The sequence below is a fragment of the Ambystoma mexicanum genome, chromosome 9 (genome assembly GCF_040938575.1).
Source record: "Ambystoma mexicanum isolate Mex_15411 chromosome 9, UKY_AmexF1_1, whole genome shotgun sequence".
Taxonomy (NCBI): domain Eukaryota; kingdom Metazoa; phylum Chordata; class Amphibia; order Caudata; family Ambystomatidae; genus Ambystoma; species Ambystoma mexicanum.
In genome coordinates, this window is record NC_090931.1 from 1,209,136,223 (window position 1) to 1,209,208,311 (window position 72,089).

Sequence of the window (72,089 nt, forward strand, 5' to 3'; positions counted from 1 at the left end):
CTGCGCAAGAAAGTGGAAAGAGCAGTCCCTATCTGGGTTTCAGTGGTTCTTTTTATGTCTTTTGAAAGTGGGTGGGAAGGCTGACTTTCTATGCCCAACCCTCTGAGGATGCTGATAGGTTAAAGGATTTACTGTAACCCGACTGGAGAAGGGAATTGTGAGTCAGAATGAGTTAGAGTGATGCTATGTTTATGGCTTGACTGAAGTCCCTCCCCTTAGCATTTACTTAGAAAAACAATTTTTCATAACCAAACATGCTTCCCAGATACACAAGTTGTTGAAATTACATGTACACATCACAGATGAATTAAGACAGGTCTCTGTTCAACCCTGATCTTTCTAAGAGCTTGGGTGCAGAAGTGACAACATTTTGCGCTTTTGATGGGTTTCGCAATATTGGTTTTTCATCAAATCTGACACAGAGGTACACACCCTCTCAGGGCATATTACAGTAAGTTTTGAGGTCCCTAGCATAAACACAGACGTTACAATATTAATAATTACAGGGCTTGCCCTCAGAACATCCTACAGCGTCTAGCTTCGTCTCAAATTGTGGGTGCATTTTTCATATTAAGAATCCCCACATTGTACATTTCTGTCAACTTGATACAATATTCTATAAGCAATTTAATAAAACATACATTTGCCTCCACTGCAGTACACCCATTTGTTTTTCCCCGCCCCTAGAAACTTGGCTCTGACTCAGAGGGATCAGATGTCTTGCCTTCCCCCAGAGCAGTTGTTCAGGCACACCCAAATCAGCATATTCTGTTCAATTGAAAGAGTCTGTTGTCTTGACTGAGGTCAGCAGACCAGGGTGCCACTCTCCATCTGATTAACATGACGGTGTGATTTCCTGTGCTGTTGCTGGGAAGGCTAGGTGTGAAAGCTTCCCGGGGACAGCCAGCCTTTGAAGTCTCAGCTAACTCAAGTTACAGTTTAGCTTCAGAAATACAGGTCTCCTGTCAGAATTTAGATCACCAGCGCCGGTCAGTGGCAAGCACCGGTATTGCACCCATTTTTAACAGCTGCCTTACCAGTAAGCAATCCTCAAAATATACTTTGTTCAAATATGGATGCACTTCTGTGGACCTCAGATTCATGTAGATTCTTGCGGGAGAATGATGTTGACCCCCCCACCCCCAACAAGGAGGTGGGCTCTTTTTAGTGGTTTTGGTGAGCCCTAATTTTAGCAATTTATGACATAAAAATGAATTCCCCACAGCTCTGGGTTGCTTTTAGCAATCAGTATTGCTATTCCCAAATGGCTTCATGCTACTGTGTGTGTAGCCCAATGGTGGTTTTAGGCAGTGACCTCCTGTGCTCACTAATATAGGCAAAAGTGGGTGGCAGCCTATTCTTTAGATTTTTACTGTGCATTTTTGGCTGGTTTTGAGCGGGCAGCATACTTTTCGGCAGCCATTATGATGTTTCCCATGTCAGTAATGAACCATGATGTTGTATGGCTTGGATGCGTGGGTTGAAACATCCCACAGTATCTTACAAAAGCATTGCAAGTACATAACATGCATTTATTTAAACATAATGCCTGACACTTGCCATACTTGCAAAACCAAACAAATACAAGTGTACATTCAGAACAGTGCTAATAGGAATGTGGATAACAAAGTCAAATAACTGAAAGTTTTCCAGCCCCCATGTAGCAAACATCTATACACCAAAACATTAATGGAATTCCACACACAAAATCATTCTCCTTTTCAATCGGTACATCTTTCCAAGCTTTTCTTCTCACCCTACTACAACTTCCACTAATCCATCATCACACTAAAGAGTGTAACAGGAACACACACTTTCAAAAGTGCACCTCATAGGACACACCTATACATACTTCACTAACCCCCTTAGTAATGATGCTGATCCTCCAAAATGCCCATTCATATATAAAGCTATGCAATTTAACACATACAGTATCTCTTCCTAGAAAGAAACCCTTCTGCAAATGTAACTAATCTATTCTTCAAGTGAAATTACTGTGACATTAAGACACATATGTACTAACTTGCTTCTTTCACAATTGCAGTGAAGACCACACTCCTGAAAACCAGTAGCGTCTGAAGTACAAGACAGAACCCAGAAGAAACCTTTTCTTTGCATCCAACAAAGTAAGTGCCATAGTGTTCTAATTGTTATTCAAACACTGTAAAACTCTAGTATTTTAGAACAAACAATTGTATCAACCCTACAGCATTGGATTCAGAATTACTGATTGCACTGCAGCAGGCGCATATATATATATTTTTTTTTTAAAGCGCTCACACAGCCTGCGGGCATCGAGTCGCTGTTACAGGAATTGTTTGTTTCTTAGTTGCGTAATTGTTTTTGTCTTAGTTGCATATTTATAATCTGCTTAAACACACAGAGGTTTCTAAGCGCAGACCCGGGGATCGAACCTGTATTGCTTCATGTCGTCTTGCTCCCAAGGCGCGCACGTTGCTGCTGAACTATCCTTCCGGGATGCATTGTCATCTGAAAACCAGTATATTAACACAAAAATACAAGAATAGCCTCCCCAACCTGAAGTAACAGCCCATTCCATAATCACACACCTCTACATACATGCCTACCATCATACTCAGACACTCATGCACAATGCACACATACGTTGCACAACGTCCCAACCCACACTTCCTATTTTCTCCAACAGACACCAAAGAATGCCTACCAGAAGGCAACTCTGTAGAAAACAACACAAAAATAGAGCAAATCAAAATAAAAGTGTACAAAATAAGCATCCACCTCTAGCAGAATCTATACAAAAAGTTCAAACAAAGCAACTAATACAGTCACTAAGCGAAACTAAAGCAGCTTGCAGTAAAGAAATTTGACTCCTCTTTCAAAATGTAAAACTAAACAGAAAGGTATTAAAAAGACTGCAGCTACCACTAGTGCTAACGCTACACCTATAAATCTTGATGTAGCCACAAGTAATCATACCAACAAAATTATTTTTAAAAAAATGTTCTGCCACAGAGTCCTTCAAAACCTTATAAAAACAGGAGAGAAATAATGCTCAACCCTTAACACCTACTGCATAAAACTAATCCTGGAAGCTCTCGTTAGACAATTCAATCCATCTCAAAAGGAAATTATTTATATTAGTTTTAAACAGAATGAAACCACTAACAAAACTAACTACTAAACTACAACAAGGACTTCTCAACAAATGGAATAGCAACAAAGATAGCTTCACAAACATCTGTGCAGGTGAGTGGAGTCACACCACCAGCACAGAACCATATTTCAATGAAGAGGCATACAAACAAAAGCAAACATACCCAATTGCCATACATAGCAGTGGTTGAGGGTATGAAAATGTTAATAATACCATCATGGAACAACAAATGCTGCTCACACAAATATCTCCAGCAAACATAGCATGAACTCTCCATTCCACTGAACCAATGCGTCCAGTTTACAAATGGCCGTGCACATCAATGTGTAACAAAGGGCAAAAAATATTTCACATATTTATGCCAGTTTCTCAATCAGTATGTGAAAGGCAAAGTCAAATTGAAACTAAAACTTCTACAAACTATGGACTCCTGTCCAGTACGAAAATACACAGGACTACAAGGACATTCGCAGTTCTGGACCTATTTGCAAACGCAACTTCCATCATATCAAAATGTAAGGAACACACCATTCAACTGTAAGAAATCTCATTCATAAACTGTACTATGCCAAAAGTCCTGCTTTAGCACTGGCCAATTTAAATAACAATCTTCTACATGGTACAGCCAAAGAACTCCTCAAAGAAATAGAGCACATCCAAAGAAAATATTTTGGAAGTGAAAGCCACTTATAAAATTCAATATCTTTAAAACAGAGTAGCAACAACTTTACAGACGGCAACTTTCTACTACACACATACAAAAAATAAATACTAACGTTTAAAAGCACATCTGCTATAGTACCAAACCATGTGTGTGTGTGTTGCTGAAGGACATTTTATAAAAATAGCACAGAAACTTTAGACATAATGTACAAAATAGAAGACAATGAAGAATCCAAGTGGTTTCAATTAGCTATTTTATTGCAGAAAACAAATATTAAATTACTAAACCCTCAATCCTTTGCATATACTGCACTGCAAAACATGACAACAACCAAATACCTTCACATGCTATAACTAATGACTTGGAAATATTCCCACTACCTAAACTACTGCAACAACTTAACTTGCATGAGAGCATTATAATTCAAACAGTGCAACCATTTCAAGCAATAATACGCCGTAAGCCAAAATCAGCAAAACTACCTCCCTCTGAATAACTAAAAGGCATTTATGGCAAAGTAGTTTATTTGCTGTTAGATCTCAAAGAAAATGTAGACACTCTGACAGTGTGATGGCCAATAGATCAATCTTTGATTATCCTAGTGAATGGCATACCTATAAAAGACAAAAAATATGTGGCAGCAACTAGTAGACTTACCTAAAGTTAGGCAAGCCCTACAATATCTAAAAGACAACAATGAATACTACAAAGAAATAAACATTGAAGAAAACCTGAGGGAAATCACTGAATAATTCAAGACTTGTCAGGAACTAGCCAATTTCAACTTCTATATCCTACTACAGCATCCACTATTTCAGACCATTATACAATTCACCCACTGCACTCCAAAGACACCATAGATGATGCACTGGAAACTTAACAAATGCGGCAAGCCAAAGGATCTCCAATCAGCATATGGGAAAAAGTGTAGAAGCACAAGCCTTTCCTCTACTCTTTCCTATTGGAAAAGGAGGGAGGTACGATGAAAGACCCACACAAATAACAGCATCAGAATACCGCTTTTTATGAATGTATTCTGAAGACCCCAGATTCAGATAAAAATGTAATACATTTTCCACCTTCTCTTTGAAAGTGAACTAGCAACTCTATGCTACAGAGTTGCACACACATTGAAATCATGTACCAATTTTCAAAATATGTCTGCTATGCAATTAATACAAAAAGTGCAAGAAAAAGATGAAGTTTTACAGTCAAGCATTACAAATCTTTTAGCAAACATGCGAGGTACAAAAGAATACTGGTTCCGATGGCACGCAGAAGTATTCTGTATGATAAGAAACCTTGGCCCACCCACATCGTTTGTGACATTAAGTTGTGCAGAGTATGCTTGGTTTCCTATGCGTAGAAAACAAAAACAAAACAAATATAGACATAAAAACACCAGGAGAACTCTGCTCTCTTGATCCTGTAAAAGTATCAAGATACTTCCATCATCGCTTTATAGCCATGTTACACTTCATTTGTAATAAAACAGTACCTCCCCTCAGAGAAGTGCAACACTTCTTTTGGACAAAAGACTACCAAGCCAGAGGAACACCACACATACACATGCTTTTGTGGATTAAAGATGTTCCTAAATTTGGTCAGGACAGTGATGACACTGTTTTGCAGTGCATTCAGAACTATGTCACTTGTGAAATCCTTTCACAAACTACACATAGCGACCTACATGCACACATTTTACAATTTCAAAGACACAAGTGTGGCAAGAATTGTCTGCGCAAATATGAAAACAAAGGGAAATACTACACCAAATGCTGCTTTGGTTTCGCTAGACCAGTTTCAACAACAGGACAAGTGAAGAACTTGATGTCTTCAGTTAGACATAATGTCAAAGGCAAATCACCTAAGAACACATACTGCTTAAAATGAACAGAAGGATCAAAGTACATCAATGATTACAATGCAATCATTGCACTACTATGGAATGCAAATATAGAAGTGAAGTACATTGCAGACAATTCCACTGCAGTTGCACGATATGTCACAGACTACTTAACCAAAGCAGAGAAAAGAGAGCTGAAAGACCTCTGCGATGACATATCATCTGACAAAACACTGTCACAAAATTGTACAGCTTTGGCATAAAAATACTCTCCCATAGAGAATGTGGCTGCTATGAAGCTGCAGAAAGTTTAACCGGCACTGCCTTGTATGGGAAATCTGAAAACATAGTATGGCTAAGCCTTGGTCCTGCTAAATCCAGAAAGAGTTCTCAGATCATATGAAGAAATAGAAACAATAGCCAAAAATGATCGCAAGAGCCAAGACATTTTAAAAACCAACTAACTAGACACATACTACCCAAACAGGAGCACCGCTTTGGAAACCATGTGTCTATACCACATAGCCCAAAATTCACATACAAAAATAATATTAAACCAGATGAGAAGAAAGGTAGATGCAGAGTCGAAAACTGTGAAGGCAGCCTAGTGAAACCTACCAAACGCTGTCTAATTAATCATATGAAATTGTCATTTAAAACTCCTCAACATAAAGAACGGTATTACATAGCCCAACTGCAAATTCTTGAACCATGGAGAAAAGAAGATGCTTTAGATACCCATGTCTCCTATGAAGATGCTTTCAAAGCAAATGAAAGCACTATAACAGATATCAATTTTACGCAGTACAAAACCATGTTAGACAATGAACAGCAACAAGAAGAAGAACTCCAGGAACTACTAAATATAGACACTCCTGACAGCAGTCAACCTTCTCTAACAGGAAGCCAAGAACCACTTGTACAGCCACTCATAGCAAATGAGGCAGAATTAGCCATGACTGAAGTAGAAAACACATGTGCCAGTATTAAGGCTCTACAGAAGACTTTGCTATACTCAAATCATAGTTAAACAATGAACAGCATAGCATTTTCCTACAAGTAACTAAACAAATTGAACATGGTATGCAGCACAAAACTAAAACTTGTACCTGTCAAGAGTACAAACTTATACTGCTATATGTGAGTGGTCAAGCTTGTTCAGGGAAAACATTCTTAATATAAATCATCAGCAAGTTCCTCCAACAATTGACAAACAACAAACTGTCAGCTGTTGTAACTGCCCCCACAGGGTGAGCTGCCTACAACATAGGCAGTGTCACTTTACACCAATTGCTACTCCTTCCAGTAGAACAAAACAACAAATTAGACTGCTACAAACTTTCACCAGAAGCTGCACTGGAACTATGCAGACTTTTAAAACAAATGAAAATGCTCCTAATAGATGAGGTGAGCATGGTTTCCAACCTAATGTTGGCTTTGATTCACCTCACATTACTAGAGGTCCTCAAAATGGACTACGAAGAACTTTTTGGAGGAAAACACATTATTGTTTTTGGTGATATTCTCCAATTAACACCAGTGAAAGGTGGACCTATTTTTAAAACAATAGAGCACAAACTATGCCGTAAAACTCTTGGCAGCATAGAAAATGTAAATCTTTGGCCAAAGAATTAACTGAAAACATGCATCAATCTGCAGACCTCACCTTCGCCAACATTTTGAAAAGTATTAGAGTTGGTGTAACATCTAAAGAAGCACAATTTATATTAAATACCAGACACATCCATGCACTCTACGGGCATAACTCATGTGCTACTGATGTCATGGAACAATTAGCACACAAAAAGGTAAACTGTATGTCCTTGATTCCAACTCTTGCAAGCTGTGCACAATTCAATGAAACAATGTTGAAAAAAGAAATGCAACCAATAGTTCAAATTTACTCCACAGACAAACTGGACGTGCACGGTATGACACTACCCATGTGTGAACAAGCCACAGCATGACTAAATACCTTAGAAAATTCTATGTCTAACACAGCTCGTTTAGAGAAAATATTAACATTGTCTTTAAACTGTAGAGTAATGCTGAAATGTAACCTTGATGCCACCAATTGTTGAAAACATCTACTAAAACGGGACAGACCAATTATGTTTGCAAATGCATGTCCTTCACATAAATGCAACCAACAATCCTGACAACACTTACAGTGTTTCTGGAATAAGGCAGGAATTGGTCTACTGTGCAGGAATGGTCAGATTCACTATAAACACACAAAAAGATCCACAAGAATTTCTAATGTAGTTAATACAAGTACTGGAAAACAAAAACATACCACGTCCCTAATGAACGCTTTGTGTAAATATCCATACCTAACTGTGAATCCATTAAATTTGAGGAGCTTGTACAAAATGCAAACCATGGCGTATTATGTACTACTTGCAATTCTGATAATCGTTCCACCTTACAAAGACAATCACATAGTGAATACATAATAGTAATTCTTTTGCGTTACAATGCAGATGATACCAAAAACAACTGCAAACTGACTGGATTCACACATGGACAAGTATCACTTGGCAAGAAATCCTTCACAACAGTAGGCATAATCTACCAAGCAGGAGCCACCACCAATGCAAGTCACTACACTGCATACATAAAAAGGAAATGTGGATGGTTCGAATGTAATGATACTTCCATTACTCTGAAACAGAGATTACTAGCAAATCTTGTAAACGCTTAGTTAATATTCTTAAAACCAAAATGTATTCACTAATCTGAGTATGAGCATCTACAAAATGTCCTCAATAACCTTTAAATACACAAACCAATAGAATAGGGCAACAGCTATCTAACAGTGAAAGTATACATTCATCAACAAGAGAAAACACCCTTGAAAACATAATCTTCAGAAGTGAAAAACTGTAAACAGTTAGAATATGCCAACTAGTATCTAACTACAACCAGAATACTGCAATATATATTTTTCTAAGGAAACCCTGCAAAACCTATTACGTATAAAAAGACCCTCAACAACTTCAAAACTATCAACAGTTAGAATACGCCAACAGGTACCTAACTGCCCCAAAATTCTGCAACAACCAAACAGATAAATGAATACTAAAATGCAACAAGAAATAAACAATTAGAATACGCCAACTGGTATCTAACTGCAATAATAGTACCACCACTTTCAAACCTAAAACCATGCACCTATTCAATTCCCCCTACTGAAATCAACCACCGAAAAAGATTGTACCATAACGTAGAAAGTTTTTTTAAATCCTGCATGGATGTTTTTTCCCACAGACCCAATGATTATACAAACAAACACAGGAACTGAGCAAATTGCACAGTACACTTGTTTGAAGCATAGTACTTGTAAAGTACTGACTATGAGGGTCGACAAAGTACAGAAATGGCTGCTATGCAATGCAATAACTCATTACAAACTCCCTACCCTAACATGTGATCTTTTCATTCATCACAGAGAATGAAAAAACAATGTCTGCTACATTTTCCAATACCATGAAAAAAACTGCATGCAGCCTCTAAAATGCAAACAGTAAGTATACAATGATTGGAGTCACAACCACCGCAACATAACACACCCATGCAAGCAAACACCTGCCCACTGACCACAACCCAAAAACATAACAAAACCACCTAAATACCTATCCACTTCACTTTACATACTAAAACAGTAGTTACAACCAATGCACAAACTCTTCAATACATGCCCTCTTCACCCATACACTACTAACCACCCAAAACCAATACATCAGACTGGTCAGCAATTACAGCACGACCTTCCTCCACCTAAACAGATACAACATTTGACCCATCTTCCACTCCCCAACCCTCTCCAGCCAATCTTCCTGACCAACACACTCCCCAAAACTAGATTTCTGATCTGTCCCATGCAGCGCTGTCCGTGGATATCCGCGGATCCAACATGGCGGACTCATTAAGAAAATGAGACGCACCTCACGCTTCACTCCAACCAATCAGCAACCACGTTGTGTGTCTGCGGACATGATGTCACCTCCCTAGCTAATCAGAGTCCTGTTTCGGACCCAGATATCACTAATTTTTATGGATGCTCCTACCACAAATTTGGTGAAAATCCGTCCAGCGGTTTGGGCTGTAGGCGCGAGAAAAGTTTCTCTCCATTCAGTTTATGGAAAAAAAGAAATGTCTGGGACCTCCCTATAACTTTGCCCCCTTGGAAGAAACCTCACAAAGAGTGGGCCACATACTTTTTTTGCAAAGTTTGGTGAGGATTCGTCCAGGGGGAGTGAAGTTATAAGCCACCCAAAAAGTGCTCTTCCTATGGGTTTAGCAACTTATCCATAACTACACGGCTGCTACTGCGGGCCGTGTAATGTGTATATATAAATGCTTTCATTTCTCTGACTTTGCCTGTATCTTTACTCCCTTCCAATATGGCCGCCTTTGTTTCCTCATGTTGTCTTAACAGTTGTTGCCATTGACATAGTTAAGGGACTGCATCTCTGAAGTGTATTTACTTTTGCCAAACCCACTCCCCTTCACGTGATCAAGCGCTCAGTATAGCGCAAAATGCGTTGTTTGCAGGCTGCTACACCTAGGCGTCCTGCTGTTGTTTTGTTTCTATGTGCTGCTTATGTGTTGTGCATTTGTTTTTGCACGATGCAACTTTTAAAATTTTGTAAAACATTAAAGACATCAGTAATTTTTCTACTGTGTCCGGTGTGTTTTGTCCGACCATTTTTGAACTTGGCACTAGTTTATGTGCCTGCTGGAGTGCGGTTCGCCTTTTCCTCCTTCTTTTGAAATATATATATATATATATATATAAATATATATATATATATATATATATATATACACACACACACAAAAACAGAAAGAAACCTGCCAACAGCAGGCGGACCGCTTACTGGGTCAGGAGATGCCAAACCCAATGAAGAAAGGACCAAGAATGAATTACTTGGAACGTTTAATAGTAAATATACAGTGATATAATAGCCGTATTAAGAAGAACGTTCCGGCATGGCATGGATTGCTATGTCAGTCACTGTGTGACAATTGTGCCACATTTTATTTTTTGTTGGTGGGACTCAGCTGTAATTTATAGGTCCCGGCACGAAAGATGGAAAGGGGACTAGTATAAATCAGATTAACATCTTCAAGGGCAACTGTCTACAGTTGAGGGTTCTGCTATACTTTACATGCAGTACACATGTGCTGTGAATAACCTGCAATTTTATTCAAATTACATACATATTTGTCAGATGTGTCAAAGATACATTTACTTTATGTCCACTATCAGAATAACCAGAACTTTATGAAATTCAAGGGTTTGATTACTGGAGATAGCCATACATTCATATAGTATGATGTATTCATTCATTATTGATATTTCATATTATGCTGAATCACTGCTGTTATGGTCTCAAAGAGCCCATTCTTCTCAGAGCTTTAGGGATTGCTGTGTCCCCACCCTGGTTTAACCAAACCATAGTATGCTGAAGAAAAATGAAAATAAGGGAAGGAAGATGGGAGAGAAAGGGTATGGTGAGAAAAAGGAAAATAGTAATGGGAGGAAGTTTGAAATGAGTGAATATACAAATGGAAAGGATGTCAATAATGACACGTGGATGCATAGTTTGGATGCGTGAGGGAATTGAGAGGTTTTCATGCTATCCTTAGTATAATATAATGAAAGGCATGATTGACCAAGTAAATACTTCGATAGCATGTGTCCTTTAAATCTCTAGAGAAATAGGCTGCCAATGTCAAGTAAAAAATGTGTTATTTGTGTATAACTACTTTGTTATACATAAGCCAGAGCACTATTCGATGTAGTGGAGAGGCTTAGAAACGCTAAATGTATGGCAGTACCCACTGCCGCCACCCAGGGACAAGCTAATAAGTTCAACTATCTTTTTTGAAGAAAAGATTGTTGATATCCAGAAAAGCATTATGGAAGTGAGGGTTGCTGAAAAATGGGAGGAGCTCCCAGAAGAGATTGAGATGGAAGAATCTCAGGAAAAGAATTAGAGCTTTCGCTTCAAAACCATCGAGAAGGAAACTGTTCTATCCTCGATACTCCAATTAAAACCAACAAAGGACCTGGCATTCCCTATGCCAGCATGCACAGCTATAAGTTTGGCAGCAAATCTCACTACATTTATAACTACATTTATAAATAAATCTCTAATGGAGGGTCATGTCCCAAGTGCCCTGAGGGGAGCATTGGTGAAATCCTTACTAAAGAAACCCAACTCAGACCCTACAGTTCTAAAAAACTACCATCCAGTAGCCAATTTGTGCTGGCCTACAAACATCCTAGAGAAAGTGGTCTGTGGTCAATTTCAGTGTTTTGCAGACAGCAAGGGTCTCCTGGATGAATGCCAGTCGGGGGTTCAACCCAATCATGGAACTGAGACCGCCCTACTGGCGGTCCACGATGATCTATTGGAAGCTGCAGATGGGGAGGATCCACAATATTGTTGATACTGGACCTATCTACGTCTTTCGATACGATTGATCATAAGATTATTCTCCAATGTATCGGAAACATTGGGAGAGCCTCAAAAGAATGGTGGACTGGTTTGGTTCCTTCCTGAAGTATAGGACCCAGCGGGTGACATTAGGAGGCTTCCTGTCAGAGCTATTATGGTTAAGATGCGGCGTCCCACAGGGCTCGGCACTCTCAGCATTGATTTTTAATCTATATATTTGCCCATTATTTGATATATTGAGGAAGCATGGGCTAAGATTCCATTCTTACACCGATGATGCCCAGATTAATGTAGAGACAGAGAATATAGCTGAGGCATTTGAAACAATTGATCAGTGCATGCAAGAGATTAACAGGCCGATTCATGGAATAATTAGCGCGGCGCAAGTGGGCAAAAACGTGCGAATCGCAGTGGAATAGCGAAAATCGCAGTGCAAGTGCGAAAATCGCACGAAAAGCAGCGCACGTCGATTCATGGAAGGCCGTGCGCGAGAAAACCAGCGGATGTGCGATAAAAAAGTGCGCGGCGCACGTTGGCGCACAGGCCATCTAACAGCGTGCGCCAGGTCACAGCGAAAATCGCACAGGCCACAGCGAAATTCGCACATAGCGCGGCGCACGCAACAAAAGTAGGCGGAACACGGGCGTAACACTCGGAATGGGGAACAACTTGCCAAAACTTGGGCGTCACGGGGGAAGTACAGGGCACAAGTGCGCGGAATGCCCACACGCTCGCCTACAACACGTATTCATGGAATAGAATAGGGGAAAAAAGCGCACGCTCAAACCAGCGCACAGGCACAAACACGACCGCCACAAGAAAGCCGGCAGTAGCGTCTCTGCGGCTGTAAGAAATGTGCGCCAAAAGGTGCGCCAACAAATAGCACCTATATACTGCCATGATGAATGTCCCATACTGTGGCCCTCCAGGAAAAATGACGTGCAAAGGGGTACCCACAAACACGGACACCCGCTGACAAAAAATACGTGTGCGTGTATACCGGGGTGCGCGGGAAGTCTCACACGCGATTTCAGCAGGGTACGTGCATCACAGGGGTTCCCGTGAAGTCATTCACGCGATCGGGCCTGGGGGAGCGGGCTACGTGTATTTCAGGGGTTCGCGTGAAGTTTCTCACGCGATCGGGCCTGGGGGAGCGTGCTACGTGTATTTCAGGGGTTCGCGTGAAGTTTCACACGCGATCGGGCTTGGGGGAGCGGGCTACGTGTATTACAGGGGTTCGCGTGAAGTTCCTCACGCGATCGGGCCTGGGGGAGCGGGCTACGTGTATTCCAGGGGTGCGTGAGAAGTTCCACACGCGAATAGCCTGGGCGCGTGTATTTCAGGGGTGCGCGGGAAGTTCCACACGCGAATAGCCTGGGCGCCTGTATTTGAGGGGTGCGCGGGAAGTTCCACACGCAAATAGCCTGGGCGCGTGTATTTCAGGGGTGCGCGGGAAGTTCCACACGCGAATAGCTTGGGCGCCTGTATTTGAGGGGTGCGCGGGAAGTTCCACACGCAAATAGCCTGGGCGCGTGTATTTGAGGGGTGCGCGTGAAGTTCCACACGCGAATAGCCTGGGCGCGTGTATTTCAGGGGTGCGCGTGAAGTCATTCACGCGATCGGGCCTGGGGGAGCGGGCTACGTGTATTTTAGGGGTTCGCGTGAAGTTTCTCACGCGATCGGGCCTGGGTGAGCGTGCTACGTGTATTTCAGGGGTTCGCGTGAAGTTTCACACGCGATCGGGCCTGGGGGAGTGGGCTACGTGTATTTCAGGGGTGCGCGGGAAGTTCCACACGCGAATAGCCTGTGCGCGTGTATTTCAGGGGTGCGCAGGAAGTTTTACACGCGAATAGCCTGGGCGCGTGTATTTCAGGGGTGCGCGGGAAGTTCCACACGCGAATAGCCTGTGCGCGTGTATTTCAGGGGTGCGCGGGAAGTTTTACACGCGATTTCTGCACGGTACGTGTATTTCAGGGGTGCCGGGGAGTCCCACATGTGATTTGACAGTGTGGGTCCTCCCAGGTGTACCCTGTACACCCTCCACGGCCCCTGCAGGCAGCCCACACCACAGGGGACTACCCTGCATCCCTGGTCATATCCCGCAGGCAGCCCACCCAACATGGGCATGCCCCCCAGCAAAGGCACATGTCTCCTTGAACTAATGAACACCAACTCATGTCCCCTTGCACCCCCACCCCCCAGCACTGTGGGGCACCTGCCAGCAGGCCCCCACCCATGTCCAACTCATGTCCCCCACCACCCCCACCCCCCAGCACTGTGGGGCACCTGCCAGCAGGCCCCCACCCATGTCCAACTCATGTCTCCCACTACCCCCACCCCCCAGCCACCAGGGTCACCCTCCACCAGGCCCCCACCCATGTCACCCACCACCCCCACCCCCCAGCAGTGCAGGGGCACCCTCCACCAGGCCCCCACTCATGTCACCCACCACCCCCACCCCCCAGCCACCAGGGTCACCCTCCACCAGGCCCCCACTCATGTCTCCCACCACCCACCACACCCCAGCAGTGCAGGGGCACCCTCCACCAGGCACCCACACATGTCCCCCTGCCCGCAGGTCCTGACGATACTCAATCATGGCAGTAATGGCCAGCATACCCACCACAAACACCCAGGCAAGGATTGCATCCACCCACATAGTGAATGCAATTACATGATACAACCCCAATGGCAAGTCTGTAAATGAACACATGTCCGTCACACACACATACACAATGGGTGCAAGTGAATGTCAAAACCCATATCATGACATGTATGAAACCAATGAGAAAATACCACAATTGAAAGTTAAAAAAACATGTATTAAAGATGAAAAATAAGTTAAAAAATCAAACATACAACAATGGGGATAACAAAATAAATGGTCCATGTCTGAGAACAAATGTAAAAAAAAAAAAAACAAAGTAATCCAAAAACAAATTTTGTCCAAAGCAAAATCATGTGGAAGTAAAATAATGAAAAACCATTTCCTCATGGTGAACACAATAATTAATAAAAAAAATGTTTCTTCAAAAAGCAAACTATATACACGAAAATTCCAGGGTCCATGAGCCCAACACCATAAATGAAACCTACTACTACCTAATGAAAATAATATATACAAAGAAGTGGCCATTGTCCGAGCGGTCCAAAAATAAAAAAATTAATAAAGGAAACCTAACACTAACTAACTAAATAACTATATACAAAGGCAGCGGGCAAGTCCTGCGGCTCACTCGGTGATGTTGCTGGCCAGGGCATCATCGAACTCCATGTCGATGTCCTGGAGGCGGGACTCTGTCCTGGCCCCGAGGTCTCACAGGGATAACCCCATGTCCAGCTCAAACTCCCTGCGAGCTTCCTCGAGGCACTCAGCCCGCCTCAACGCCCGACGCATGGAGAACTCCGCCCTGACCATGGTGAGGCGCTCCTCTTCCGCCCGCTGCCGCTCCGCACCTATCCGCTGGACCAACTGCTCCCACACGGAAGACACCACCATCCCAGGGTTGCCCTGCCCTCCTGCCGATGCCTGCCCCTCTGATCTTGAAGGCCCCGAGCCATGATGCCTCCCACGTCGAGCCTGCTGCTGCCTCCGACGCCACTGCCTCTGCCAGCACGACGGCATCCAGGCTGATGGAAACCACCGACGCCGTCGTGCACGTGCCCTGCCCGATGATGCTGTCACATCTTCCATCTGCTGGGGTCCAGTTGCTGTGTTGTCCACCCCTGCTGGACCTCCGACTCCCAACTGTGGCAGGGATGGGATCCCCACCGAGCTGGCTGCATTGGTCGGGGCAGGTCCACAGGGGGCCCTGGTGGCATCTGGGCCGGAAGACGGCAAGGAGAACGACTGGTGTATAGCCTGCACAGAGGAGGAGAGGGCCGCCAGATTGGACAACACATGCAGGAAACCCCCGAACATGGCCGATCCCAATTGGGCCACGTCGGCACGGTGCACTTCGTGATGACGTGCGTCCTCCTCCCGGGAAGCACGCACGGCATCACGAATCACAGCCGTGCGCATCACGACCCCAATCAGGACCTTCTCCACACGGCCAGGGGTTCCCACGTCCGCAGGTGGAGTGGAGTCAGGTGACATGGACATCCCCTCTACCTGCGGACGGGCCTGGGACGGGGCATCCCTGCTGGTGCATGGTGGTGCACTCACAGGGTCAGGGACAGCGACATGCACAGGCCCCTCCACGGTGACCTGTGCTGCCTCCTGCCCCTGGCCCTGGACTGCACCACTTGCACCAGCAGGGATGCCCCCACCAGGCCCCATGTGTGCCCCAGTGGCGGCCTCCTCCTCCTCTGTGCAAACCACCAACCTGGATGGCTCCTCACCGTCTCCCACCGTAGCAGGCCCCTGTGGGGGCATCCCCGCCGCCTTGCTCCACAGCGCCGTCTCCGCCCTCTTCTTCACTAGTCGCTGCGTAGAGGGAGACAAAGAACACAAGCATCAGGGCACTGTACAATGGTCCCCTAGACAGGAAGCAATAGCAGATGAGCACCACTGTCAAAGTACACTTCCATCATGTCCCTCCACAACACATGGGTCAGTCCAGGCAAACACACACAGTAACAGGCATGGTGCATGCCATGGACATTTCCATGCATGTCCAATGGACTCTTGAAACATTCAATGATATGTAACTCACATGCATCATGGCTCATGCCTATCACATGCACACACTTCACCTCAGTCACATCCATCTGGCCCCAAACACACCAAACACAGCGGATACAAGGGTAATTTGGCTGCTTCACTGAATCTGTGCATTGTCACACACATGTGTCATGCATCCATGGCATGCACAAGTCACAGACACGCAGGTCAGGCACACAGACATGGCTACCATATATGTACCTGGCATCAGCACCCATCCCTCACCCCCAACCATGTCCAGGTACAGAGACTGGCATGCTCTCATGTTCAAAATCTGCATAGGGCTCCCCATGCAGCATTTGAACACATGCAACAACCATGTGGGTCACACATCACTGGTCGCACATGCATTACCATGATGTCCCTGCAAACATACATGCATACATGGCCTATGGCACACATACAGGCAAGTATCATAGAACCAGCACACCGCAACATGCCCTGTCTCACACAGTAATGCTTGGACACTTACCGCTCAACTCCAGACGGGCCTCCCTCTCAAGGATCTGGGCGTGGAGCGCTGGGCGTACGCGTTCCAGGACCCTCATCTGGATGGAACTCATGCGGCCCCGGCCCCCCTCCACGAGGCGCCGGCCCTTCACAAGGGTCCTGGACCTCAAGTCCTCCCAGCGCTTCTTGATCTTCAGGACGTTTCGGATTGCCACCCCCTCCGCGTTGATGGCAACCACACAGTCGGCCCAGATCCTCTCCCGTCCTTCCTTGCTGGCGCGGGACGATCCAAAGAGGGCATCATACTGCCCCAGGACATGCTCCACCAGGACACCAACTTCGTTGTCAGTGAAGCTGGTGCCCCTCTGCCCCTCTGGCCTGGGGTTGCCACTGGTGCCAGATGTGGAAGTGCCCGACATGGCATCCCCAGAGGCAGGTGTGGGTGGGCAACTGGGTCCTGGGGCCGGACTGTGTAGCCGTTTCTGGGGCATCAGCCAGTGCCGGACGAGCACTCTTCCTCTTCCGCTTGGAAGGTGGTGGTGATCCTGAGTGTCCTGCGCCGCTCTGGACATTAGGGGCAGGAGCCCTGGTGGACTCTGTATCAGGAGTGTGGGATTGCACACTCAGCATGGGAGTTGGTGCAGGCATTGGCTCTAGTGTGATGGTGTCAGGGGGAATGTCAGCAGCATGGACTGGGACCGACACTGTCCTGGCTGGGTGTGTGAGGGCTGGGGTGGATGGAGCCGCAGCTGCCCCTGCAGCCTCTCCGCCCTGCCTCCTTGGTGCAGCAGATGACCTTGCTGGCCCAGATGCACGTGGCATGGTGACATCAACGTGCACCAGCGCACGTGTCATAGGCCTGCTGACCTGGAAGTCAGCCATGGAGTCAGCCAGATCTGGTGCCACAATGGGCTGGTCCAACAAGGGCTGAGCATGGATGGTGTCAGCCACATCAGCCTCAAAGGGGGGGGGGATTATGGGTGCCCTTGACTGGTCCTCCACACATGGGGGGACAGGCTCACCCTGCAAGTAACGACCACGTCCCCTACCGGATCCACCACGGCCACCACTTGTGGCTCTTCCACCTTTGCCACCCTTACGGAATCCTCGCCTCCCAGCCATGGCACTGATGTAAATGTGCGTATGGGAGTGGCTGGAAACTATTGTCCTGGGCAATAGGGGGTCAAAGGGGTTGGGTACCAGATGGTAATTGTACCCCAGTGCTCTTGCAAGGCTGATTGTAACCCCTGGGGAAAGATGACGGGTCACGCTACGCACAGGAGCCCCAAAAAAGGGAGATGACGTGCACGCAACCCCTCCTAGACCACGTGTGCAGAAAGTAAAACCTGCACTACGCTGTGGCACCCAGTAACACAAGAATGAACGTATGCGTGTCACACGCAGCCTAGAATGACCTCTGAAGGGGTAGGCTACACACGGGGCAAGAACAGATGTTAGATACGTGCGTGACTCACCGTCTGCCTGGTAAACGAGCGTGTAAAAGGAGCACGTTTGGTTGGCAACACCCCCGCCAAAAGAAGATTTGTACGCTGTCTGAGGAGACAGGACAACAGTAGAAGGGAACACTGTTTGAGGGAACAGGCCCAGGTAAACCAGTAAAAGCGAAAAAAGAGAAAAAGCTGTCAGAGGTAACAGGGAATACGGACTTGAAACGCCGTGAAGTAAATCGCGTGTGAAACGACAAGAAGTACAGAATTCACCCACTCGCTCTCCACGAAAAGCACGTACAAGGAAAACGTGTTCTACACATACCTTTTATACAGGGCCACACGTCCAGCGTCACTTACGCGGCGTGTACGCGCTAGGGCCATTTCCACCAATTACACGCTTTGTCACTTCTGCGTGTAGGGACATTTCCACCAATTACACGCTTTGTCACTTCTGCGTGTAGGGCCATTTCCACCAATTACACGCTTTGTCACTTCTGCGTGTAGGGCCATTTCCACCAATCACACGCGATGAGACTCTGACGTGCAGTCTTTCCACGTGTGCTCTGTCATCACGTGCTGTGTGGGAAACACCCGTGCGGGTCACGTCACAGACGCGCTTACGCGCTGAGGGCCTTTGGTCCAATAGAATCGCATATGCGTGCTGACGCGCTTACGCGCTAAGGGCCTTTCCTCGATTTTCACGCTGACGTGCAGGATTTTCACGTGCCAAATCACTCCGTACCAAGCTGGCCACGCGTAAGCACACGGAAGACCACGCTCCTGCCCAGAAGGCCGAACTACTGCCCCCCAGAGCCCCCAGCACGCTCCCACCTACCATCTGCTGCTGCCTGACTGCCTGCTGCCCACGTGCACTGCCATTTGCTGCCTGCACATCAGCCAGGGGTGCTGTTGCTGTGACCACCCCTGCTGGAACCGAAGACTCCCGACTGGGATTCCATCGCTCCACAGCCCAGCCGCAGGACCCAGTTGCCCACCCACTCCTGCCTCTGGGGTTGTCATGTCGGGGCAAACACCATCTGGGACCACTGACAACCCCCGGCCAGAGAGGCAGAGGGGCACCAGCTTCAGTGCCACCGAAGTTGGTGTCCTGGTGGAGCAAGTCCTGAGGCAGTATGATGCCCTCTTCGGAAGATCCCGCGCCGACAAGGAAGGACGGACTCGGATCTGGACTGACATCGTGACTGCCATCAACGCGGAGGGGGTGGCAGTCCGGGACTTACAACATGTCAGGAAGCGCTGGGAGGACTTCAGGTCCAGGACCCTGAACAAGGCCCGGCGCCTCTTGAAGGCAGCGGATGCCAAGGGGCGCCGGGGCCACTTGTCGGAAGAACAGATGGGGGTCCTGGAACGCATATCCCCAGCGCTCCACGTCCAGGTCCTGGAGAAGCAGACCCGTCTGGAGTCGAGCGGTGAGTGTACATGCATCCTGATTGTGAGCAGTGCGTGTGGTGATTATTCGGTATTGTGCAGGTTGCACATCTGTTTGTATGGGGTCGAGTATGGGTGGGGGTGTACATGGCCGTGGGGCTGACACATGCGAGGGCTGTAATGTGTGAGACATGGATGGTGCTTGTGTGTGTAGGCTTGCATGGCAAATGCAGTTGTGCGTGCACACATGTTTGTATGTATGTGTATGTAAGCAGACATGTCCGTGATGTCACGCATGTATGTTGTTTTGGGCTGCATGTATGAGCACTGTGTACATGTGCATGTGTGTGTATTTGACAAGGGTGCAACAGTGATGCAACATGGATGCATGTGACTGCGGTATGTGTAAGCCTGATTGGCAGATGTGACATGGATGCCCGTCTGAACAGTGCGACACTTGGCAGAGGTGTACACATGCATGCAAGTGTGGTGGTGTGTGTACATGTGTGGTGCACTTCCTGTGTTGCATGTGATGTCTGGGTCACCTTTGGCTGCTCATGCTGTTGTATGTGTATGGATGGTGGTGGCAGTTGCGATATGGCTGTGGTATGGCTCATGTGTGCGAGTTGCAATGACATGTGTGTTGGGGATTGTGATGACATGTCTGAGGTTTGCCAATGCCACTCATGTGCAACTGTCATGTGTGTATGTGTCCATTGTACAGTGCCCTGATGCCTGTGTTTTGTTTCTCCCTGTCTGCAGCGTCAACTGATGAAGAGGGCGGAGAAGGTGCTGTGGAGCACAGCGGCGGGGATCCGACCGCCAGCCGGAGACGCAAGGCCCGGCTCCACTCCCGTGTTGTCATCTTGTCGGGGAGTGAGGAGTCCGGTGCCGCGTCCCAGGCCGCAGCTGCCGGGGGGAGGTCCAAGAGGCGGAGGTTGGAGTTGGACTCCTCGGCAGCAGAAGGGGCAGCTGGGACCCCACAGGGCCCAACAGGGGAAGATGGCACGGAGTCATCCAGGTTGGTGGGGGGTCTGGTGGAGGAGGAGGCCGTGCAAGCACCAGAGACGGGGTCTGGAGGTGGGGATCCCACTGGTGCTAGTGGTGCAGTCCAGGACCAGGGACAGGAGGCAGCACAGGCCGCCGCGGAGGTGCCTGTGTGCAATCCTGTCCCCGATCCTGTCCCTGCATCATCTTGCACCAGCAGGGATGCCTACGTCCAGACCTGTTTCCAGGCAGGGGATGAGCTGACGTCAACTGGCCTTCCTCTGCCTGCGGACGTGGCTATCCAGGTCCGGGTTGAGCCTGTCCTGGCTGGTGTGGCGTTGCGTCAACGGGCCATGCGAGGTGACCTGCAGTCTTTTCATGGAGAGACTGCACGTCATCTCGAATGGCTCGTTGACCACGTCAGCCTGCTGGGACAGGTCACCCAGACCGGATTCCTCTGTCTGATGGGGCTTGTTCCGACCCCCTCCTCAACTGGACCCCCTACGCGCCAGTCGTCCTCTGTGCCATCTTCCCACCCATCAGTCACCTGGGTGCCCTGTGGAGCTGCCTCTGACAGTGCGGCCAGGCTGGTGGAGGAGGCATCCCTGCCACAGTCGGGAGTCGGACGTCCAGCAGGGGTGGCCACATCAACAACTGCACCCCAGCCGGCGGAGGATGTGCAGGCAGCAGGAGGCAGTGCACGGGCAGAGGCAGAGCAGCAGCAGCAACATGGTGGGAGCCATGAAGGCTCGGGGCCTTCGACATCGGAGGGGCAGGCATCGGCCGGAGGGCAGGAGGACCCAGGACAGAGAGTGTCTTCCGTGTGGCAGCGGTTGGGCCACGCCATAGGTGCGGAGCGGCGGCGGGCGGAAGAGGCGCGGCTCACAATGGTCAGGGTGGAGAACTCCATGCGGAGGGCCCTGAGGCGGGCCGAGTGCCTCGAGGCAATCCGCAGGGGGTTGGAGGAGGACACGGCGTCGTCCCTGCGGACCCTCGGGGCCATGGAACTGGACCGCCTCCGGGACATCGAACAGGAGTTCGATGATGCCCTGGCCCGGAACACCACGGAGTGAGCCGCTGGACTTGCCCGCCGCCTTTGTATATAGTTCTTTAGTTTTAGGTTTCCTTTGTTTTTTCTTATGATTTGGAGTCGACGGACACTGCTCCACTTTTTGTATATAGTTGATATTTAGGTAGGTTTTTTAGGAGGTTTCCTTAGTTCAGTTGTGATGATGGACCCTTGTTATTTTTGTACATAGTTCTTTGTTGCATGGAGAGTTTTTACATTTCACATTGTAGTTAGTTTTCTTTCTTTAGCATTCGTATTTTTGTCCAATACATTTATTTTTCCATTGTTCACTGTGTGGTTTCATCTCATTGGTTTCATGCATGTCATGTTGTGTGTTTTCCCATTCAATTGGAAAATATGTGTGTGACGGACATGGGTTCATTTGCTTCATGAACATTGGGGGTGTAACATGTGTTTTCATTTCCATGTGGGTGAATGGGTTACTTGGTAGGGCTTTTTGCCTGTGGAGGCTGACCATTACGCACATGATTGGGGATTGTGAGGACCTGGTGGAGGCTGCCCCTGCACTGCTGGGGGGTGGGGGTGGTGGGAGACATGGGTGGGGGCCTGGTGGAGGGTGCCCCTGCACTGCTGGGGGGTGGGGGTGGTGGGAGTCATGGGTGGGTGCCTGGTGGAGGGTGCCCCTGCACTGCTGGGGGGTGGGGGTGGTGGGAGACATGAGTGGGGGCCTGGTGGAGGCTGCCCCTGCACTGCTGGGGGGTGGGGGTGGTGGGAGACATGAGTGGGGGCCTGGTGGAGGGTGCCCCTGGTGGCGGGGGGGTGGGGGTGATAGGGGACATGAGTGGGGGCCTGGTGGAGACTGCCCCTGCACTGCTGGGGGGTGGGGGTGGTGGGAGACATGAGTGGGGGCCTGGTGGAGGGTGCCCCTGGTGGCGGGGGGGGTGGGGGTGATAGGGGACATGAGTGGGGGCCTGGTGGAGGCTGCCCCTGCACTGCTGGGGGGTGGGGGTGGTGGGAGACATGGGTGGGGGCCTGGTGGAGGCTGCCCCTGCACTGCTAGGGGGTGGGGGTGGTGGGAGACATGGATGGGGGCCTGGTGGAGGGTGCCCCTGGTGGCGGGGGGTGGGGGTGATAGGGGACATGAGTGGGGGCCTGGTGGAGGCTGCCCCTGCACTGCTGGGGGGTGGGGGTGGTGGGAGACATGGGTGGGGGCCTGGTGGAGGGTGCCCCTGCACTGCTGGGGGGTGGGGGTGGTGGGAGACATGGGTGGGTGCCTGGTGGAGGGTGCCCCTGCACTGCTGGGGGGTGGGGGTGGTGGGAGACATGAGTGGGGGCCTGGTGGAGGCTGCCCCTACACTGCTGGGGGGTGGGGGTGGTGGGAGACATGAGTTGGGGCCTGGTGGAGGGTGCCCCTGGTGGCGGGGGGGTGGGGGTGATAGGGGACATGAGTGGGGACTTGGTGGAGGCTGCCCCTGCACTGCTGGGGGGTGGGGGTGGTGGGAGACATGGGTGGGGGCCTGGTGGAGGCTGCCCCTGCACTGCTGGGTGGTGGGGGTGGTGGGAGACATGGATGGGGCCTGGTAGAGGGTGCCCCTGGTGGCGGGGGGGTGGGGGTGATAGGGGACATGAGTGGGGGCCTGGTGGAGGGTGCCCCTGCACTGCTGGGGGGTGGGGGGGTGGGAGACATGGGTGGGGGCCTGGTGGAGGCTGCCCCTGCACTGCTAGGGGGTGGGGGTGCAGGGGGACATGAGCAGGTGTGCAGGGTAGTCCCCTGTTTTGTGGGCTGCCTGCAGGGGCCGTGGAGGGTGTACAGGGAACACCTGTGAGGACCCACCCAGCCTAATTGTGTGTGATAATTCCCGCACACCCCTGTAATACACGTACCTGGCCAAATCGCATGTGAGAATTCCCGCGCACCCCTGTAATACACGTACCCAGCCGAATCGCGTGTAGAACTTCCCGTGTACCCCTGTAATACACGTACCCAGCCAAATCGCATGTGATAATTCCCACGTACCCCTGTAATACACATACCCTGGCCAATCGCGTGTAGAACTTCCCACGCACCCCTGTAATACACGTACCAAGCCAAATCGCGTCTGATCATTCCCGCGCACCCCTGTAATACACGTACCTGGCCAAATCGCACGTGAGAATTCCCGCGCACCCCTGTAATACACGTACCCAGCCGAATCGCGTGTAGAACTTCCCGTGTACCCCTGTAATACACCTACCCAGCCAAATCGCGTGTGATAATTCCCGCGCACCCCTGTAATACACGTACCCAGCCAAATCGCGTGTGATAATTCCTGCGTACCCCTGTGATACACGTGCCCTGGCTAATCGCGTGTAAAACTTCACGCGTACCCCTGTAATACACGTACCCTGGCTAATCGCGTGTATAACTTCACGCGTACCCCTGATATGCACGTTACCCGCTTTGCGTTCCTTGTTTGGCAGCCCTGTGGACTGGTCCAGGGTTAGCGCTGCCCTTTGCGATGATTTAGCGATTTTGATGGCTTTTCCTTGCGCGAGGGCGTTCTTGGGGGCGTTACTGGCGCTGCTGCAGGTTCGCTGCGATACTCTGCGCCACGGCTGGTTTGGGAGCCTAAAATCCATGAATACGCTGTGCGCGGAAATCGGTTTTAGCGCACGTGCCTGGCGCAGACAATCGCACGCGGACACTCTGCGCCAGCCGCTTGCTACACTTTTCTGCGAAATTCTATGAATTACCCTGTAAAAGTTGGATGACATGTAACCAGTTACAGCTTAACATAGCTAAAACTGAGGCAATACTATTTGGACCAGGGAGTAAAATGAGGGGTGAAAAACAAAATATAACCCGTGGATCCTGGGTGAAGAACTCCAGTTTTCAAGGAAAGTAAGGAACCTTGGATATATATGGCAGGAAAACCTGGGAAGTGAAGCCCAGGTAGGGGCCAAAGTGAAAGCTGTGTAACACTCCTTGCGTATACTCAGGAATGTTCTTCCATTTGTGGCAACCGAAGATCACCCAGTGTCATAGGGGCATTGACCAATTCTCATCTCCACTACTGCAATAGTCTAATGGCAGGGATTCGAGCAAAACAGATGAGACTCCAGAGGGCCCAGAATGTGGCAGTCAGGCTAATTGCTCACCTTGGGAAAAGGGACCATGTCTTGGCTCCCCATAGATCTCTTCACTGGCTTATGGTGGAGGATTGGGTTAAGTTTAAGGTAGCGTGCCTTATGTATAAATGCTTTTATGATCGTGCTCCAAAATATTTGAATGCCAGGATCCATTGCTATCAACCTACCAGAGACCTCCTCTCTGCAGATAAATTGTTGACGGGTATACCCCGGGATAAACATATCTCGAAGGGTGATAGGAGGTTTTCTGTGTTTGGCCGCAAGATATGGAACCAGTTACCAACTGCCATCCGGTCATTTCCATTGCTAGAAGGCTTCAGAAAGGTATCAAAAACCTTCTTATTTAAGTGAGGCAAAGCGACATGGGCTACAGCAGCTTTCTCTCACTCAAAGGTTGAATCATAGTTAAAACCTGCGCCCGAATGCAGTTTGGTCTGCTTGGTGTGCATAAGAAATACTCAAAATCAAAATCAAATAAAAGGGGATTTAGTGGAGGAAGAGGATTCCAGGAATTAAGTCTGCTTTTTTAATAAATATTTAGAATTATGGGGTATACACCAACAAACTGGTCATGCGCAAGTATTAATGACAATGACCTGGTGTTCTATTTTATGTGATCAGGGGTTAATCTAATGAAATCGACCTCTGAATATCTTATAAACCACAATAAAGTGAATACAAGTATACACCCCTCATATATCACAAAATATAACATCTCAAAAGGTCTATTGCAATATAAGAGCATATAAAGTGGCCCTATCCCTCCCCAAGAAAAACGAAGTAAAATTAAAAACAGATCCTAATTGGATTGATGTTCTTTTTTATCCTTTCACAGAAACACAGTTTATCACCAGTCTTCGTCCTCCAGCCCATTGCCTAAAAAACAGCAGCCTTTCTCCATGTAAGTTTCAATACAAAGATAAGCAGTATTGATCGCTGCATCGGCTTGCTTCAGACCAAAGTGAACATCCTTGGAGCACAATTGTCTGTTATAAAGCCTGTATGCAGAGGTTGTCTGGTACCTTAAACAAAGGCCTTAAGGCCTTCCTGCACTGCCTGCATGTATTTAAGTAACGCCCAAAGGAGCAGGAAAGCACTCATTCTTCCTCTTACTCCTAGGATCTAAACAGCCGGGTTCTATAGACAGCAAAACTCTGAGGACCTAGGGGCACTCTTATATGGGGGTGGTCTTTGGAATGGGAGCAGGGACCCGGACTGGGACGCTTTCAAGTTCGTCAGGACTGCTTGGAGATGAATTGGGATGGTCATGATGGTGTGAAAGGTTGGACTCCTCTTGGCCTGAGGTTGGGATCTTCTGGGAGTTAATCTGCATAATCCAGCCTTGACTTTGCTTCTGAGCCCCGGATGCAGTTACCACATCCTGTTAGGAGAAGGCACCAGGATAATCTAAGATTCAGAAGGGTTATAGTGTCTGCTTTTGCAGGTCTACGATGGGCGGTTGGGCCCTTTTCCTGAAATGAGCATCAATATTCATCATTTAATTTGTTGGGGGCAGTGGAGTGCTATATGTCATCTTGCCACTGCTTCACAGCCCTATAGCGGGTTTTGCTCTGATTCCTTTTCTCTCAGTATGTGAACTGTATTTTTTTAGTATACAATCAACAGTAAACACTGCACCTGACAATCCACTGCACCCCATCCAATAAAACAACACATGAGCACAGTGATGGCCACGGTTTCATTTTCTTAACTCCTCTAAATGCATCTCAAACAGCGGCAGTGGTAAGCGGGCAGGGCAGTGTGCTGTAGGTTGGGGAATTAGACTTTGTTGTGGAAATGCTTGATTAATTTTCAGGAAGTGATTAGAATTACATATTTTTTTGTGGCGCGTAGGCTGCAGCATATTTCATTGGCAACGTATGTGAGTTTCCACTGTGTGCAGTACTCTGGAAGGAATTAAAATCTGGTTGTTATAAAAACGCTGGAAATGGCATAATTAATTGCTGGAGTACTAAAAGAGCTCCTCTATTATTAACATTACATTCTTTCTTAATTCATTGCAACCGATTCTGCCTTTGCTGTTTTAATGTTCATTGTATGTGCACTTGTGTAGTGGGTTATGGGGGTAGTGCCATCACACTTCAGAAGATGAACTCCAGGGTAAACAACCTAGAGGTTTTGGAAGTTAATTAAATTAGGCAGGGTGGCAGAAGGTTGATGACGGGGGCTTCCAGCTCTTGACCAGGGGAGGCGGAGACTTAAGAGAAGAGGTGCATCTTTGGTGACCTAAGGTTTGTTTCTTAGAGGGTGGTGGGGAGGAAGGAGTTTCAGAGGCAAGGGGAAGCGCCCCTGAATGATCATTAGCCGGTTTGCATGCACCTGTGGTCAGGGATAAACAGAAGTGTTTAGTGGTGGCAGGGAGTGGAAGGTTGTGCCGTGCAACATGTCTAGGGAGGAGGAGGCTAATATTTAGGCCCCCCGCTCAGCCAGAGAGCGCAGGGTGGAAGTGTTTTCAGCTGACACCATTTTTACATTGATTGTTTTGTGTGGAGGGCCTGGATTCAGTACAGGTCTGTCAGCCTGGGGTTCACTATTTGCAGGGTCCAGATCTACCTTCCTGTGATATCTCGCGAGGACAGAGTCTTAATAGAATTCCTGTGATCCCGATTCAAATTCGTACTACTCAGGTACGCATTATCATCATTTATATTTGGGGCCTGGCATTACCATCATTTATATTTGGGGCCTGGCTAATTTAGCCCTGCCTGGACTGAGGAGTCGAGGCGCAGGTTGTCAGTATCCATCATTTCATGCATTTGCTGCCATTGCCGCGCAATTATACAGAAATCAGTTACAATAATCACACTTGACATATACCATAATGACAAACCATACAGCCAAAACACGACGCTCTAAACTTCCAAAATTACACACAGTTAAAAATAAGATTTCACAATACATCAGTCAATAACACATCGTGGAGCACTAACAGTTATTGCCCTTTCTACACAATTCGTCACTCCTTCTAGCTCTTTCCTTTTGCACCAGGCTCTCTGCTGGAATTGAGTATCCACAAAAGGCACAAGGTTATCATAGGAGCAGTGTAGTGTCTTGTAAGGCGCTTAAACTGGAATAATGCCATTCTTTCCTAATACTGATAACAGTCAGCTTAGGCCAGTACAATGTGGCCAGGAACAAAATGGATGAGAGAATTTTCAGTAAAGATCTGGATGGACCGCCCAGGTACTTGGTACTCTAATAAGCCTGGAAACTTTGCCAATGATTCAAAATAGGCATTACCACCTTTCTTCCCTGCTATAATGTCATTTTTTTTTATTATTAGGTATATACTTTACATGAAACCTTTACCAATCACAGTAAAACAAAATGATGAACAAATTATGAACAAATTATAAAGAACACAAACAATACAGAACAACACATCATAAAATCCAGAATCATTTATCTTCCACCTCTTATAAGATTACATTTTAGTATTTTTAATTTCATTCTGTATTAGAGTAGTTTTCCTGTCCCACATAGTAATACTTCGTATCAGGGAGGATGTCCATTAGAAAATGCGTTAGTCCAAAAATTAATTTAGGATCATTTCCTCCATAAAGACGCTCCCACCGCTCCAATTTCACTGCATTGGACACTGGAATTTCAGAAGATACTTTGGTGTTCGAACTAATAATGTCATTGTTCATTAGTATTCCTCAATGCTCATAATGCACCTCGACATTCAGTATTATCTCAGGCAGTCGCATTCAGCATTTCTTCATACACATCATGAACTCAATGACTCCTTTACGCAGTGTTCTACAAATGTCTCTAGTTTATTTATTATGTGTTATCATACGTTGTCCATTCCTACACATTCATTAAATGGTTGCACTTAACCCATCACCATTACAACATTTGCCTGATGCCTTGTTGTAATATTGCGTATCAATCTCACACCACATTAGTACCCGGCACGCGCGGCGCAACGGGAATACAGCGTGGTGATTGGCTCATTTGCGAGCCATACCACATGGTATTCCCTTGTACGCCGTGCGTGCCGGGTACTCTGTTCCCAGCGAGGTGCGTGCCAGCCCCTCAGCCAATAAGGAGGCTCGAAACAGGGCAATCCCCGCTCCGAGCCTCCCCATGGCTGGAGGCTTCTTTCGTCCCCCGCAGGGGACTCAGGTAAGACATTTATTTTATTTGTTTCCCCTTTCCTCCTCCGTCCTCCCACCCCACCCCACTTACCTTCTATCCCGCCTTCTCCGACGGGGGATGATGGAAACCTCCAGCCGTGTGGAGACTCGGAGCGGGGCCATCGCCGCCCCAAGCCTCCACACGGCTGGAGGCTTCCATCGTCCCCTGCCGGAGACCGTGGTACGTTTTTTTTTTCTTCCTTCACCATCCCACTTACCTTCTTTTTTCTTCTTTTCTCGGGAGCGGACGCACTGGGAACAGAGTGTTCCCAGCGTGCCCGCTCCCGATGGCCACCATGGAAAGGGAAAACAGACTACGTTTTCCCTTTCCCGGCACCATTTTATTTTTTACATTTTTTTTTTCTGTTCCGAAACGTGTTTCGGATTAGAAAAAAAGCAATTAGTACCGCGGTCTAACGGGCAGGGGTACTAATGGCGATAAGCCCCTCAACGGCGTGCCAATACCACCCACGGTAATGTCCCCAGGGCTTCGTTAAGGCCCTCGCTACGCTCAGGCCTGTAACTACGGCCCCGGGGCATTATCTGGGGCGGTATTGGCCCGCCGTCTCGTGGCTTATTGCCACAGTATACCTCGGATATTATTGCTATCACAAAACACACATCTCTGTGCATTTCAATAGCAAATATGCATTCAGCATGTTTCCTTTAAGCTACTGTGGAAAATTTGTCAGGAAGGAATGTATGGAAGCAAACATTTACTGGGTGTCAAAATAATCTGCTCCCATTTTCTACATAAGAAGAAGGAAGGCTAAACCAAACAAAAAAGCAACAAAAAAGGGATTCTAGGTGCTCTTGTGGAATTGTAGTTGCTTTATTGTATCTCACATTCTTGTCATAAGTGTTGTGAGAAAAAGGGAAATAATGTAAATGGCCTTGTTTACAAAGGCACACACTCTAAGACTTGGGCCTGATTCACAAAACCAGGGCCATTAAATCAGTTTTTGGGCCTGGGGCGTAGACACGTCCCCCTTCTCTACCCTCCCGAAACCCATGCCCACTCAAGCAGCAAAATGAAGGCATTACATACTACAAGTCAAATTCAACAGCAACTCATCTAGGCATTACATGGATTATCTAGTTATTATTATTTATTTATTGTGATTCTGGTTGAAACCAGTCAACAATACACAAACTAAAAAAGAAAGAAACATTCACAACAATCAATACAATATATAAAACCCAATATATGACCTTTAAGCATACACAAAACAGAAGAAAAAACAGTAAAACGGATCACATTATTACAAGAGAATTATCAAAATATGACTTTTAATATCACTCTAAAATAGATCCATATAAGTCCAAATTATTTTATGCCTAAAGCCTTGTACCACAACAACAATTAAAATGCACAGTCCCTTAACAGAAAATTCATTAAAAAAATCACACTGTACCACATATACCAGTTACGCATTTAATGTCAATACTCTCAGCCATGTCTCCCCTCTGTGCAAAATACACAATGAAGAATCTAACACACAGGTTGATAGGAGTTACCACACTACAGCCTCTCCTAGCCAAGAGTTTGGTAACTTTGGTATCTAGTTATTAATGCAATGTAAACATTAGACATGCCTGCAACCTGTTTCCCCAAGAGGATGCTATTTTGCAGACATATTGACATTGTTTTTCAAATATTATATTAATTTTGAAACAAAATAAAGGAAGATTATTTTTAAACAAGTATTTAGGGCTGCCCATCCTTCCTCCCAAGGGACGAGGCAATGGGCATTTCCAAATGTCTCAAAGGCAATAGGAGATTGTTCAATTGTGTGGCTAGTTGAATTCCAAATCCAAGCAAGAGCCCAGTACCATATGGATACATAATGAAGCATCTGACATTTATGGAAATGCTCCCACTTCATGCTTGCCTCCATCAGCAGCCATTCTCTGTAATTGGTGCCCATCCAGCGAGACCCACCTTGACTTTTTAAAGTATGTTAAGCCATCACATCAATTGCTAGCCAGGCATCAACTACATTGTGTTGTTATGCGGTTATGCGATGAATACCAGGCAATGTTCAAAATGGATTGGTGGTTGTCGCTTAACTGCACAACACAATGTTGTTGCTGCCTGGATATGAATGGATGTGACTGCATAACAAAATATTGGCTTTAAAGTCACACGGATGATGCATACAGTTCATGTGTAAGACTTTAGAAGTAATGGTATTTCATGCAGTTAAATCCATTCCTATGCGGGCAGCCCCACATTGTGCTATGCAGTTATGTAAGGAGGCATACCAAGCATACATTTTGCACGTTGCTTGGTATTCCTTGCACAACTTACCACATAACACAATGTAGTTGCTTGCTGCCTGGATAGGAATGTGACTGCTTAAAATGCTATTGGCTTTAAAGTAATATACATGAGGCATACAGTTCATGATGTGTATGACATTAGAACCAATAGTAGTTTACTTCCAGAAGACAGCAACCTGAGTGTCTTAAATGTCCCCTTCGCTCACCCCATACTTGCCGTGGAAGTCGGGGGGCAGTGATGGGGGGGGGGCGGGGGCAAGGGCGCCACCAAGGGGTGGCCAGGGGGGGCCATGGCCACCCTTATAAAAATGCAGGCTCCCCCATTGGCCACCCTGCGAAAAAGCAACAATTTTTTTGTTTTGCACTCAACTGTTCATGGACAATAACATGCCCAGTTCAGTGCGAAAAAAAGTATTTTTTTCTGCTTTTTTACTGCGGCCCATCGCCCGCGATGGTCTGCAGTCAGGGTTGGAGGAGGGCCCGGAAATAAACACAGCCTGAGCCTGGATGCGCGCATTTCTGCTTTGGCTCGCGCTTCCAGACATGCTGTGTTTATTTCCGGGTTTCCTCCTCAGGCTGCATGGATCTGAGCCCATTCCATATGCCCCCTAACCCCCTGAACAATGCCCAATTCCGGCTAACAAGTAAGGAAGTGATGCCTAAACATATGGCTGGCCTATAAATCTTGTTCAGATTGGTTGACGGAGCGGCGAGAACAGCCAACTGAAAATCTTCGGCCAATACTCGACAAAATGGCAGCTGGACACTGAGGACCCACTCAACAGCTGCAGCGCCGCATTTATGGAGCAACAGAGAGGAGAGTGCTCCATGACCCGAGGGTGCAAGCAGAATTTTGGTCGGTGCTGAAATCAGGGGCAAAGCTTCTTGCGGCCGGCTCCCGGCGTCCGACGCTGGGGACAGACTAGAAGCTCCAGCTCCATGACAGGGTACGCAGCGGGCTGTCCCTGGACCGCTATCAGCCTCTGAATCTACCGCCGGAGAGCAAAACATATGGCGGGGCCCACTGACCTGGAGAGCGGCACGCAGTGTCCTGTATGTGAGATTCTACCCACGGACGGTACGGCATGAAGGGGGAGGAGTCAGGGGAGGGCCCCTGGGGCTATTTACCACGCATACTGAGAGGAGCATCCTCCTGAGAAAGAGGTTGGCAAATGTATGAATGGGATCCATCGCTTAGAGGAAACACCCATTCAGGAACCGCGTCCAGCTCTCCAGGACTGTGCTACAACATTCAGGCTACAGCATATTACACTCTCTCTCTCTAGAATACCCTCCAAAAATGGATTCATGGAACTGGTATGACCCAATCCCATAGAGCTTTTAGCGTGTGCATTATTTGCTGCCTGCCTTTCTGACATCTACAAGGCTGTAGCCCACTCACCATAGAATGGAATCCGAGAAAGCTATACCCACCTGGTGATGCTTACTCAATCTAGGAGGGAAGCAGCACACCACAAAAGTCAGAGGGGCTCTGGGAGTGTGGACTGATCACCTCAAAAGATTGGAACAGTTGTCAGGGTGAAGCCATACAACATCATCTACGTCCTGAGTGGACACAGCAAAGGTGGGGTGCCCCCTCCATTGAGACTGGCTTTCTGCCTACAGACAGTGATCCTGCGTGCTTTCTGGGGGGGTCAGCACTATTAGCAGAGATCTGACCGTAACAGGCATCGAAGAGGCAGAACTGACCCAAAGCAAGCACAAGAGGTGAGCTGAGGAATAATTCACCAGAAGGGGATAGAAGAAGATACGGCACATGCCAAAACCGTGAGTCCCTGTAGAGGCGAATTTGGAGTAGGGCTGAGGGCCCCTACCGTGGTGCAGCTAGCATCTACCCCAGACAAACCTGTGCCAGCCCATGCGCAATATTTTTGTTTTGGCAGTGGCACTGCATGCAAAAGAGACCTGGGCTGGGACGCTGAGAGATTCCACCAGGCAGGCAAGCAAGCACTTCAGAGGAGCTAAGAGGTATGCAAAGTGTGTCTGGAGATACAGCCTGAAGTGAAACTATACAAGACACCACACGTGCAATGTCATTGAGCTAATTGCCAGTCACCTTGCAAATCTGTGACACTTAAAGCAACTAACACAATAAAGCACCCTTTGAAATATTTGTTCATACCCATAATGTCTGGAGGTTTGTGACGAATCTCCAAACCTAAGTGAGTTTACTACACAGCTTCTTTTATTGTGCGTCTTAAAGCACTGAAAATAAAGTGGGTAAATAGATAGTTTGCCTTTTGCATCTTATAGTTTTCAGGATGTGGAAAATAAAGGTACTCTGATATTATATCTCAACATGCTGCTTTAAGGATTTATGTTGTCATGATGCTTTATTATGCAATTTGTGTATTTTGCAAGTAAACTCGATAAGACAGTATTATTGTAGGCCTCGACTCACAAATCTTTATTATTTCTAATTGGAGAGTGGGTTAAAATCCCTGCTTCGCTTTTTAGCATAACCGTGTGATCCTGGGCAAATAATGCAATCTCACCCTGACTTCAACTGCAAAAATTGGAGTGCTTATCAGTGATTATGTTTCAACTGCAAAAATTGGAGTGCTTATCAGTGATTATGTTTCGCCCTTACAATAGGACAGTTTTAATAAGTGTCGGGACAAATTTGTGCACCCTGGTGCTTCTCTGCTAGTGGCTCCAATACTGTCACATATCATTGCATGATTGCTGCACTGGCCCTGCCCTAGTCTCCAATCACTTGATTTGACAGGCAGACAGTCTCTCCAGCCAGTCAGTGCACCAGAGTTTCTAGTATAGCTTACTAACTGTGGTTGAACCAACATTACATTTTCTCCCCTGTTGCTCCCAGCCACTGAAGTTGCTTGTGTGTCCTGGTGGAGCAAGTCCTAGGGCAGTATGATGCCCTCTTCGGAAGTTCCTGCGCCGACAAGGAAGGACGGACTCGGATCTGGACTGACATCGTGACTGCCATCAACGCGGAGGGGGTGGCAGTCCGGGACTTACAACATGTCAGGAAGCGCTGGGAGGACTTCAGGTCCAGGACCCTGAACAAGGCCCGGCGCCTCTTGAAGCGGATGCCAAGGGGCGCCGGGGCCACTTGTCGGAAGAACAGATGGGGGTCCTGGAATGCATATCCCCAGCGCTCCACGTCCAGGTCCTGGAGAAGCAGACCCGTCTGGAGTCGAGCGGTGAGTGTACATGCATCCTGATTGTGAGCAGTGCGTGTGGTGATTATTCGGTATTGTGCAGGTTGCACATCTGTTTGTATGGGGTCGAGTATGGGTGGGGGTGTACATGGCCGTGGGGCTGACACATGCGAGGGCTGTAATGTGTGAGACATGGATGGTGCTTGTGTGTGTAGGCTTGCATGGCAAATGCAGTTGTGCGTGCACACATGTTTGTATGTATGTGTATGTAAGTAGACATGTCCGTGATGTCACGCATGTATGTTGTTTTGGGCTGCATGTATGAGCACTGTGTACATGTGCATGTGTGTGTATTTGACAAGGGTGCAACAGTGATGCAACATGGATGCATGTGACTGCGGTATGTGTAAGCCTGATTGGCAGATGTGACATGGATGCCCGTCTGAACAGTGCGACACTTGGCAGAGGTGTACACATGCATGCAAGTGTGGTGGTGTGTGTACATGTGTGGTGCACTTCCTGTGTTGCATGTGATGTCTGGGTCACCTTTGGCTGCTCATGCTGTTGTATGTGTATGGATGGTGGTGGCAGTTGCGATATGGCTGTGGTATGGCTCATGTGTGCGAGTTGCAATGACATGTGTGTTGGGGATTGTGATGACATGTCTGAGGTTTGCCAATGCCACTCATGTGCAACTGTCATGTGTGTATGTGTCCATTGTACAGTGCCCTGATGCCTGTGTTTTGTTTCTCCCTGTCTGCAGCGTCAACTGATGAAGAGGGCGGAGAAGGTGCTGTGGAGCACAGCGGCGGGGATCCGACCGCCAGCCGGAGACGCAAGGCCCGGCTCCCCTCCCGTGTTGTCATCTCGTCGGGGAGTGAGGAGTCCGGTGCCGCGTCCCAGGCCGCAGCTGCCGGGGGGAGGTCCAAGAGGCGGAGGTTGGAGTTGGACTCCTCGGCAGCAGAAGGGGCAGCTGGGACCCCACAGGGCCCAACAGGGGAAGATGGCACGGAGTCATCCAGGTTGGTGGGGGGTCTGGTGGAGGAGGAGGCCGTGCAAGCACCAGAGACGGGGTCTGGAGGTTGGGATCCCACTGGTGCTAGTGGTGCAGTCCAGGACCAGGGACAGGAGGCAGCACAGGCCGCCGCGGAGGTGCCTGTGTGCAATCCTGTCCCCGATCCTGTCCCTGCATCATCTTGCACCAGCAGGGATGCCTACGTCCAGACCCGTTTCCAGGCAGGGGATGAGCTGACGTCAACTGGCCTTCCTCTGCCTGCGGACGTGGCTATCCAGGTCCGGGTTGAGCCTGTCCTGGCTGGTGTGGCGTTGCGTCAACGGGCCATGCGAGGTGACCTGCAGTCTTTTCATGGAGAGACTGCACGTCATCTCGAATGGCTCGTTGACCACGTCAGCCTGCTGGGACAGGTCACCCAGACCGGATTCCTCCGTCTGATGGGGCTTGTTCCGACCCCCTCCTCACCTGGACCCCCTACGCGCCAGTCGTCCTCTGTGCCATCTTCCCACCCATCAGTCACCTGGGTGCCCTGTGGAGCTGCCTCTGACAGTGCGGCCAGGCTGGTGGAGGAGGCATCCCTGCCACAGTCGGGAGTCGGACGTCCAGCAGGGGTGGCCACATCAACAACTGCACCCCAGCCGGTGGAGGATGTGCAGGCAGCAGGAGGCAGTGCACGGGCAGAGGCAGAGCAGCAGCAGCAACATGGTGGGAGCCATGAAGGCTCGGGGCCTTCGACATCGGAGGGGCAGGCATCGGCCGGAGGGCAGGAGGACCCAGGACAGAGAGTGTCTTCCGTGTGGCAGCGGTTGGGCCACGCCATAGGTGCGGAGCGGCGGCGGGCGGAAGAGGCGCGGCTCACAATGGCCAGGGCGGAGAACTCCATGCGGAGGGCCCTGAGGCGGGCCGAGTGCCTCGAGGCAATCCGCAGGGGGTTGGAGGAGGACACAGCGTCGTCCCTGCGGACCCTCGGGGCCATGGAACTGGACCGCCTCCGGGACATCGAACAGGAGTTCGATGATGCCCTGGCCCGGAACACCACGGAGTGAGCCGCTGGACTTGCCCGCCGCCTTTGTATATAGTTCTTTAGTTTTAGGTTTCCTTTGTTTTTTCTTATGATTTGGAGTCGACGGACACTGCTCCACTTTTTGTATATAGTTGATATTTAGGTAGGTTTTTTAGGAGGTTTCCTTAGTTCAGTTGTGATGATGGACCCTTGTTATTTTTGTACATAGTTCTTTGTTGCATGGAGAGTTTTTACATTTCACATTGTAGTTAGTTTTCTTTCTTTAGCATTCGTATATTTGTCCAATACATTTATTTTTCCATTGTTCACTGTGTGGTTTCATCTCATTGGTTTCATGCATGTCATGTTGTGTGTTTTCCCATTCAATTGGAAAATATGTGTGTGACGGACATGGGTTCATTTGCTTCATGAACATTGGGGGTGTAACATGTGTTTTCATTTCCATGTGGGTGAATGGGTTACTTGGTAGGGCTTTTTGCCTGTGGAGGCTGACCATTACGCACATGATTGGGGATTGTGAGGACCTGGTGGAGGCTGCCCCTGCACTCCTGGGGGGTGGGGGTGGTGGGAGACATGGTGGGGGGCTGGTGGAGGGTGCCCCTGCACTGCTGGGGGGTGGGGGTGGTGGGAGACATGGGTGGGTGCCTGGTGGAGGGTGCCCCTGCACTGCTGGGGGGTGGGGGTGGTGGGAGACATGAGTGGGGGCCTGGTGGAGGCTGCCCCTGCACTGCTGGGGGGTGGGGGTGGTGGGAGACATGAGTGGGGGCCTGGTGGAGGGTGCCCCTAGTGGCGGGGGGGTGGGGGTGATAGGGGACATGAGTGGGGGCCTGGTGGAGACTGCCCCTGCACTGCTGGGGGGTGGGGGTGGTGGGAGACATGAGTGGGGGCCTGGTGGAGGGTGCCTCTGGTGGCGGGGGGGTGGGGGTGATAGGGGACATGAGTGGGGGCCTGGTGGAGGCTGGCCCTGCACTGCTGGGGGGTGGGGGTGGTGGGAGACATGGGTGGGGGCCTGGTGGAGGCTGCCCCTGCACTGCTGGGGGATGGGGGTGGTGGGAGACATGGATGGGGGCCTGGTGGAGGGTGCCCCTGGTGGCGGGGGGTGGGGGTGATAGGGGTCATGAGTGGGGGCCTGGTGGAGGCTGCCCCTGCACTGCTGGGGGGTGGGGGTGGTGGGAGACATGGGTGGGGGCCTGGTGGAGGGTGCCCCTGCACTGCTGGGGGGTGGGGGTGGTGGGAGACATGGGTGGGTGCCTGGTGGAGGGTGCCCCTGCACTGCTGGGGGGTGGGGGTGGTGGGAGACATGAGTGGGGGCCTGGTGGAGGCTGCCCCTGCACTGCTGGGGGGTGGGGGTGGTGGGAGACATGAGTTGGGGCCTGGTGGAGGGTGCCCCTGGTGGCGGGGGGTGGGGGTGATAGGGGACATGAGTGGGGGCCTGGTGGAGGCTGCCCCTGCACTGCTGGGGGGTGGGGGTGGTGGGAGACATGGGTGGGGGCCTGGTGGAGGCTGCCCCTGCACTGCTGGGGGGTGGGGGTGGTGGGAGACATGGATGGGGCCTGGTGGAGGGTGCCCCTGGTGGCGGGGGGGTGGGGGTGATAGGGGACATGAGTGGGGGCCTGGTGGAGGGTGCCCCTGCACTGCTGGGGGGTGGGGGTGGTGGGAGACATGGGTGGGGGCCTGGTGGAGGCTGCCCCTGCACTGCTAGGGGGTGGGGGTGCAGGGGGACATGAGCAGGTGTGCAGGGTAGTCCCCTGTTTTGTGGGCTGCCTGCAGGGGCCGTGGAGGGTGTACAGGGAACACCTGTGAGGACCCACCCAGCCTAATTGTGTGTGATAATTCCCGCACACCCCTGTAATACACGTACCTGGCCAAATCGCATGTGAGAATTCCCGCGCACCCCTGTAATACACGTACCCAGCCGAATCGCGTGTAGAACTTCCCGTGTACCCCTGTAATACACGTACCCAGCCAAATCGCGTGTGATAATTCCCACGTACCCCTGTAATACACGTACCCTGGCCAATCGCGTGTAGAACTTCCCACGCACCCCTGTAATACACGTACCAAGCCAAATCGCGTCTGATAATTCCCGCGCACCCCTGTAATACACGTACCTGGCCAAATCGCATGTGAGAATTCCCGCGCACCCCTGTAATACACGTACCCAGCCGAATCGCGTGTGATAATTCCCACGTACCCCTGTAATACACGTACCCTGGCCAATCGCGTGTAGAACTTCCCACGCACCCCTGTAATACACGTACCAAGCCAAATCGCGTCTGATAATTCCCGCGCACCCCTGTAATACACGTACCTGGCCAAATCGCATGTGAGAATTCCCGCGCACCCCTGTAATACACGTACCCAGCCGAATCGCGTGTAGAACTTCCCGTGTACCCCTGTAATACACCTACCCAGCCAAATCGCGTGTGATAATTCCCGCGCACCCCTGTAATACACGTACCCAGCCAAATCGCGTGTGATAATTCCTGCGTACCCCTGTGATACACGTGCCCTGGCTAATCGCGTGTAAAACTTCACGCGTACCCCTGTAATACACGTACCCTGGCTAATCGCGTGTATAACTTCACGCGTACCCCTGATATGCACGTTACCCGCTTTGCGTTCCTTGTTTGGCAGCCCTTGGACTGGTCCAGGGTTAGCGCTGCCCTTTGCAATGATTTAGCGATTTTGATGGCTTTTCCTTGCGCGAGGGCGTTCTTGGGGGTGTTACTGGCGCTGCTGCCGGTTCGCTGCGATACTCTGCGCCACGGCTGGTTTGGGAGCCTAAAATCCATGAATACGCTGTGCGCGGAAATCGGTTTTAGCGCACGTGCCTGGCGCAGACAATCGCACGCGGACACTCTGCGCCAGCCGCTTGCGACACTTTTCTGCGAAATTCTATGAATTACCCTGTAAAAGTTGGATGACATGTAACCAGTTACAGCTTAACATAGCTAAAACTGAGGCAATACTATTTGGACCAGGGAGTAAAATGAGGGGTGAAAAACAAAATATAACCCGTGGATCCTGGGTGAAGAACTCCAGTTTTCAAGGAAAGTAAGGAACCTTGGATATATATGGCAGGAAAACCTGGGAAGTGAAGCCCAGGTAGGGGCCAAAGTGAAAGCTGTGTAACACTCCTTGCGTATACTCAGGAATGTTCTTACATTTGTGGCAACCGAAGATCACCCAGTGTCATAGGGGCATTGACCAATTCTCATCTCCACTACTGCAATAGTCTAATGGCAGGGATTCGAGCAAAACAGATGAGACTCCAGAGGGCCCAGAATGTGGCAGTCAGGCTAATTGCTCACCTTGGGAAAAGGGACCATGTCTTGGCTCCCCATAGATCTCTTCACTGGCTTATGGTGGAGGATCGGGTTAAGTTTAAGGTAGCGTGCCTTATGTATAAATGCTTTTATGATCGTGCTCCAAAATATTTGAATGCCAGGATCCATTGCTATCAACCTACCAGAGACCTCCTCTCTGCAGATAAATTGTTGACGGGTATACCCCGGGATAAACATATCTCGAAGGGTGATAGGAGGTTTTCTGTGTTTGGCCGCAAGATATGGAACCAGTTACCAACTGCCATCCGGTCATTTCCATTGCTAGAAGGCTTCAGAAAGGTATCAAAAACCTTCTTATTTAAGTGAGGCAAAGCGACATGGGCTACAGCAGCTTTCTCTCACTCAAAGGTTGAATCATAGTTAAAACCTGCGCCCGAATGCAGTTTGGTCTGCTTGGTGTGCATAAGAAATACTCAAAATCAAAATCAAATAAAAGGGGATTTAGTGGAGGAAGAGGATTCCAGGAATTAAGTCTGCTTTTTTAATAAATATTTAGAATTATGGGGTATACACCAACAAACTGGTCATGCGCAAGTATTAATGACAATGACCTGGTGTTCTATTTTATGTGATCAGGGGTTAATCTAATGAAATCGACCTCTGAATATCTTATAAACCACAATAAAGTGAATACAAGTATACACCCCTCATATATCACAAAATATAACATCTCAAAAGGTCTATTGCAATATAAGAGCATATAAAGTGGCCCTATCCCTCCCCAAGAAAAACGAAGTAAAATTAAAAACAGATCCTAATTGGATTGATGTTCTTTTTTATCCTTTCACAGAAACACAGTTTATCACCAGTCTTCGTCCTCCAGCCCATTGCCTAAAAAACAGCAGCCTTTCTCCATGTAAGTTTCAATACAAAGATAAGCAGTATTGATCGCTGCATCGGCTTGCTTCAGACCAAAGTGAACATCCTTGGAGCACAATTGTCTGTTATAAAGCCTGTATGCAGAGGTTGTCTGGTACCTTAAACAAAGGCCTTAAGGCCTTCCTGCACTGCCTGCATGTATTTAAGTAACGCCCAAAGGAGCAGGAAAGCACTCATTCTTCCTCTTACTCCTAGGATCTAAACAGCCGGGTTCTATAGACAGCAAAACTCTGAGGACCTAGGGGCACTCTTATATGGGGGTGGTCTTTGGAATGGGAGCAGGGACCCGGACTGGGACGCTTTCAAGTTCGTCAGGACTGCTTGGAGATGAATTGGGATGGTCATGATGGTGTGAAAGGTTGGACTCCTCTTGGCCTGAGGTTGGGATCTTCTGGGAGTTAATCTGCATAATCCAGCCTTGACTTTGCTTCTGAGCCCCGGATGCAGTTACCACATCCTGTTAGGAGAAGGCACCAGGATAATCTAAGATTCAGAAGGGTTATAGTGTCTGCTTTTGCAGGTCTACGATGGGCGGTTGGGCCCTTTTCCTGAAATGAGCATCAATATTCATCATTTAATTTGTTGGGGGCTGTGGAGTGCTATATGTCATCTTGCCACTGCTTCACAGCCCTATAGCGGGTTTTGCTCTGATTCCTTTTCTCTCAGTATGTGAACTGTATTTTTTTAGTATACAATCAACAGTAAACACTGCACCTGACAATCCACTGCACCCCATCCAATAAAACAACACATGAGCACAGTGATGGCCACGGTTTCATTTTCTTAACTCCTCTAAATGCATCTCAAACAGCGGCAGTGGTAAGCGGGCAGGGCAGTGTGCTGTAGGTTGGGGAATTAGACTTTGTTGTGGAAATGCTTGATTAATTTTCAGGAAGTGATTAGAATTACATATTTTTTTGTGGCGCGTAGGCTGCAGCATATTTCATTGGCAACGTATGTGAGTTTCCACTGTGTGCAGTACTCTGGAAGGAATTAAAATCTGGTTGTTATAAAAACGCTGGAAATGGCATAATTAATTGCTGGAGTACTAAAAGAGCTCCTCTATTATTAACATTACATTCTTTCTTAATTCATTGCAACCGATTCTGCCTTTGCTGTTTTAATGTTCATTGTATGTGCACTTGTGTAGTGGGTTATGGGGGTAGTGCCATCACACTTCAGAAGATGAACTCCAGGGTAAACAACCTAGAGGTTTTGGAAGTTAATTAAATTAGGCAGGGTGGCAGAAGGTTGATGACGGGGGCTTCCAGCTCTTGACCAGGAGAGGCGGAGACTTAAGAGAAGAGATGCATCTTTGGTGACCTAAGGTTTGTTTCTTAGAGGGTGGTGGGGAGGAAGGAGTTTCAGAGGCAAGGGGAAGCGCCCCTGAATGATCATTAGCCGGTTTGCATGCACCTGTGGTCAGGGATAAACAGAAGTGTTTAGTGGTGGCAGGGAGTGGAAGGTTGTGCCGTGCAACATGTCTAGGGAGGAGGAGGCTAATATTTAGGCCCCCCGCTCAGCCAGAGAGCGCAGGGTGGAAGTGTTTTCAGCTGACACCATTTTTACATTGATTGTTTTGTGTGGAGGGCCTGGATTCAGTACAGGTCTGTCAGCCTGGGGTTCACTATTTGCAGGGTCCAGATCTACCTTCCTGTGATATCTCGCGAGGACAGAGTCTTAATAGAATTCCTGTGATCCCGATTCAAATTCGTACTACTCAGGTACGCATTATCATCATTTATATTTGGGGCCTGGCATTACCATCATTTATATTTGGGGCCTGGCTAATTTAGCCCTGCCTGGACTGAGGAGTCGAGGCGCAGGTTGTCAGTATCCATCATTTCATGCATTTGCTGCCATTGCCGCGCAATTATACAGAAATCAGTTACAATAATCACACTTGACATATACCATAATGACAAACCATACAGCCAAAACACGACGCTCTAAACTTCCAAAATTACACACAGTTAAAAATAAGATTTCACAATACATCAGTCAATAACACATCGTGGAGCACTAACAGTTATTGCCCTTTCTACACAATTCGTCACTCCTTCTAGGCCTTTCCTTTTGCACCAGGCTCTCTGCTGGAATTGAGTATCCACAAAAGGCACAAGGTTATCATAGGAGCAGTGTAGTGTCTTGTAAGGCGCTTAAACTGGAATAATGCCATTCTTTCCTAATACTGATAACAGTCAGCTTAGGCCAGTACAATGTGGCCAGGAACAAAATGGATGAGAGAATTTTCAGTAAAGATCTGGATGGACCGCCCAGGTACTTGGTACTCTAATAAGCCTGGAAACTTTGCCAATGATTCAAAATAGGCATTACCACCTTTCTTCCCTGCTATAATGTCATTTTTTTTATTATTAGGTATATACTTTACATGAAACCTTTACCAATCACAGTAAAACAAAATGATGAACAAATTATGAACAAATTATAAAGAACACAAACAATACAGAACAACACATCATAAAATCCAGAATCATTTATCTTCCACCTCTTATAAGATTACATTTTAGTATTTTTAATTTCATTCTGTATTAGAGTAGTTTTCCTGTCCCACATAGTAATACTTCGTATCAGGGAGGATGTCCATTAGAAAATGCGTTAGTCCAAAAATTAATTTAGGATCATTTCCTCCATAAAGACGCTCCCACCGCTCCAATTTCACTGCATTAGACACTGGAATTTCAGAAGATACTTTGGTGTTCGAACTAATAATGTCATTGTTCATTAGTATTCCTCATTGCTCATAATGCACCTCGACATTCAGTATTATCTCAGGCAGTCGCATTCAGCATTTCTTCATACACATCATGAACTCAATGACTCCTTTACGCAGTGTTCTACAAATGTCTCTAGTTTATTTATTATGTGTTATCATAAGTTGTCCATTCCTACACATTCATTAAATGGTTGCACTTAACCCATCACCATTACAACATTTGCCTGATGCCTTGTTGTAATATTGCGTATCAATCTCACACCACATTAGTACCCGGCACGCGCGGCGCAACGGGAATACAGCGTGGTGATTGGCTCATTTGCGAGCCATACCACACGGTATTCCCTTGTACGCCGTGCGTGCCGGGTACTCTGTTCCCAGCGAGGTGCGTGCCAGCCCCTCAGCCAATAAGGAGGCTCGAAACAGGGCAATCCCCGCTCCGAGCCTCCCCATGGCTGGAGGCTTCTTTCGTCCCCCGCAGGGGACTCAGGTAAGACATTTATTTTATTTGTTTCCCCTTTCCTCCTCCGTCCTCCCACCCCACCCCACTTAACTTCTATCCCGCCGTCTCCGACGGGGGATGATGGAAACCTCCAGCCGTGTGGAGACTCGGAGCGGGGCCATCGCCGCCCCAAGCCTCCACACGGCTGGAGGCTTCCATCGTCCCCTGCCGGAGACCGTGGTACGTTTTTTTTTTCTTCCTTCACCATCCCACTTACCTTCTTTTTTCTTCTTTTCTCGGGAGCGGACGCACTGGGAACAGAGTGTTCCCAGCGTGCCCGCTCCCGATGGCCACCATGGAAAGGGAAAACAGACTACGTTTTCCCTTTCCCGGCACCATTTTATTTTTTACATTTTTTTTTTCTGTTCCGAAACGTGTTTCGGATTAGAAAAAAAGCAATTAGTACCCCGGTCTAACGGGCAGGGGTACTAATGGCGATAAGCCCCTCAACGGCGTGCCAATACCACCCACGGTAATGTCCCCAGGGCTTCGTTAAGGCCCTCGCTACGCTCAGGCCTGTAACTACGGCCCCGGGGCATTATCTGGGGCGGTATTGGCCCGCCGTCTCGTGGCTTATTGCCACAGTATACCTCGGATATTATTGCTATCACAAAACACACATCTCTGTGCATTTCAATAGCAAATATGCATTCAGCATGTTTCCTTTAAGCTACTGTGGAAAATTTGTCAGGAAGGAATGTATGGAAGCAAACATTTACTGGGTGTCAAAATAATCTGCTCCCATTTTCTACATAAGAAGAAGGAAGGCTAAACCAAACAAAAAAGCAACAAAAAAGGGATTCTAGGTGCTCTTGTGGAATTGTAGTTGCTTTATTGTATCTCACATTCTTGTCATAAGTGTTGTGAGAAAAAGGGAAATAATGTAAATGGCCTTGTTTACAAAGGCACACACTCTAAGACTTGGGCCTGATTCACAAAACCAGGGCCATTAAATCAGTTTTTGGGCCTGGGGCGTAGACACGTCCCCCTTCTCTACCCTCCCGAAACCCATGCCCACTCAAGCAGCAAAATGAAGGCATTACATACTACAAGTCAAATTCAACAGCAACTCATCTAGGCATTACATGGATTATCTAGTTATTATTATTTATTTATTGTGATTCTGGTTGAAACCAGTCAACAATACACAAACTAAAAAAGAAAGAAACATTCACAACAATCAATACAATATATAAAACCCAATATATGACCTTTAAGCATACACAAAACAGAAGAAAAAACAGTAAAACGGATCACATTATTACAAGAGAATTATCAAAATATGACTTTTAATATCACTCTAAAATAGATCCATATAAGTCCAAATTATTTTATGCCTAAAGCCTTGTACCACAACAACAATTAAAATGCACAGTCCCTTAACAGAAAATTCATTAAAAAAATCACACTGTACCACATATACCAGTTACGCATTTAATGTCAATACTCTCAGCCATGTCTCCCCTCTGTGCAAAATACACAATGAAGAATCTAACACACAGGTTGATAGGAGTTACCACACTACAGCCTCTCCTAGCCAAGAGTTTGGTAACTTTGGTATCTAGTTATTAATGCAATGTAAACATTAGACATGCCTGCAACCTGTTTCCCCAAGAGGATGCTATTTTGCAGACATATTGACATTGTTTTTCAAATAATATATTAATTTTGAAACAAAATAAAGGAAGATTATTTTTAAACAAGTATTTAGGGCTGCCCATCCTTCCTCCCAAGGGACGAGGCAATGGGCATTTCCAAATGTCTCAAAGGCAATAGGAGATTGTTCAATTGTGTGGCTAGTTGAATTCCAAATCCAAGCAAGAGCCCAGTACCATATGGATACATAATGAAGCATCTGACATTTATGGAAATGCTCCCACTTCATGCTTGCCTCCATCAGCAGCCATTCTCTGTAATTGGTGCCCATCCAGCGAGACCCACCTTGACTTTTTAAAGTATGTTAAGCCATCACATCAATTGCTAGCCAGGCATCAACTACATTGTGTTGTTATGCGGTTATGCGATGAATACCAGGCAATGTTCAAAATGGATTGGTGGTTGTCGCTTAACTGCACAACACAATGTTGTTGCTGCCTGGATATGAATGGATGTGACTGCATAACAAAATATTGGCTTTAAAGTCACACGGATGATGCATACAGTTCATGTGTAAGACTTTAGAAGTAATGGTATTTCATGCAGTTAAATCCATTCCTATGCGGGCAGCCCCACATTGTGCTATGCAGTTATGTAAGGAGGCATACCAAGCATACATTTTGCACGTTGCTTGGTATTCCTTGCACAACTTACCACATAACACAATGTAGTTGCTTGCTGCCTGGATAGGAATGTGACTGCTTAAAATGCTATTGGCTTTAAAGTAATATACATGAGGCATACAGTTCATGATGTGTATGACATTAGAACCAATAGTAGTTTACTTCCAGAAGACAGCAACCTGAGTGTCTTAAATGTCCCCTTCGCTCACCCCATACTTGCCGTGGAAGTCGGGGGGCAGTGATGGGGGGGGGCGGGGGCAAGGGCGCCACCAAGGGGTGGCCAGGGGGGGCCATGGCCACCCTTATAAAAATGCAGGCCCCCCCATTGGCCACCCTGCGAAAAAGCAACAATTTTTTTGTTTTGCACTCAACTGTTCATGGACAATAACATGCCCAGTTCAGTGCGAAAAAAAGTATTTTTTTCTGCTTTTTTACTGCGGCCCATCGCCCGCGATGGTCTGCAGTCAGGGTTGGAGGAGGGCCCGGAAATAAACACAGCCTGAGCCTGGATGCGCGCATTTCTGCTTTGGCTCGCGCTTCCAGACATGCTGTGTTTATTTCCGGGTTTCCTCCTCAGGCTGCATGGATCTGAGCCCATTCCATATGCCCCCTAACCCCCTGAAAAATGCCCAATTCCGGCTAACAAGTAAGGAAGTGATGCCTAAACATATGGCTGGCCTATAAATCTTGTTCAGATTGGTTGACGGAGCGGCGAGAACAGCCAACTGAAAATCTTCGGCCAATACTCGACAAAATGGCAGCTGGACACTGAGGACCCACTCAACAGCTGCAGCGCCGCATTTATGGAGTAACAGAGAGGAGAGTGCTCCATGACCCGAGGGTGCAAGCAGAATTTTGGTCGGCGCTGAAAGCAGGGGCAAAGCTTCTTGCGGCCGGCTCCCGGCGTCCGACGCTGGGGACAGACTAGAAGCTCCAGCTCCATGACAGGGTACGCAGCGGGCTGTCCCTGGACCGCTATCAGCCTCTGAATCTACCGCCGGAGAGCAAAACATATGGCGGGGCCCACTGACCTGGAGAGCGGCACGCAGTGTCCTGTATGTGAGATTCTACCCACGGACGGTACGGCATGAAGGGGGAGGAGTCAGGGGAGGGCCCCTGGGGCTATTTACCACGCATACTGAGAGGAGCATCCTCCTGAGAAAGAGGTTGGCAAATGTATGAATGGGATCCATCGCTTAGAGGAAACACCCATTCAGGAACCGCGTCCAGCTCTCCAGGACTGTGCTACAACATTCAGGCTACAGCATATTACACTCTCTCTCTCTAGAATACCCTCCAAAAATGGATTCATGGAACTGGTATGACCCAATCCTATAGAGCTTTTAGCGCGTGCATTATTTGCTGCCTGCCTTTCTGACATCTACAAGGCTGTAGCCCACTCACCATAGAATGGAATCCGAGAAAGCTATACCCACCTGGTGATGCTTACTCAATCTAGGAGGGAAGCAGCACACCACAAAAGTCAGAGGGGCTCTGGCAGTGTGGACTGATCACCTCAAAAGATTGGAACAGTTGTCAGGGTGAAGCCATACAACATCATCTACGTCCTGAGTGGACACAGCAAAGGTGGGGTGCCCCCTCCATTGAGACTGGCTTTCTGCCTACAGACAGTGATCCTGCGTGCTTTCTGGGGGGGTCAGCACTATTAGCAGAGATCTGACCATAACAGGCATCGAAGAGGCAGAACTGACCCAAAGCAAGCACAAGAGGTGAGCTGAGGAATAATTCACCAGAAGGGGATAGAAGAAGATACGGCACATGCCAAAACCGTGAGTCCCTGTAGAGGCGAATTTGGAGTAGGGCTGAGGGCCCCTACCGTGGTGCAGCTAGCATCTACTCCAGACAAACTTGTGCCAGCCCATGCACAATATTTTTGTTTTGGCAGTGGCACTGCATGCAAAAGAGACCTGGGCTGCGACGCTGAGAGATTCCACCAGGCAGGCAAGCAAGCACTTCAGAGGAGCTAAGAGGTATGCAAAGTGTGTCTGGAGATACAGCCTGAAGTGAAACTATACAAGACACCACACGTGCAATGTCATTGAGCTAATTGCCAGTCACCTTGCAAATCTGTGACACTTAAGGCAACTAACACAATAAAGCACCCTTTGAAATATTTGTTCATACCCATAATGTCTGGAGGTTTGTGACGAATCTCCAAACCTAAGTGAGTTTACTACACAGCTTCTTTTATTGTGCGTCTTAAAGCACTGAAAATAAAGTGGGTAAATAGATAGTTTGCCTTTTGCATCTTATAGTTTTCAGGATGTGGAAAATAAAGGTACTCTGATATTATATCTCAACATGCTGCTATAAGGATTTATGTTGTCATGATGCTTTATTATGCAATTTGTGTATTTTGCAAGTAAACTCGATAAGACAGTATTATTGTAGGCCTCGACTCACAAATCTTTATTATTTCTAATTGGAGAGTGGATTAAAATCCCTGCTTCGCTTTTTAGCATAACCGTGTGATCCTGGGCAAATAATGCAATCTCACCCTGACTTCAACTGCAAAAATTGGAGTGCTTATCAGTGATTATGTTTCGCCCTTACAATAGGACAGTTTTAATAAGTGTCGGGACAAATTTGTGCACCCTGGTGCTTCTCTGCTAGTGGCTCCAATACTGTCACATATCATTGCATGATTGCTGCACTGGCCCTGCCCTAGTCTCCAATCACTTGATTTGACAGGCAGACAGTCTCTCCAGCCAGTCAGAGCACCTGAGTTTCTAGAATAGTTTACTAACTGTGGTTGAACCAACATTACATTTTCTCCCCTGTTGCTCCCAGCCACTGAAGTTGCTTGTGCCGTCCACAGTACTGCCCCACACTCTGCAATGTCCTGTTATGCTGTGATATTGAGTCTTTCATTGCACACCATCTGCCATTTTCACACTTTCTAGGAGCTTCAGAATGAGAAAGTAATAGGGCTAATGCAGTAGCAGAGGGATCAGGCCAAGATTGCTTTGTTACAACATTGATGTTTGCAGATCTTAAAAGATATTGCTCTGTACGATGAACGTTTTAGATACTTTGTCAGCTATGTGGAGCACTGGTTATGTGCCTTTCAGGTAGCTAAGGTACTTTCTTGTATGACTGACAGAAAATGTAAGCGTTTCGCTTCTTTTTGCCACCAACTCACCAGAGAGCCAAAGTCCAAATGAGGGATGGACCAAAGGTTCACCTGAAAGGGAGCCAAGGACCACAGGAGAGTTCACCAGAGCAGCCAAGGACCAGAGGGGCAATTGAACAGAGAGGTTCACGTTTACTCTAGTTTTACTTCATTCCATTTAGAATTTTTGCTGTAAGCTGAAACTATTGAACCGGAGTACAATTAGGAAGGACAGGACTTGTGAGGAGGGGCACTTGAGGGCTTTTATTTACCAGCCCACTGACTGCCCATGGCCATGCTAATTCCTATGGACAATCCCAACCACTACCTGAAGAGTAAGAGTATTCCTAAGAAAGTCTAACTTTTGAACTGCCTGGGAATTTTTATGTACACTGGCAGGTAGTGAATTTACCTAGGTGGTGTTCTCAGTGAAACAGAAAATAATAAAGATGTGTTGCTCAAACTTACAAGTAACATTCTGAAAGCTAAATCGGGGATAGCAGATGAGCTGCCATTTCAGAAACTAAAAATAAGCCTTTTGGTAGACCCTTATCTTACCATCAACCTGAATTCCCTAAGATTCTTTTGTGGCGACCAATGCCTAAAATGTACCACTGGGTGTATTCCCATCGTGAATGCAGTCCAATGGAAAGATACATCTAGTATTCTAGTCAAACCCTGCTGAGTGCACCATATTCGATAGACATGTTGGCAATTAAAAACTTGTGAGTGAGGATTTAGAGGATTCTCTGGCTATGATATGATACTTTATTTGTTCGTGCTCATACACAAGTGTTTCAGAGCACGACGAGGCCCAGTGAGATTGAGAACACGCAGGGGGAGCGAAGGGGGGAAAGTGTAAGGGAGAGGAGAAAAGTGGAAAGTGCTGAGCAAGGGATACAACAATACAAAAGGTAGTGCAGCCAGAAAGGTGGCAAGTGAGGTTTTTAGCGCAGACAAGAAGTGTCTGGTAGTGCAGGTAAGGGGACTGTAGGGTAACAGATACAGACCCAAGTGTAGGTGCTGCCAGTGGCAGTGTGGGTGAGTTGCTGGGCGGGCATGGACCTGGGCCCGAAAGCAGTGGGAAAACCAGGTGCATTATGCCAAAGCAGATAGATTAGCAGGGGAGAGGGGGAGAGAAGGTAGAAGCAAAGAGGAAGGTCTTGAGGTGCTTCCGGAACCAGAGATGGTTCTCCGCAAGTTCCAGAGTGGCAGGGAGGCTGTTCCAGAGGGAGGCCACTGCTGAGGAAAGAGATCTGCCACCAACTCGTTGCTTGGAGAAGTGACAGACCCTGATGTAATTGGAGTTGGAGGTGGCGAAGCGAAGAGCTCGAGTGGGAAGGTATATACAGAGGAAGAGTTTATGGTATTTTGGACTCGGGCCCAGGAAGCCCTGTGGACAATGCAAAGGGTCTTGAATTTAATCCTTGCAGCCACCGGGAGCCAGTGAAGAGATTTCAGGGCCGGAGAGATATGATCCCAGGGCTTGAGGCCAAGGACAAGTCTCACACAAATAGGATTGTGGAACTCAAAATGTTAACTGTACTGGTATTAGTCTATGCGCATCAGATAAATTAATTAGTTAACAGTAAATAATAAATGGAACTATATCAATATGCAATTCCTTAACTCTCATATATACATTATTTTCAACTGGACTATATACTACATCGGCATAATAGATTTCCTGAAATTCAGTTATGTGTTTGTTTTGGTGTGCCACCCCAAGATTTCCTGTGGCCTCATCAGGCCACCCCTCTAAAACATTTCTGGTGGTGCCAATGCAGCGTGGGTGAGTGGCTGGGCGGGCATGGACCTGGGCCCGAAAGCAGTGGGAAAATCAGGTGCATTATGTCAAAGCAGATAGATTAGCAGGGGAGAGGGAAGAGAAGGTAGAAGCAAAGAGGAAGGTCTTGAGGTGCTTCCGGAACCAGAGATGGTTCTCCGCAAGTTTCAGAGTGGCAGGGAGGCTGTTCCAGAGGGAGGCCACTGCTGAGGAAAGAGATCCTTCCATCAACTCGTTGCTTGGAGAAGCGACAGACCCTGGTGTAGTTGGAGTTGGAGGTGGCGGAGCGAAGAGCTCGAGTGGGAAGGTATATACGGAGGGAGAGTTGAAGGTATTTTGGACTCGGGCCCAGGAAGCCCTGTGGACAATGCATAGGGTCTTGAATTTAATCCTTGCAGCCACTGGGAGCCAGTGAAGAGATTTCAGGGCCGGAGAGATATGATCCCAGGGCTTGAGGCCAAGGACAAGTCTCACACAAACAGGATTGTGGAACTCAAAATGTTAACTGTACTGGTATTAGTCTATGCGCATCAGATACATTAATTAGTTAACAGTTAAATAATAAATGGAACTATATCAATATGCAATTCCTTAACTCTCATATATACATTATTTTCAACTGGACTATATACTACATCGGCATAATAGATTTCCTGAAATTCAGTTATGTGTTTGTTTTGGTGTGCCACCCCAAGATTTCCTGTGGCCTCATCAGGCCACCCCTATAAAACATTTCTGGTGGCGCCACTGGGGGCACTAGGAAAGACTGAAAAGGCAGGGTGGGGGAAGAAAAAGATAATAACTGGGTGGTGGGAGGGGCCGACAACAAGGAACGGTGCGGGGATGGACCCGGTGGAGGGAGCTGAGGCTGCGGGGAGGTTAAGAAGGGAAGGAAGGAGAGACCAAAAAAAAGGACCTTGACTCGGATACCATGAGTGTGCCGCCATACTGCTACTGGCTGCCTGGCTGCTAGACCGAGCTGGGCTGGGCTGGGCTAGGCTGCAGGCGGCGGCCAGGCTGCTGGCTGGGCCTGGGCTGGCAGCCTCAAGGAAGAACCATGTACAAGTGGGGCTGGCTGGAACCAGAAAGAAGCTGCATGCTGTTGCTTCTGTTACAAACATAAGTGGCACAGAAGCACTGTTTGCCAGCAGGCACAGAGCAGCAGTTTCTGGCACTCTCCAAGCCTGCCCATAAGTCCTCCTCTCTAGGCTTAACCACCATCTGGAGGCCTGGGGAGAGTGCTTATTTCTAGCACGTGCGCTAAGTGCAGGGCCCCGGCCACCAGGTAGGTTCTCTTCTCGCTGGCCCAGTCTCCACTCTAAGTGCATTTCTGTTATGCATGTGTTGTAGAGCAGAGCACTGTAGTTTGCTGTCTGAATGCAGCTGCTCTTCATACTGAGGGACCGTGTTTGTCACATGTGCATTTGCTGACATAGCTTACCTTACTCAAATCATAGTGTGTGAAGTTGTTCTGTGGTTGCTTCCGTTGGGCCTCAATGCCTATAGCTGTACTTCAAGTGGCAAATCCGTCTACACTGAAACGTCTACATGAATGAAGTCTAGGTATGTCCGCAAGGCACCAAAGTTGCATGACGGTTGTCAGTGCTCAATTTGTGGGGAGTTCGCCAGGGCTCCGCCCAGGCCCTTATTTCTGAGCCCCAGCACGTATGGTCTCAGACACAGTTTGATTATGATGTGGTGCTTTTGCAACTTTATTATTGTAGCTGCCAGTCACATAATAAACACCTCTAGAATCAGAACAAAATGTAAATGATGATTGTGTTCATAGACACACTTAAACATTTGTCTCATGTCAAGACACAACGAGTATGTTATTTTCTGTGTATGTTGATTGGCATTTGTAAATCGCGCATCTGTCGTAGTGACCGAGTACATCCATCAACCACAATAAGATGTGACAGGGGCAGCTTTAACCCCATATACTTTGACAACATGGGAAGCACCCGTGGGTGGTGGCAAAAGTGGGCAGGGAATTGCCCATCCTGATGTTTCATGGGTGTGTTAGAAAATATTTGTGCCCGGGCCCTTACTTTTTTTTACAAATTAAGCACTGACGGTTCTTCTTTGTTAATGCATTTTTATGGTCCTGCTCTACTCCTCTTCGTGTGTGATACATTACATATTTGTCAATCTCTAAAATTAGCAATTGCAGTTGTAATCTACATTGCTCTTAAACATTTGTATTGGTAAGCAGCATAGGAATCAATGCTAGACTTCAAGGTATTCCATATGTAATCCATATTTCTCTCCAATGCAATCTAAAATCCATCCATATTGTCCTTCAGTGTATTCCATTTGTAACCTTCATCTCGCTTCAGTGCATCTGCATTTCTGTATTCTAGTTGTTAATTGCCATTGCTTGGGTAGATAGCTCAGAGTTGAAGAACTCCTCTCTGGCATGGGGCAGTCCTGCACTTTCCAAGTTATAATCCTGGTAGGACTAACAGAGCCCTCGGTCCTTCCAGAGTCGATACATTGACTACCATTAAACTCAGTTACAATAACAGCTATTATTACAGCGCTCAGAAGTGGGAGATATTATTATGGCTCTTGAGTGCAAGCTAATCATATCCACGCTGTGCTGACATACATGCCCATTGTATTCCTCGTTGCTCTTCAATTTATTCCAGTAGTAATCCATGTTGTTCGTCATTGCAATCCAATTATAATCCAGCTTGCTCTTCAAATCATTCTCACTGTAACCCACATTGCCCTTCACTGTATCCCAGTTGTAATATACGTACCCCGCCCTGTGTGGGACAAATGGAAGGGGTTGGTCAAATTTCACTATTTTGATATTGATATATTATTTTTATCGCGCTCTTACGCAAGTGTTTGCCAGTACACCCCAGACTGGTATGCCGACCGTGGGCCAAAACTTCAGCCCACCAACTGTTATGGCGAAGGAGCCAACCCCGAACATACAAACACACTTTCAGAAATATATATAGGCCCTCATTACGACCCTGGCGGTAAGTGAAAAACGATGCCGGTAAAGGATTACCGGCATCGCTTACCGCTCCAGCCGCTTATGACCTGATCAAACGCTATTAGCGGCACCGTAATTAACGGTGCCGCTAAAAGCGGCAAGGGCGCGGGCACGCGACCTCCCATGCCGTAAATACCGGCATGGCGCAAAGTGGGGAACATTACGAGTCACGCGGACATGCAATTAACACCCTTGTGAAGGCTGTAAAGTACCTTACCGCCATGGTGCAAATACCGCCATCGCGGACCAACCGTAAACGGCCATGTGCAGTGTTCCCAACTGCCACAGATGCACACAATCAGCACAGGTGGAGGCAATACAGACTGGCTAAGCACCAAAAGGAGAACACCCCACCCCTTCCCACACCCAGTCACACTCCGCAATGATTCCAATACTACTAGCAATGCTGGGGCTGGAGGACCTGATTGCAGTGGAAGTGCTACAACAACAACAACAACAACAGGCAGCACAGAGGAGACGCAGGAGGAGGAGGAGGGCAAGGCAGGGCCAGCATGCCCCACCAGCACAGCCAGTGGCACCATGCAGGCAGCCCCCAATCCCATGCATCAGAGCCAGTCCATTCAACCTAACCGCTGAGCAGATCCACACCCTGTACCGCCTGGACAGGGACACCATCACCACCATTGTGGACATGATACATGACGACTTGTCAGCCTGATTGAAACACGCACCGCCATCCCACCCCTACTGAAGGTAGTGTCTGTACTCCACTTCCTGTCCACAGGCACCTACCAGCACACAGTGGGGCACTTGCATGGCATTTCACAACCATTATTCTCACGTACGCTGAACCAAGGGCTTGATGCCCTCCTCAAGGTATCAGGTAATATTATCCCCATATATATGGTCGCCGTAAATAATATTGCCGGGAAAAGGTCGTGGCGATATTATATGGGTTGCGGGGGTGTTCCATGCAATAATGTCGCCACAAAAAACGGCCATTTTTCGCCGATATTTTTGCATGGCGAGATTTTTGTGGCGACATTATTACATGGAACCCTCCTCAAGCACACAAACGACCACATTTCCTCACCACGGTCTGCCCAGGAGATCTCAAACACCAAAGTGGGTTTCCATTCAGTGGCCGGCATACCTGGTTGCATTGGCGCCATCTACTGCACCCATGTGGAATTGGTTGTCCCACATGCCATGGAGGTAGCGTACCGCAACCGTAAGCTATACCACTCAATCAACGTGCAAATGGTATGTGACTCGAACAGGATCATCACACATTTTTGTGCCCGATTCCCCGGATCAACCCATGATTCAATGGTCCTGCGAAACTCCACGATACCACGCTACATGGAGCGACATGCAGGGCAGAGATCCTGGCTTCTCGGTGAGTCGCATGTTATGCCCATGGAAATGTGACGTGGGTAGGTGATTGAGGTATAGATTCATACTTCACCTGGCTGAGATGGGGGGGAGAGATGCATACTTCACCTGGCTGAGATAGGGGGGGAGAGATGCATACTTCACCTGGCTGAGATGGGGGGGAGAGATGCATACTTCACCTGGCTGAGATGGGTGGGGAGATGCATACTTCACCTGGCTGCGAGTGCCAGAGGGAATGGAGCATGCTCATACCCCAAAGCAGCCCAGACTGGAGCTGACACCTGACCACATAATGCAAGATGTAAGCAGCCCTACCATGTGAATGAAGCAGTGTCCCAACCATTCCACAGCCATCTGCATGTGCACTGTACCAAATCAGACCGCAACCCCCTCAACAAAATGCAGCTACAAGCAATGACTATAGCCAATACACAGCACCAAACACCATCAACTGAAAGGACACTCCCCCATTACTGCGTATAAAGGAGTCACATGAGGGTCAAATACATCAATACACCGCTACGCTGACACAGAGGCCCAACTGAATTGCATGACACCATTTGTTGTGCGTAGTGAGATCATCATGAGGCTGACATCAACGGTGCCAGGATGAAAGCATACAAATTATTGGACATCTGCCAGATCACAGAAACAACCGCTGTGGACTAACACAGTGCAGGGGCACTCACAAGGAACTGGACCCCCCTGCGCACACTAGTTGATGGCATGCAAACCAGTCCTACATACATTGTTGCCCACATGCAGGTGATGCAGGCTATCCCTTGAAAAGGTGGCTCCTTACCCCAGTCCGGAACCCACAGAACAGGCACGAGGAGGACTATAATCGTGCCCATACACGAACCTGTGTGGTGATTGAGCAGACATTTGGCCTCTTGAAGGCACGGTTTTGCTGCCTCAGCAGGTCTGGTGGGGCACTCCTGTGAGAAGGTGGCAAAGATCGTCATGGCATGTGTCATGCTACCCAATATGTGCATCAGATGGAATGTGCCCCTGCCCCCTGACGCTGAACTGCAACCACCTGACGAAGAGGATGAGGAGGGTGGGGATGGGGCAGCACTTCAGGGAGGAAGCGATGCACAGGAGGGACGTGACATGGTCAGACTCTGATCAACCAATGTTTCTAGCACACATGGACGGGGGTGTTACATGGCGATGGCACTTGGGGCACTGGGTGTGTCAGGGACATGGACACTGTAGACTGTTAACCAATAAAGCACATGTACGCAATAATCAGTGTCCACACATGTGAATTATGAGTAACCAAAATGTGTATTGAAGAAGCATAACTAAGTGAACAAGCCCTCCACCCCACACACCCACTCCCCCCTCAACTCCCTAACACACCCACTCCCCCCTCCCCCCTCAACTCCCCAACACACCCACTCCCCCATCCCCCCTCAACTCCCCAACACACCCACTCCTCCCTCTCCCCTCCCCCCTCAACTCCCCAACACACCCACTCCCCCTCCCTCCTCAACTCCCCGACACATGGTGTGCAGTACTGTCCACCAGTGGACCACATGGCACCAGTACGCAAGGCTGTGCCTACTGGCATCCCCCTCTTCCATCACCAGGTGCCCCCCTGTCTGATCGCCGCAGGTTCCTGCCAGACCTGCGCACGGGGCTGGTCCTGGTGGAACTAGCAGCTGAGGATGTACTTGGCTGCTCGGATGGACGCATGCCCCACATTGCTGCCACCATCTCAAACAGTACGCGCCGCACTGCGGGCAGTTCTGCGCATATGTCCTTTGAGGTCGGCTCTATTGCTGCCTTCAGGGAAGCAGCACATTCACAGATGTCCTCCCTTACACTACCACATTCAGTAATGTGCTGTGTGAAGAGGCCAGTGAGCTGCTGCTGGCGCTTTACAATTTCCTGGATCCCCTCTTGGGTGTTTGGGGCTGGGGTGGATGTTTGAGGGGTTCCCGAAATACTGTGTTCCTCTGGCACAGTTGGGTTTGGGCTGGGAGTTGCCGGCCATGAGTTAGCCGGAGATAGCCCGTGCATGCTGGTGTCGGGCAGGCTGCATGGGGACAGGTGTGGGGAATGCAGGGGGACAGTAGGGGGAGTTGCAACATGCAGCACATCCCCTTCCTCATCATCGGAGATTGCTTCTGTGGCAGCTGTTTCGCCAATTGTGCTGCTTGCAGCTGATGCACTCCTTTCTGCCGCCGACACTTGGGTGATGCTGGCAGTTGTGGGCACCACAGTGGTGGACGTAGAGCACATTGGTGCTGTGGCCTGTGGTGTGCTCTTGGCCTTCTGTTGTCGTGGCGGTTGGCGTTTGCCCCTTGTAGTGGAGGGCTGGTGTTGTCCCTCCTCGGCCCTGGCCTTCTACACTGGTGTGGCACCGGTGTCCTCATTGGCGCTGTCTGATTGTGTGCCTGTGGGGGACCAAAGGAGGAAGAGGGTTAGTGATGGGTCTACGGGCATTGAGCATGCATTGGGGTGGCTGCATTGATATTGATTGGTAGATGAGTCACATTGGGGGGAGTGACATACAGGTTGTCTCACTCTTGGGTGGGTGATCCATGGAGGCATGTGGGTTGCAACACAAATGGGGTGCATCATGCATGTGGACAAGGTGATGCTCTGCACTGCATGTAGGCAGTCTTGTGCTTATGTGTCCGGTGCACCCTGACATACATCATTGCACTGTCAGTTCATCTGGACATCATCGTGTTGGTATTGGCATTGTTTGATTTGAGACACCTACCTGCATCGGCTGATGACGAGGCTCCTCTCTCCATGTCCCCGACTCCCTCTATGGAGTCGGTGCCTATGGTGGAGGCACATATCTACTCCCATGGCTGGAGTTTTAGGGGAGACTCTGCACCTCCACCTGTCGCCATCCCGAGGTTTCTGTTTGCCGACAGTATGCTTCTCACACGTAGACGTAGATCGTCCCATCGCTTGCGGCATTGTTTTGGTGTGTGGTGTGTGGTGCCGACAGCACTGACCCTCTGGGCGACCAATGCCCAAATCTGCTTTTTGCACAGCAGCGCAGGTCGGGTCATTTCAGTTGCAAACACCACATCTGCATGCTCCTGAGGAGTTTCAGCCAACATGGTGAGCTCCTCTCTGGAGAAGCGCTCCTGGCGCAGCTGATCTCCACTTTTTTTCACAACTTTTGGCATCCTAAATTAAGATAGGTGGTGGTTGAGGTGTGTGGGAGTTCTGGGGGTCAGATGGCTCCTGGTTGTGGTGGATGGCAATGGATTGTGTTTTTAAAGATGGCCGCCGTGCTGTTTCCCGTTCCTGTGCGATGACGCTACTTCCGGATCCGCTTATTTACGGTCACCGCCAATAGCGGTTGCCGCTATTTGAGGTGACCGCTATTAGCGGTGACCGCTAATGCCGATGGCTAGGATGCCAGAGGTGCTATTTCCACTGCATCCGATGCCGGAAAGGGGGATTTTTCGGCCTTTAGCGGCATGGCGGTGAGTTAATTACCGGCATGGCGCAAAGCTCATGGCCGCAAACTTGTAATGGGCCGCTTTTAGCGGTCTATTGCCAGCACGGACACATTAATTGCGCCATGCCGGTAATGACCAGTACTTACCGCCAGGGTCGTAATGAGGACCATAGAGATTGAAGGGAGATGTGGACTAATCTGAGTGACACAAAAGATTTAGAAGGAGAGGATGAACCATGAGTGAGTGGGGGTGGGGAGGGATATTTTGTGGACACCATTTGCAGACAGACTACTGCATTCTTGATAGCAGTAATGGCCGCCAGACAATTCTCGCTATGATTGAAGCATATCCCCAGTCTGCATTATGGCAGCTGTAACATGCTGGGCGGTGAACGCAGTTCAATATCTTCTTATCTGAAGATTTCACTGGCAATTACAGGCAGTTTATGTACAGCACAGCTGGGCGCAGATAGACTTAACTTGATTGGCCTGTAAGTGCCATTCTGCTATTGACAAATAATCTAATCAGACCCCTTTTGGAAATCTCCCTTTTGAACCGAAAACACTTACTCCAATGAACTGCGCGTGTTCGTGATTGGGTACACTTTGCCTTCAGGGGTCATAACACAATTAGGCTGTGTGTATTTGCATTCCTGCGTCTGTGCAGGAGGGGTTACTCTGATGTACATTGATCCCACAAGAGTTCATGACAGCACGTTTCAGCGTAATACGAGTGTTACAGGCGAGATTCAGCCTGGAAGAATACGCCATCGGTGCTGGGTGAGTGTATTATCCGCACAGTGTCGCATGTATACCCAGCGCCTCTTTGAATGGACTGTGAGGCCTAGAGCTTCCAGAATTTGTGTGTGCCTCGTAAAATTAGGGAAGCACCGGTAATTTTAAAAGTTGAATCATATGTGTATTGTTGGTATGGGGTATAGAGAGACAAGATTTAAATCTCCTATATTTCAATTGAGTGGGCTCCACCTCACTAGAATCACGCTGCACTGCAATGTTTCATACCCACCTTCAACCAATTTCTAATTGCTCACCCTTTTGGCTGTCATGGGATCTGAAGCCAAGGGCGATGAAGTAATTTGAACAGGATCACACATTGCAGCTAATTTTATATGAGCCGTAATGTAAATGCATGGCATAAAAGTCTTCCGTAAGGCTCCTGAGCCATGCAATTACGTCATAGCTAATTTTCATGAATCTGCATGGCACTGAGGAGGGGCAGAACACAACTTGTGTTCTACCACTCCCTTCCTCTCCACCATACAAATACTCCAGTATTTGTGCCGGCATGCATTTTAAATGCTGTGGATCCCTATGGAGTCCGCATGTATTTTTCAGACAGACTCCATAGGGATTCATTTTAAATACTGCCTGCCATGAGTACAAGGTAGGCAGCGGTTACTCAATTTGCATGGTGGATTTCAAAAAGGGAGGGCAAAAGGCAGCATGCATTCTTGTACACTGCCTTTTGCCCTCCCCTTTTGAACTGCGCCGTGCAAATTAAGAAAATTTGGTGGTGGAGAGCCTTTTTACGTCAGTGTTAACGTAACGGCTCTCTGCTGCCAAATTACGGGCTCATATAAAATTAGCTGCATTGCGCTGAAGTCGAGATGCTTTGCTCCTCACTATGGAGCTCATTTTATATGAGCCGTAACGTAAATGCAGGGCGTAAAAGCCTTGTTTAAGGATTGTACGCCATGCATTCACCTCACAGCTCATTTTCATTAATTTGTATGTTGGAAAGGAGGGGCGGAATGCAATTTGCGTTTCCATTGCTCCCTTCCTCTCTGCCATACATATACTCCAGCATTTGTACCGGCATGCAATTTAATGCCGGCTCAAATGTTGGGGATAACTATGCAGTCCACTGGCTTTTTGCACTAGCATGAAGCAGGCGGTCCCGATAGGGATCCATTGTAACTACTGGCTGCCATGCTTACATGGCAAGCAGCGTTTACACTATTTGCATGACAGAGTACAAAAGGGGAAGGCAAATGGCGCTGCACGCACTTGTACGTCACCTTTTGCCCTCTCTTTTTCACTCTGCTGTACAAATGCAGAAAATGTGCTGGCTTAGAGCCATTTACGTTGTAGTGTTAACATAACATCTCCCTGCAGCCACATTACGGACTCATGTGTGTCTAGTCTATATATCTACATAAGTGTTATAGACTTCCTTGTTTGTTTCCATAACACCCTCAACCATTATGTCTTGGCATTAATACACAGATTATGAACCATATATCCCCTCGATATGCAAACAATGGCCAGATATTGCTAAATGAAGGTCAGAATCGAGTTTTAATAAAACCCCACAACATTGAACAAACCAAACGAAAGGCCCGAGAATTGCTACCGGCTTTTATTCAATCGCATATCTTGAGTCCACATTCCAATGCCCAGCTAATTGATAATTTTTCCACTGCCATGGGGAACATACAAAGCTCAACCGTAGAGAAAAGAGCTTATAAATCTGCTACGGAGAGAGTCAATATACCGAGACCTGTTCGTAACAATAATGATCAAATAATCCAACTTGAGAAAAAGCAACTTCGTAAAAATATAAAAATATTGGTTCAATCGGAAAAGGGGGTGATACAGCCTACTACGATATCATCCCAGATCCGTGACTTGAAGAAAATCTATCAGCATTGGTTAAAATCTCATGAACTAAATCTAGAGTTAAACCTCTGGAAGAAGATAGCGAGGTTGTCGTTGGGGGGTGATGGAAATGCGATATGGCATCACATAGCCAAAAAAAGAGATTTGACCATAAACTGCATTAGTGAAGAAACATGGGCAGAACATATTGCTTCGACTATAGGCAGGAGCGATACTGTTGCTGAAGCTATACCGATCCCAGAGTCTTCCTGGGTGTGCACGGCTTTGGTTTTAGATATTATAACCATAATCGAAAACCTAAAATCATCGCGGACGGCGGGCCCCAATGGTATATCTAATTTAGTGCTCAAAAGTGATCCTCCATTATGGGGTGCTGCCTTGCACATCTTATTCACTCACATTGGCATACATGGAGAATTACCACCATCCTGGAAAGCTAGTAATATCTTGACAGTGCATAAGAAGGGTGCCTGGGATAATCCTACTAACTTTAGAATGCTTGCGATGCTTGACTCAGCATCTAAAGTTTTTAACAAGGTCCTCCTATATGAGCTAAACTCATGGATTAGTTCCAATAGGATTCTTCCGCTAAATCAGATTGGTTTTCGTCCCAAATCAAGCACCTTACACAATCTGTTAATACTAAGTTCTGCCATTGAACATTCTTGGGAGCAGCGGAACCTTGATGTTTATTGTGCTTTTATTGATTTCTCCGCTGCTTTCGATACGATATGCAGGAATCAGCTCTGGCGTAAACCCACAGCATGGGGGATTCCGAGTAGCTTGATGCGCATGTTGATGTTACTCCATGCAGATACATCGGTGAGCGTTCGTCTTAATGCCTTGGGTAAACTATCCAAATCTATGCCCTCTAAACGTGGTGTAAAACAGGGATGCATGGTCGCTGCAACACTTTTCAACCTGTATCTAGCCGATATGATTGTCTCTTTCAACATCCATGCTGCAAATCCTATCAAAATAAAGAATGTGACTATTGGCTGGTTAGCATATGCAGATGATCTCTTACTTCTTGACTATACCCCAGCGGGGTTACAAATCATGCTAAATGCCCTAGCCAAATATGCGTCCAATAATGGTCTCATTATTAATAATCAAAAAAGCAAAATCATGGTTTTCACCAAGAAGTCGAGGCCGAAACGCTTTAACTGGTCCTTACCTGATGCCCCATTAGCACAAGTTTCGTCCTATAAATATTTAGGGATTGTCATCGATGAGAAGTTGAAGTGGGACCTGCAATTGGTTAAAATAAAACTGAAATGTGAGACCTCTACAAACGCATTAAGTGCATTTATTGGTAGGAACAATGGCTACAGTGCAGCGGCAGTTTTATCTACATATAAATCCAAAATAATTGCCATAATGTCCTACGCAATAGCGATCTGGGGTCACAAATTCCAAATTGAACTAATTCGGCTTGAAGCCAAATTATTAAGGCGTCTGTTCCGACTACCCAAAAACATAAGCATTTAATATTTGTACCTTGAATTTGACCTAAAGGGCATATGGAATGTCTACCTATCACAATGTGTGTTGTTCTTTCAGCGTTTAACCAGTGTCCCAACTGATACAATAATTGTGCCTTACATACAAGCATTTTTAGCCTTAGATGCCTCTAAACCAGTTGGCACAATTGGTACATTGAAAAGCACTCCTAGCCAGTGGCTTAACGCAGAAGGAGATTCAATTGACACAGGTAACATTAAATTGTGGCTCAAAAAGAAAGTGGCTATTTTGGCTTTCCATCATAATATGAACCACCTAGAATCTTTAACATCTGCCAAAGATTTTTGCTAATATAGACGAGTATGTGAAGGCACTCCGAGATATATATTGGCATATCCAAGCCCTAGTATATTTCGGGTCTATCTTTTGTTGAAATTTAATACATCAGTGGCATTATCACCTAAAAGTTGGTCGAATAAAATTTAATACAACCATAAATATTGTAGATTATGTGGCAATTTACTAGATGAATCACTGTTTCACCTTTTAATTATATGTGAAAGCTTAAACTGTCTCCGTCTGCAATATTTTAAATCATACACCAATGCTGTCGTCATATCTGATTTTCCTCGATTATGGTATGACTTTCTACAAGGCAATGACATTAATTTGATATATTTTATTGTTAGATTTTATATGCACATTGTTGAGATTTTTAAATGTTTGTACTGAGATTAGCTGTAAAACGACATAATGTATTCTAAACTGTTAGCAATGATTTGTACTATTTATTGGTTAACTGTAATGAGCGTGTGTTAATTTGTAAATCAAATGTTAGACAAAGCTTTGTGCTATATGTATATTCAATAAAATTTCATTTCATTGTGTGAAAAAAAATAACACCCTCAACACTTACCATATAGTTGTGTCACTCAGTGTGTGTGTGTGTATGTGTGTGTGTGTATATACCCTCTACCCAGGTTGTAAGGTCAAGTGTAGAGCCATGGGCTGATCTAGGTTGTCACCATGGAGCATTGAATTGGGGGTACAGACTGTGTCCTACGCTGTACACAAACACTATACACACACGTTCATGTGTTGCAGTGACAGTCTCCAGATATTCTAAATTCAGTGGGTCTTCTGTCGACAGGGCCGGCCTAGAACTTCATCCTTTCACAGACTATTACAGTGCTTAGAAGTGGGATGAACTAGTCATGAAGGGATATTAAAAAAGTGGATATTATTATCGGGTCATCCAGGGTCGCAAATAGATTTGTTTTACAGAATAACCACTAATTCTGGAAATAAGTCCCAGATTATCTATATAAAGGTGTTCCAAGCTGATCCATAGACACTCCAATTTTAAACTCTGTGAATCAAGTATAAGGTAGAAGTTGTAGGTCCGAGATCTACACACACATCGTATTTGCTGTGGTGACAATCTTAGTAAATCATGGCAAATGTGCCCTTTTTTTATCATTTCTTACAAGGGGTGCATTTAAGGCATGCAAAGAGATGTAGAATAGGCACGGAGCATATCAACATTCATGATAATGAGTCTGCAGAAAGCAACTAGGAAAAATGCTGCCAACAGATATTGTTGAGCATGAATGCAAGGGTGGGATCGAAGACATGGACAAGATCCACTCTTTCCAGAATGACATAGCAAGACATAAATCAGAGATGCCTAAGATTATCATCACTCCAAGGAATTTAGAAGCCCTCACCTGTCTCTGCTGGTCCTCATACTATACAGCCCTCAGACTCTTCATCACACCCCAATGCTTCTAAGTTGCTGTCCACCTTCTATGTATCTTTCTATGACATCACTCTCCATCTTCTTCACTTGCGTGCATCTGTCTCTTTCCTCTTCCGCCTGTAACCTTGAAATTCATTTTAAGTTTTCATTTAGTCCAAGAATACATAGCTTCAGTTATGCAATCATGTTGTATTCAGCTGTAAACCATAAGAAAACTGATACTTTCTAAATTGTTCTGCTACCAAACCTGGGTTACAGTCACTGGTTCTGCCCCGTCTCAACTATTCCACCTCTCTATATCTTGGTCTTCTTGTAAATGCACATCTTATCCTTATGCTACCTCAGAACCCGTCTCCTTCTCACCACTTGCACCAAAATTATGGAACACCTTACTGCTCACTACATGTCATGCACCCTCGCTGCCTGTCTTTAACTCTCACCGTGAAGAAAACCTCTTACCTAAGCATTTTCTCATCTGAATCGTTATGAATTGCACCTGTTCTTATCATTTGTGAATTATGTTTCATTGTTTGATTATATACAGTGCTCTGGCTAACAACGTTGTATGAATACAGTTAAAGAAGCAAATGTCTAAATCCATGTTAAAACATTTAGCTGATTTAAAAAGAAAAACATCACAAGAAAGAAAGTTAATCCAAAAGCAGATTGATTTAATTGCTCTAAATAAAAAACAGTGACCAGGAATAAACACTGAAACTCATAATTACAGCGACTCAGTTAGACATCCTGTAAAAAGTCCAAGTAATCAATGCACCGGAAGAGTGTGGATAGAGTCGATCTGGACACTTATATCTATTCAATAACATGCAGTCTGCCCACGGTGCTTCATTGTTCTGACCACGTCACTGCTTGGTCCACTCCTCTACTTTCCCTGTCTGTTCTTTCAGTCCATTAGTCCACTATAATTTGTCATTCACCCTCCTTTCACCTGGTTGGGTGGCAGCAAAGAGCACCACATGATCATCGCTGAATTATTGAACCCACCCTGCACTGCAGCCCTGACTGCCCCATCACAAACGCTCTGCAATTCCCTGTCTGAACACTTCCACAAAACAGCCCTAAACCGGATGGCCACCATCAATGCGAAACTCTCCCTCTTGCCTACCTGCGCTAGACCCACTCCACCAGACCCCGTTCTTCCACCTCGAGAACCCTTCCTTCTTCTCCTTCAACCCTAGCACGAGCAATGAGTTTATGAAACTACTATCTGCCAGCCGACCCTGCGGCTCACCCGTGGACCTCTGTCGCGCCTTTCTCCTCAAAGAAATCTTCACCTCCACTTCTGAGGGAGAACTGGCGAGGTCCATTCTCAATGACTCACTCTTCTCTGGCAAGTTCCATACTCCTTCAAAACTGTGCTTTTAAACCTCTGCTTAAAAAATGCACCCCTCAACCCTCTATTACTAATCCACTACAGGCCAATCTCCAACACCAGATTCCTGGCAAAACTCATTGACCGCACTGCCTACTCATAGCTCAATGACTTTGTGGAATTTAACAATCTACTAGACCCTCCACAATCAGGGTTCTGGCCCCACCACACAGCAGAAACCACGCTGATCTCTATTTGGGATCACCTCAAAGTGACAGCAGACTCAGAGGCATGCACGGCTCTTATTCTTCTTGACCTCTTGGCAGAGTTCCTTAGAAATACGTGATTCAGCTCTCTCCTGGATCGCATCATTCCCCTCTAACAGACAGCAAATAACCCTGCTCCCCCCTTTCTTCTCTGACGCTGTTATGTTGATGTTTCTTTAATTTATATAATAATGAGACGTACCAAATCATGCGTCCTTGTCCTTCTTTATTTATATTCTAACTGAACTTCGCAGCCTCTGCATTCCAGAGCCCTATTCCTATCATTCTAATATTCAATGTTCTATCTAGACTATAACTATGCTAATGTGTGTAATAACAATACATAACACCCCTCCTTACTTATCATCTAAATGCTTATCAAACCGTCAGCTGTTACATTTGTTCAATTAGTCTCGCTGGCTTGCGAACCACCCTTTCATATCTGCTTCTCATATTCAAGTTCAGGGGCTCATCGCCAATGTTCATGTGGGGTTCATCACCAATGTTCATGTGGAGCTCATCACCAATATTCATGTCTCTTGAATCCGTACAAAAGTCTGTACAAAAGTCTTTACCTTCAGTATCCCCTCCACCCACATTCACACCCCCACTACTACTTGTTCCCTCTGCACTTTGGGCACACCCCGCACTCCAATCCAACAACTCCCCTTCTTCCGCATATAACCATGTTAAGCCAGTATCCATGTCAGAATTATTCAACTCATTCGACCCATTCCTTTCAACCCCTTTCTCTTCACATCCATCTCGTATGAATTTTTTGAAAAAGGATACATTTGTATTTATTTCACCATCACTACCAGCCGCCGTGACCATGGATCGCTTTACATTTTTGACCTTCAATAGCGTCGGCCTATACTTAGAGTCTGTTTTCTTTTGTTGCTTCTGTTTGACTACCACCACATCTCCTTCCTGTAGTTCCATTTCTGCAGCCTTCCTTTTATGATCCACCCACTCTTTGGTCTTCAACCGTTTCATTTGATCTCTCTCTCTGATTTCATCGTCTTCCTCAGCTGTATAGTCCTCCACTTTAGGAAGTCTAATTTGCGGCTTGTATCTGATCATCAATTCTGCTGGAGAGTGCCCTGTCATCTCATGAGGGGTGTTTCTATAGCTCCTTAACATCTGCGAAACTGCTTGTGGAAACGACACATTGTGCATAACAGCCTTTTGTCTGGTCCGTTTTGAAGTACTCATGAATCTTTCCACCATCCCATTTGCTTGTGGCCACAAAGGCGTTATCTTCTGATGTCTGAAACCTATGTGAGCTGCACATTTACTAAATTCATGTCCTTGGAAAGGTGCGCCATTGTCCGTCTTGACTGTCTGTGGTATTCCCCACTCACTGAAGAGTTCATCTAGTACCACCACTACATGATGAAATGTCGTAGATTGGACTTGTTTTACCAGCGAAAACCTTGAGTACTCATCTATGGCCACTAGTAAATGCCCTCCTTCTTCTAGTGGACCGAAAAAATCCAAAGCCACTCTGTTCCATGGTCCCTTGGGCAGTGGCACTATTTTTAGAGGCGTTACTTGAGTAACAGGAGACGTTATTTGACAGGCGAAACGATTCTGTACGGTGTCTTCTACAATCAGATCCATACATGGAAACCATACTTGATTTCTCCTAATTTTCTTTGTGTTCACTACTCCCCTGTGCCCCTCATGAGCCAACATCATTACGGTTTTCCTCAAACTCTTCGGTGCTACAAGTCTGCTCCTTCTTAGGAGTATTCCGTCTTTTGTTGCAGATAGTTCACTGCTCATTTTATCATAGGATCATTCTGGATTTTGTCCACAAATACCTCCTTTGTTATTGCAATGGGCAATGCATTTAATGATATATACGATGTATACTCTTCCGCCTCCATCTGCATTTCCTGATCCACTATGTTCACTGGATGCCTTGATAAATAATCAGCTGGATTTGCATCTTTCCCTGGCCTATGTACGATCTTGTAATCATATTCCTGTAATCTCATACCCCAACGCCCAATCCTGGGGGGCATCTTAACTCTTGGATTCCTGAATAGTGAAATTAATGCTTGCTGGTCTGTCACAAGTACAAAAGGCTTTCCAATTATAAAATGGGTGAATTTTTAGCAGGCCCACACGGCAGCGAGACTCTCCCTTTCTGCCTGCGAGTAGGCCTGCTCGATGTCACTTAGCGCTCAACTAGCATAAGCAACAACCTTCAGCTGTTTGTCTTCTGATGTCTCATCAGGATTTGTTTGTGCTAGAATTGCACCCAATCCCACAGGACTTGCATCAGCAATCACTTCAGTGTACCATTTTGGGTTGAAGTATGCTAACTGTCTATCATTTGCTAGTTCCCTCTTTATATTCTTGAAGCTCTCTTCACATTCTCCACTCCATGTAAATGTTACATCTTTCTTCAGTAGATGTCTCAAAGGCTCAGTAAGTGTAGCATATTCTGGCAAATATCTTGCACAACACCCTACCATTCCAAGGAGGTTTCAAGCCTAATATCACTCCCACTTTCTCCGGATCTGCCTTCATGCCTTCCTCTGAGAATATATGTCCAAAACATTTTAGTCTTCGTTTATTTATTTCACATTTCTGAGCATTCAGTGTTAGCCCACTCTCCTGTAATACTCTGCACACTTGTCGTAAAGCATCATCATGCTGAGCGTGGTCAGTCCCATATACAAGAATATCATCGCTATAGTTGAACGCATTTGGTACTGGCGCTATCACTTTCCTAATGGCTTCCTTGAAAATTTCAGCAGCTGAAGAGACTCCGAAGCTAAGTCTCTTGTACCTAAATAAACCCTCATGGGTACTAAAAGTGGTTATTGGTCGAGATTCATGATCAATCACCAATTGATGGCAACCCTGGTTCAGATCCAATTTGCTGAATCACTTGGCTTGATTCAAGCGAATGATCATGTCTTCTATATTCGGACCTGGATGTGTCTCCTTCAATATGGCCATATTTGGTATCCTCATGTCCACGCACAGTCGAAGCCGCCCCACATCTTTGGGAACTACCACCAGTAGAGAGACCCATGGGGTTGGGCCGTTCTCAACTCTTTCGATGATATCATTATCCCTCAATTGTTTCAGTTCCTGTGATACCCTTTTCTGCAGATGAAAACCTATACGTCTTGAGTGTTGTGGGACAAGCTGATCGAACTATCAATGTGCAGATGTATGCTGTCAGATTTCAATTTCCCAATTCCCTGGAACAATTTTGGGAATTCCACCTTCAGTTTTTCTAAGTCCACTTTTTCTTTAATTATGGATCTTATGGTTTGGGACTCCGAGGGAATGTCTTGTATCTTTTCAGATTGATTATTTCGTACATCAAGAGTCCCAAATTAATTGCAGTCTTGCAACTGATGAGCCACCTGCCAACAGTAGGGCTCTTAATGACATATACTTTGGTTGGTATGCATCTCCCCATGTGGATCAAATTGCACTGAAATAGCCCTTTGTTCAACAATGGCTGTTCCGCTCCCCACTGGAAAATCGCAGCTCTTGATGCACTCAGGGGATATTGCCCAGCTACCTTTCTATACATTTCCTCACTCATAACATTGACCATAACTCCAGTGTCCACTAGGAAAGGTATATCTTCTCCATTCAGATTTACTACCACTCTTATTGCATTCTTTCCGCTTTCTTTGTTGCCTATAAACCTCACGTATTCTCTGCTGTACCTGTCATATTCGTATTCTTGCTGGCAGTCGATTGGCTCTGCTTCTTCCTCGTATGACACAGTTGATATCAGTGGATTCTCATATGGGTCTTCATATTTTACTCCTTCTTGAGCTTGGGACTCATTATTAGTTATTACTCTCTGTCTCAGGTCCTGTGCATTTTGATCAGTTGTCCCAATCTGCAACTCATCCACGGCTCTAACAAATCCTGATCGAGTAATTTGTGGATTTATTCTGGCCCCAGGTTAGGCCGCGTATCTCTTTCCGCAGGGTTCCGCCCTCCAACACCTCTTTGGCTATCATATCTTGCATTCGGCATGACCTGTGAGTTGTAATTACTAGGCGGTGTGCTCATTCTTTCTCTGCACATTGTCTGGAAGTGGTTCTCCTGCTCACATCTTAGGCATAGCTGGCCCATTGCAGGGCAGGGCCCTTTGTGGGGAAATTCAAAGCCACTTCGGTAGCACTGTCTTTCTCCGCTGCCCCTGCGCATCAAACTCGGTGATCCCACTCCAGGATATCTCCTTCGCCACTGTATATTCCTATTTATGACGGCAATAGTGTCCATCTTCTTCGGGTTTTCTATGTTCGCCGCTTGTGCGTCTAGCCTCTCATATACTCTGGCAAGTTCCAATACTTCTTTCATCGGTAGAGGCTTTTTTAACATGTGCTTTCTAAATTGTGATAATAAGCATCCTTCAATCACTCTCAGCCGTATTGCTTCATCATCATTGAAGTTGGTAAATTCACAAAATGTGGTCTTCTTTTCTCTATTGAGTGGGATTATTATCTGAGCATTGATTGCAGCCACCAACAGCGGATAAGTCATTCTCTCTTGGGGTGGAATTGTTTTGATAATGCTTTTTATTTCCTTCCCAACCAAATTCGTGAAGATGTCCATTTTATTTGGTGCATATTGATCCCCTACAGCCCTCAGGAATTCCTCGAACTCTTCAATCCACTCTTGCCATATTTGGCCCTGAGTCTCTTGCAGTTCCAGAGTGAATGGATTTGGCCTTCTCAGGTAGTTTAGTGGATTTGTTGACATTAGCGTGCTTACTGACATCTGGAGCATGATTTGTTGTTCATTTGTATCCCCCGCTGAATGTGTGTCCTCCAGTGACATTTTCGTACAATTATTTTGAATTGTTTATTTTAGGGGATGTTTATATGTATATCTTCTTTTCAACTTTATTGCTGAGTTCATTTTCTTGCTCAATTATACATTGGTATTTACACTCTTTACGTTTTTATTTCACCTTCGATTGGATGGCTTTTATCTGTTTTATTGGCCTGTTTAAAATTGTATTTTTCTCTGTGAAGCTTCAGTATGTGATATTTTCACTTTTCACTTGTTCCTTTCTGTTTGCACCTCATTCCGATTTGCAACTTTATATCCCTCTGGTGTTTCTGTGTATCTAAATGTCTGTTTATTTCATCACAAATTCGTCCGTGTTGATTTAACTTGTACTGGGGATAGTGTCGCCAAGATGGCGGCACGTTTTTTTACGTGCGCAGGTCCTTTCCTTTAATCTCTCCTTGCTACTTCCTCATTACGTTACGCACATCTACACGCACAGGTCCATTTCTTTATACTTGCATCACT